Source organism: Piliocolobus tephrosceles, chromosome 21 (genome assembly GCF_002776525.5).
Source record: "Piliocolobus tephrosceles isolate RC106 chromosome 21, ASM277652v3, whole genome shotgun sequence".
Lineage (NCBI taxonomy): Eukaryota > Metazoa > Chordata > Mammalia > Primates > Cercopithecidae > Piliocolobus > Piliocolobus tephrosceles.
The window spans coordinates 33269018-33341106 of NC_045454.1; the positions used below are offsets into that span (position 1 = coordinate 33269018).

Consider the following 72089-nt stretch of genomic DNA (forward strand, 5'->3'; position numbering starts at 1 on the left):
AAAATGGAACATCTCCATGTATCTGTATGTCTTACTGCTGATTTACTCCCTTATCTTTTTGGCAATAAATACTGAGGGAACTCAGAGACCGGTGCCAGTGTGGGTCCTCTGTAAGCACAGCACTGGTCCCCTGGGCCCCGCTTTTCTCTCTCTATACTTTGTCTCTGTGTCTATATTTCTTTTCTCAAGTCTCTCGTTCCACCTAACGAGAAGCACCCACAGGTGTGGAGGGGCAGGCCACCCCTTCAGAGATATATATATATACACTCACCAGACTATGGAGGATTCGCCACCAGAGTGGGAAGCAACAGCCTGGGCTCCAGAGTTGGACACTCACCCGTGCACAGACGAGGAGAGGTCTCTCATGGAGCTTCGGTGCAGTCTAGGACCCTAGCTCTTTTGAAATGAATTGTTTGGCATAAGGCCCATTCATGAGGGCCATTCGCGACTGGGTCCAAGGAACACAAAAAGGTCAAGTGGTTTTTGCGATTGCCTATTGTTTTTCAACAACTAATGTATAGGAATAGATGGAAATACAGATTTCTCCAATACAGCGCTGGATGAACACCTCAAGCAGCTCACACAACCTGTTCCGGGACTTGGTGACCATTGTTTGTGTCCGCGTTCAATTGACTTCAAATTAATATTTAACTTTTCCTCCACACCAGACTATGGAGGATTCACCACCAGACCGGGAAGCAACAGGCTGGGCTCCAGAGTCAGACACCCGTTTGTGCACAGACGAGGTCTCATGAAGCTTCCACGCGATCTGGGACCCTAGCTCTTTTTGTAACGAGTTCTTTGGCATGAGGCCCAGTCATGAGGGTCAGTCATGAGGACCCTTCGCGATTGGGCTCAAGGAACACAAAAAGGTCAACTTTTTTTTTTTTTTTTTTTTTTGTGATTGTCTATTGTTTTTCAATAACCAATGTATTGGAATAGATTGAAATAGAGATTTATCCAAAACAGCACAGGATAAACGCCTCAAGGGGCACACATAACCTGTTCCAGGACTTGGTGACCATTGTTTGTGTCCAGGTTCAATTAAGTTCAAATTTAATATTTAAGTTTTCCTCCACAAATTCCCCTGTCTTGATGAATTGGCTCTGTCTAGGCAAAGGGCACAGTGAACCCCTTGGGCCGTTACACAACCTCCACCTCCTGTGTTCAAAAGATTCTCCTGCCTCAGCCTCCAGAGTAGCGGGGATTACAGGTGTGCACCACCACACCTTGCTAATTTTTTGTATTTTTAATAGAGATGGGGTTTCACCATGTTGGCCAGGCTAGTCTTGAACTCCTGACCTCAAGTGATCTGCCCACTTTGGCCTCCCAAAGTGTTGGGATTACAGGCTTGAGCCACTGCACCTGGCCCTAAATGATTTATTTCTACTGAAAGGGCATAAAAGTGTGTGCCCACCCTATTGCTAAACCTTTGTTCTGCTCTCACAATCATTTTGTCCCTATCTCTGCACATTCTAAAGATTTTGTAAGTTCCTGTTTTTCTTTCTGTGGCATGGCAAGGTCACAAGACGCGTTACACCCATGTTGCAAAACAAGCCCTGTGAAACCTGTCGCAATATGATTAACTGCCTTTGTGTAAGACTGCTTTCCCACCTTGGGTTTGCGAAAACAAGTCCTACCCCTGCCCTGCAAGCCCCTGATAAACGTCATCAGAATTTCAAAATTAACTGAAATACCAGAAATGGCGGGAACCAATCATAATCAGCCAAATCGCCTTGTTCAAATGTCGGCCAATCATACATCTGATTTGTATAATGACTCTGTGCCTATTTACCTTAGACTATATAACACTGTCCGAGCCCAGTTGGGGAGCTCTCCCGCCCGGCTCGTTTCACGGGTGTGTGAGTTCCAGGTTGGAACCTGTAATAAAGATCCTTGCTGCTTGGCTTTGAGTCCGGACTCTGGTGGTCTTCTCAAGGGAATAAACGGTCTGGGCATAACATCACCTCCTATAGCAGTTTGAAAGTAAAGGTTGTTTCAGATGGAAAAATAAAAAGAATGTGGATAAAAATAAAATAAAAAAGTTAAGAAAAATTACAAGAAATTACAAAATATATATGTAAATCTAGAGTGTTCAAAAATGACAAATTTGATTTATTTGTAAGGTTTTATTGAAATTAGCTTTAATTGATAATACACTGTTACCAAAGTAAAGGTTGATTTTCTCTTGAACAAAAATTTTATGTATTATTAATATGGCAGCAGAATACTTATGTTCACCTTTTGAATACATTCAAAGAGAGAGAGAGTAAAAAAGAGAGAATTTTCCCATGCTCTGGGGTAGGTCTGGCTCAGCTCAGGGAGGAAGTCCTGTTTGAAAAGGCTGCAGCTGGCCGGGCGCGGCAGCTCACGCTTGTAATCCGAGCACTTTGGGAGGCCGAGGCAGGCGGATAACTTGAGGACAGGAGTTTGAGACCAGCCTGGCTAATATGGTGAAACCCCCTCTCTATTAAAACTAGAAAAAAAAATTAGCCGGGCACGGTAGGGGGCGCCTGTAATCTCAGATATGCGGGAGGCTAAGGGAGGAGAATTCGCTCGATCCAGGAGGTGGAGGTTGCATTGAGTCAAGATCACGCCATTGCAATCCAGCCTGGGCAACAAGCGTGAAACTCCGTCTCAAAAAAATAAATAAATAAAAGAAAAAAAAGAAAAGGCTGCAGGCTTACACTGTCACTCTTCACTCAGTCCAGCATCTGATCGCGTCTTCTGTCACTTAGGACCTGAGGGGGCGGGGCCTTAAGCATTATCCAATCAGGGACGCTGGGCTGCAACCCTTCCAGTCAGGTACGCAGCTGGAGCGAACAGGACGACTTCCGGCTTCTGGCCTTTGCGTGCCCATTGTCTCTGGCTGCCGTCAGAGCTCCAGGTGTGGTCTCTTCACTGCTCTGTGTCGTCTGCTCCTAGAGGCCCAGCCTCTGTGGCCCTGTGACCTGCAGGTATTGAGAGAGCCACAGCTAAGACGCTGGGACCCCCTGGAAGCCTAGAAATGGTGAGTGCGGGTTCGACATCCCGAGAGACGGAGAGGGGCTGGTTGGAACTGGGGAGGAAGTGGCTGTGGCAGAATTTAGGCCTCCCGGCAGTTAGCTCCGCAGTCTGCGCTCCAAGTTCTCGTTGCCCAGTTCCGCCTGAGCCATAAGATGGCGGCTGCGTTGACAGCGGGGCCCCGGGGCGTCCTGTCTTTCCTTGCTTAGTGACTGTGCCCTGGCCTGGAGCCCTCTTCGGGCAGCTCCGCACCCACGGTCTTTCCCAGATTGTTTAGGGACCACGGGAGGGTCGTCAGGGGAGAATCCTGACTCCGGGTACGGGTTCATGAATGGGAAGAGCTTTGGTTCGTGGGGTTCACAGTTTCTCTTTTCTCCTATTAAAAATTTATGGAGCCGGACGCGGTGGCTCAAGCCTGTAATCCCAGCACTTTAGGAGGCTGAGATGGGCGGATCACGAGGTCAGCAGATCGAGACCATCCTGGCTAACACAGTGAAACCCCGTCTCTACTAAAAATACAAAAACCTAGCCGGGCGAGGTGGCGGGCGCCTGTAGTCCCAGCTACTCCGGAGTCTGAGGCAGGAGAATGGCGTAAACCCGGGAGGCGGAGCTTGCAGTGAACTGAGATCTGGCCACTGCACTCCAGCCCGGGCGACAGAGCAAGACTCCGTCTCAAAAAAAAAAAAAAAAAAATTATGGGACCGGGAGTGGTGGGTCACGCCTGTGATCCCAGCACGTTGGGAGGCCGAGGCAGGCGGATCAGTTGAGGTAAGGAGTTCAAGACAAGCATGGCCAAAATGGGGAAACCCCAGGTCTAGTAAAAATACAAAAATTAGCTGGGTGTGATGGCAAACGCCTGTAGTCCCAGCTACTTTGGAGGCAGAGGTGAGAAAATCGATTGAACCCAGGAGGCGGAGGTTGCCATGAGCTGAGATCGCGCCACTGCACTCCAGCCTGGGCGACAGAGCTAGATTCTGCCTAAAAAAAAAAAAAAAAAAAGCCGGGAGTCATCGCAAAAATATCAAATAATTTAATCAAAAAGTGATTCAAGAATTGTAGAGCACCTAGCTGTAGTTTGTGGTTTGTGGTCCATGGGAGGGGCTTGAAGGAAAGACGTTTATAAGGTGCATGATGGAGAAAACCAAATTCAGTAACTGGTTAGGTATACTTACGGGTTTTTTTTGTTTGTTTTTTGTTTTTTGTTTTTTTTTGAGTCTCGCTCTGACTGCAGAGTGCAGTCTGCAGTCGCTTGATCTCAGCTTACTGCAAGCTCCGCCTCCTGAGTTCACGCCATTCTCCTGCCTCAGCCTCCCAAGTAGCTGGGACTACAGGTGCCTGCCACCGCCAGGCTAATTTTTTGTATTTTTAGTTGAGACGTGTTTCACCGTGTTAGCCAGGATGGTCTCGATCTCCTGACCTCGTGATCCACCCGCCTCGGCCTCCCAAAGCGCAGCGATTACAGGTGTGAGCCACCGCGCCCAGCCTAGTTAGGTAGTTTTTAAATTTGTACAATCGAGGTGGAAATTTCTTGGTTATGTAATCAGAGTTTAATTGACAGTTTATAGTTGCTTAAGCCTGAATTTTTTTCCCCTAATGTAGTAATTTACCAAAAAATGCACTTGAGTTTTTATTTTTTTTCTTAGAAGTAGGAATCTGGGTACTAGAGCTTCCTCATTCTAATTGCCTGCCACTTAATTATTTTCACACCCCACGGGGACTGATTTTCCCTGGCATTTTTCACGTGTCCCAAGCAGGGCCTCAAGTGTACCTCATGTTCCTCAATTAATCTTTTTTTTTTTTTTTTTGAGACGGAGTCTTGCTCTGTCGCCATGCTGGAGTGCAGTGGGGCAATGTCACTGCAACGTCTGCCTTTTGGGTTCAAGCGATTCTCCTGCCCCAGCCTCCTGAGTAGCTGGGAGTATAGGCGCCTGCCACCACGCCCAGATAATTTTTGTATTTTTAGAGGAGATAGGGTTTCACCTTGTCAGGATGGTCTCTATCTCTTGACCTCGTGATCTGCCCATCTGAGCCTCCCAAAGTGCTGGGATTACAGGTGTGAGCCACCGAGCCTGGCCAATAGTCATTTTTTAAAAAGCATTGCATAACGCTATTGAAAATATGTTTTTTGGGCTGGGCGCGGTGGCTCAAGCCTGTAATCCCAGCACTTTGGGAGGCCGAGACGGGCGGATCACGAGGTCAGGAGATCGAGACCATCCTGGCTAACACACTGAAACCCCGTCTCTACTAAAAATACAAAAAATTAGCCGGGAGAGGTGGCGGGCGCCTGTGGTCCCAGCTACTCAGGAGGCTGAGGCGGGAGAATGGTGTGAACCCAGGAGGCGGAGGTTGCAGTGAGCTGAGATCCGGCCACTGCACTCCAGCCTGGGCAACAGAGCAAGACTCCGTCTCAAAAAAAAAAATATGTTTTTTGTTTGTAAATATTTCCCATGAGAAGAAAGCAAAGAATAATCCCCTGATGGTGTATTATAAAAACTCTCTGTGCCTCTTTGTCTTTTATTTTTCCAGAGAACTTACGAATGTTTTTGGGTCAAGATTACCCTCTGGAAACTTAATAGGATGATGTGTCCTCAGCCAACCTTAAGTGGTCCTGGGTTTTTTGGGGATAAACCAAGATACCTACCATGGCTATGTCTGTTAGAGTGTCTAGTGAATATTAGCTCTTGGGTCATTTTATGCCATAGGACCACCTGAAGTATGGAGTGTAGCCTCTGAAGGGAGCAGGTGGCAGCCTTGGGGTTGAAAGACAGATCCTGGTGCACTTTTTTTTTTTTTTTGAAAAGCTAACCCCTTGCCACATGAAGGTTATCTTCACTCAACCTAGCTTCCATTTCTTGGAGACAACATTGCTGGTCAGCCAATCAGATGCTGGTATTGAGGGGAAAACAAATTCTGCCCCCTGGATTCTCTTGCATGGGCAGCAGAAAAGTAGTGAAAAATTTGTGAAAAAACACTTCAAAAGACAGAAAAACTGACCCCAGTGAGATGGCTTAAAAACTTAAAGTAAAATGCACGTGGGGCACTCACTGGGGCATAGCGCAGTGTCTCCTGGGAGGGTAGTTATTGAGCATGTAACTGAACAGGATGGGGTGGGCGATAGGATCTGTAACTTGAAAAGATTTGTTCACTTATTTTAACCTCAGGTGTTTTTGTTGTTGGTTTTGTTTTGAAACAGTCTCTGTTGCACAGGCTGGAATGCAGTGGCTCCATCTCAGCTCACTGCAACCTCTGGCTCCTGGGTTCAAGTGATCCTCATGCCTCGGCCTCCTGAGTAGCTAGGACTACAGGTGCCCACCACTGCACCCGTCTAGTTTTTGTGTTTTTAGTAGAGATGGACCGGCCGATTTCAAACTTCTGATCTTAAGCGATCCACCTACTTTGGCTTCCCAAAGTGCTGGGATTACTGGCGTGAGCCCCTGCACCCAGCTGCATCAATTTTTTAACTGCAATTTGCATTTTATTAGTAGGGCTTGAAAGGTAAGAAAATATTTACAAAGGACATAAAAGAGATGAGTTTCAAAAAATTAGTATTTAATCATATATTTGTTAATAATTCTCATTTATCTTTTTCTTTCCCAGAGTGAGTTTAGGAATTTTCTCAGGTGTGTTTTTTATAGCTGAGTGATTTCAAACAGAATTCTAAGCCGTAGCTTTAAGAATGTTAGCTACCAAGGGAAAAAAGTAGGGAAAATCTCTCTTCCATTTTGGCTGTACACAATGAAAATGTTTCCACAGGAAAATCTGGTGGATAATTGATGAGTTATATAGATTCGTCAAAACATCAGTACCTCCTTTTGCTGGGTAAATTTGTGACAGTGAATATCTCAGTTCTATATCCTGTTGTCTTGATTTCTGAGTTTAATGCTAAATTATATGTGATGAAACGTGGTACCTTCTAGAAGTGTTCCCATATGACGAATTTTTTACTACATTATTTTTAATATAATAAAATATAAATAGGCCGGGCGCGGTGGCTCACGCCTGTAATCGCAGCACTTTGGGAGGCCGAGACGGGCGGATCACGAGGTCAGGAGATCGAGACCATCCTGGCTAACATGGTGAAACCCCGTCTCTACTAAAAAATACAAAAAACTAGCCAGGCGAGGTGGTGGACGCCTGTAGTCCCAGCTACTTGGGAGGCTGAGCAGGAGAATGGCAGGAACCCGGGAGGTGGAGCTTGCAGTGAGCTGAGATCCAGCCACTGCACTCCAGCCTGGGCAACAGAGCGAGACTCTGTCTCAAAAAAAAAAAAAAAATATATATATATATATACACACACACATATATATAAAATATATTGTTGAAAGAAGTAGATATATTTGCTTTTCTTATGGAGGTATAAAATGCAAGCACCTTAGCCAGGTGTAGTGGCTCATGCCTGTAATCCCAGCACTTTAGGAGGCCCAGGGGGGTTGATCACTTGAGGTCAGGAGCTCAAGACCAGCCTGCTCAACATGGTGAAACCCCATCTCTACTAAAAATGCAAAAATTAGCCAGGTATGGTGGCATATGCCTGTAATCCCAGCTACTCGGGAGGCTGAGGCAGGAGAATTGCTTTAACCCGGGAAGTGGAGATTGTGGTGAGCCAACATCACGCCATTGTACTACAGCCTGGGCAACAGGAACGAAACTCCATCTCAAAAAAACCACCAAGAAAAACAAAAATTTAGCCGGGTGTGGTGGTAGGCACCTGTAATCCCAGCGACTCAGGAAGCTGAGGGAGGAGAATTGCTTGAACCTGGGAGGCAGCGGTTGCAGTGAGCCGGGATAGCGCCACTGTACTCCAGCCTAGGCGACAGAGTGAGAATCTGGCTCGGAAAAAAAAAAAAAAAAAAAGCAAAGAAAAGAAATATTTCATTATGACCACTGAAAACAAATTCAGCTGATTTTTTTAATGAGAAAAAAATGTACAGAGTGTGTGTCTGGCTGTGAGGTAAGAAAAGAGAGCACCATCTAACTCATAACGGGAAGGGTGTTTCTCCCCATAAACTGTTCCTGGAGCACACAAAGGATGGAGAATTTTATTAATCACAAATGTTTTCCAGGATTATCTATGTGTTTCATCTTTCCCCATCTCTTTTCTTTGTTCTATGCATTTCTTCCATTTGGCTTTTCCATGGCTGCATCTTATATATTAAACCAGTAAAGATAACTACAGTGTTTTGCTGAGTTCTGTGAGTAGCTCTACCGAATTATTGAACTTCAGGGAGGTTATGGGAGTCCCCACGTTTTACACAGTAGCTCAGAAGCATAGATGGGCCCTTGGGGTTTGTGACTGGCATCTGCCATGAGGACAATGTTGTGGGACGGAGCCCTGAATCAGGGTCTGTGCTGACTGTGGGTGGTGTCAGAATTCAAATGTGAGACAATAAGTTAGTGTTGGAGAATTGTTTGATGTTCAGCAAACTACAGATGTGGTGCCAGAAAAAAGATATAACGGAGGCCTGACCTGGAATAAAACGTTGGGAGATTGGGAATGGGAGGCTATGCTCTGTTGTATGCAGGCTCTCACACTGCCCATTGTCCTATGATTCCAGGTCTTCTCTCAGGGTGACAGATGATTGAAAATGTAGAGGAAAGTAGCTCTGATGACAAACTCCCTTTTCCCACAGCTGCCACCACAGGATCCCCACCCACTCACAAACACACACACTAGACATTGACGTGTCCGCACCCCCGCCAAGACTCGGCACTACCCTCAGGAACCTTACAATGGCATTTTTGATCCTAGTGTTTCTTGCCAAGAATCCGCAAGTCTCTACAAGTCTCCTAGCATATTCCCACTCACAGACACTGAATCTGCAGCAGCAACCTGTTTTCTCCACTATCCAGCATTTTGGACCAGCTGTTCATAATCTCACCTGCCTGCATGCACACAGAAATCAGAGTACAGCCCTGCTGGGACCACTGTCTGTACCAGAAATCAGTCCTTTCACCTACATTACACTCCCACCCACCCAGGGATTTTTTTTTTTTTTTTTTGCTTTTAGCTTTTATTTTTGGTTTGGGGTACTCATGTGCGTTTGTTATACCACTAAGATTATGTCATGGGGGTTTGGCATGCAGATTATTTTGTCACTGAGATACTACCCATAGTACCAAACAGGTCTGTTTTCTGATCCTCTTAGTCCACCCTCAACTAGGCCTCAATGTCTGTTGTTCTCTTTGTGTTCATGTGTTGTTGTTATTTAGCTCTTACTTATAAATAATAACATGAATTTGGTTTTCTTTTTTTTTTTTTTTTTTTGAGACAGAGTCTCGCTCTGTGGCCCGGGCTGGAGTGCAGTGGCCAGATCTCAGCTCACTGCAAGCTCCGCCTCCTGGGTTGACGCCATTCTCCTGCCTCAGCCTCCCGAGTAGCTGGGACTACAGGCGCCCGCCACCTCGCCCGGCTAGTTTTTTGTATTTTTTTTAGTAGAGACGGGGTTTCACCGTGTTAGCCAGGATAGTCTCGATCTCCTGACCTCGTGATCCGCCCGTCTCGGCCTCCCAAAGTGCTGGGATTACAGGCTTGAGCCACCACGCCCGGCCAATAACATGCATTTGTTTTTCTGTTTCTGCATTATTATTATTATTTTGAGATGGAGTTTTGCTCTTGTTGCCCAGGCTGGAGTGCAATGGTGCGATATTAGCTCACCACAACCTCCACCTCCCAGGTTCAAGCAATTCTCCTGCCTCAGCCTCCCGAATAGCTGGGATTACAGGCGTGTGCCACCACCCCTGGCTAATTTTGTATTTTTAGTAGAGACGGGGTTTCTCCATGTTGGTCAGGCTGATCTCAAACTCCGCACCTCAGGTGATCCATCCCCCTTGGCCTCCAAAGTGCTGGGATGACAGGCGTGAGCCATCACACCCAGCCTCTGCATTTGTTTTCTAAGAATAATGGTCTCCAGCTTCATCAATGTTATTGCAAAGGACATGATCTTTTTTTTTAATGGTCACAGAGTACTCCATGATGTACCATATTTTGTTTTTACTACATCTTTTATTTTATTTTATTTTTGGAGACAGGGTCTCACTTATTGCCCAGGCTAGAGTGCTGTGGTGTGATATTGGCTTACTTTAGCCTCAATTTCCCAGGCTCAAAGCAATTATCTCCTACCTCATCCTCCCAAGTAACTGGGACTACAAGCGGGTGTTACCACACCTGGCCAATTTTTCTGTTTGTATTTTCTGTGGAGACAAGATTTTGCCATGTTGTCCAGGCTGGTCTCAAACTTCTAAGCTCAGGCAGTATACTTGCCTCATCCTTCCAAAGTGCTGGGATTACAGGCAGGAGCCACCGCATCTGACCATACCATATTTTCTTTATCCAGTCTACCATTGATAGGCATTTATGGCCTGTGCATGTCTTTGTTATTGTGAATAGTGCTGCAATGAACATGCATGTGGATGTGTCTTTATAATATAACTTATATTTCTTTGGGTATATACCCAATTAGGAGGTTCCTGGGTCAAATGATAATTGTTTCTAGTTCTGTGAAGAATTGCCACACTGGTTTTTACAGTTGTTAAACTAATTTACACTCCCACCAGCAGAGTATAAGCATTCCCTTTTCTCTGCAACCTTGCCAGCATCTGTTATTTTTTGACTTTTTAAAAATAGCCATTCTGACTGGTGTAATGTGAGATCTCATTGTGGTTTCTCTTTTAATTTCTCTAATGATTAGCAATGAGCAGGTTTTTTTCATATGCTTGTTAGCCACATGTATCTCTTCTTTTGAAAAGTATCTATTCATGTTTTTTGCCTACTTTTTAATGAGGTTTTTTTTCTTGTAAACTTTTTAAAGTTTCTAATAAATTCTGAATATTAGACCTCTGTCAGAGGCAAAGTTTGCAAATATTTTCTTTTCTTCTGTAGGTTGCCTGTTTACCCTGTTGATAGTTTCCTTTGCTGTGAAGAAGCTCTTTAGTTTAAATAGGTCCATTTGTCAATTTTTGCTTTTGTTGCAATTGCTTTTGGTAGCTTCATCATGAAGTCTTTGCCAGTTTCTGTGTCTAGAATGGTATCTTTTAGGTTATCTTGCAGGACTTCTTGTAATTTTAAGTTTTACATTTAAGTCTTTATCTTGATTTTTGTATATGGTGTAATAAAGGGGTCCAGTTTCTGTCTTCTACATAGTGCTAGATAGTTATTCCAGCACCATTTATTTATTTATTTATTTTTTTGAGACGGAGTCTCACTCTGTCGCCCAGGCTGGAGTGCAGTGGCCGGATCTCAGCTCACTGCAAGCTCCGCCTCCCGGGAGCGGAGCGGAGGGTCCCAGCCTCAGCCTCCCGAGTAGCTGGGACCACAGGCGCCCGCCACCTCACCCGGCTAGTTTTTTGTATTTTTTAGTAGAGACGGGGTTTCACCGGGTTAGCCAGGATGGTCTCGATCTCCTGACCTTGTGATCCGCCCGTCTCGGCCTCCCAAAGTGCTGGGATTACAGGCTTGAGCCACTGCGCCCGGCCAGCCAGCACCATTTATTAAATAGAGAATTCTTCCCACATTCTTATTGTCAGATCTGTCAAAAATCTGACGGTTGTAGAGGGTCTCTATTTTGGGCTCTCTATTCTGTTGCATTGGTCTTGTGCACTCATTCATTTTTTAATAACATCTTTCTTTCTTCTGCTTTTTCCCCCATAAACATTCTTTCAAGTGCATACAGTGTGCAAAATTCAGATGTCCAAGGGTTCAAAAACTCTTTAAAAAGTCCCAAAAAATTTTTTGCTATTCTCTCTTAAGGGATTTAGATTATATGTAAATATTTTCTCTGCTTTTTTGGGAAATATATGTAAATCATATTAACAGCTAAATAAACCTTTTGTCATTTTTTCTGACTCCAGATTATCTTTAGCTAGTACATCAGATTTTTTGCTTTGTTTTTGGTTCCAAAAAGTTTATTTTTTGCATTTTTAGTCCTTAAAAGTAGACACAGATTTGTTTAGATAAAAGCTTATTTTAAGAGCACACAGAAGCTTAGCACAAAGATAAAATTAAATTTAGCAATACATAATGATAAAGACTAAAAGATACTAAGTTTCTTTGACAGAAACCTGATTATCCAAGGAAATTATCCAATATTTGCAGGCTGAAGTACTTATGCTGCAAAAGCAAGAACAGTTCAGTGTATAAACTGAACAGTGGAGTCTGTAGTTGTACCTTGCATTCTATTTACTACTTCAGAACAATTAGCATAGTTATGTGTAGTGTTTGTAGACAACCTGCATTCATATAAATTAAACAGTATTTTGTTTTTTTTGAGACAGAGTCTCTCTCTGTTGCCCAGGCTGGAGTGCAGCGATATGATCTCGGCTCACTGCAACTGCTGCCTCCCGAATTCAAGCAATTCTCCTGCCTCAGAAGCCCGAGTGACTGGGATTACAAGCGTGCACCACCATGCCTGGGAAAGTTTTTGTATTTTTTAGTAGGGATGGGGTCTCACCATGTTGGCCACCTTGATCTTGAACTCCTGACCTTAGGTGATCTACCCACCTCAGCCTCCCAAAGTGCTGGGATTATAGGCGTGAGCCATAAACAGTATTTTCTACAATAGTATGAATATAAAGCCGCAATAATTACTTTGAATGAATCACTTAAATGGTTATTTTAATATTGTTATTTAAAGTGTTTTAACTGAAGTATAGTTGCAGTTTTTAAAAATGCTACATACATTATGACTAGTTCATGAAAATTATTGATAGTTATTTATATCTAATATCCAAAGGAAATTTACCAAATTGTTATAGTAGGTATTAGTCTGACATGCTTATTACTTTATTCAATAGGGATAATTATGAGTAAACACAATGTTAGTATCTTTTATCTCACTAAATTGGAATTCTGCTATTACAGGACAAATAAAGACAGGTGATGTGGCCACCCAAACACCACCAACATAGCTCTTCAGTTAGTTATGTTGCAAGCTCTAATGTATTCCATTATATGAACACAGTCAGATTCTATTTCTTCATCAAAAACTGTTGTTGGAAGTTGTCAGATGTATTTAAATATAGAACCCCCATTCAATGGCTAGGAGATGAGAGAGCAGCAGAGATGGAAAAGAAACTTTATAAAAATTCTTCTGAAAATCTGCCCCGTTTCTTCATAATGCTCATGTTTTTCATGCTGAGAGTAGCTGTGTACTTTGGGTGTTTAGAGAGAAATTGCTTTTAGGGGACTGTTTTCTGGCTGACTTGATCAATCTCATATCTAATCTGAGCTTTTTCTTAACACCTCTCCTTTAATTGTAATCCACTTGTTATAACACCAAAGGATACAGAGCCAAGTTGCTCCTACCTAGAATCTGTAGATAAGGTCTGACCTCTGCCCGGGATTTACAAAAAAAGGGCCAGACTTTGGATAGAAAATGTACAGACAACTAACAAAACGCATTTTCTGCATTGTGAGATGTCAACATAGACATCTTATAGCCCCCATTTGGGAGTGTGGCTATTTGAGATTTTTCACATCTTCTTCATTGACCTGCTACAGTTATGTGAGAGGCTCCAGGAGGAAATAGAATCTGATGGCAGAATCTGTAGTGAGAGATCAAGGCCACAAAGTATCCAGAGCCATGACCACAACCGCAACTAAATTTACCTGTAAAATGTGATACTGGAGGCCGGGTGTGGTGGCTCAAGCCTGTAATCCCAGCACTTTGGGAGGCCGAGACGGGTGGATCACGAGGTCAGGAGATCGAGACCATCCTGGTGAACACGGTGAAACCCTGTCTCCACTAAAAAAATACAAAAAAAAAAACTAGCAGGCCGAGGTGGCGGGCACCTGTAGTCCCAGCTACTTGGGAGGCTGAGGCAGGAGAATGGCATAAACCCGGGAGGTGGAGCTTGCATTGAGCTGAGATCCGGCCACTGCACTCCAGCCTGGGTGACAGAGCGAGACTCCGTCTCAAAAAAAAAAAAAAAAAAAGTGATACTGGAGTAGAATATTTTTGTTATTTCTCTTACCCAAGAGCTAGTAAATCAGAATGGGTGATCCAGGTTCTGGAGTTCCACCAGGGCTGTTCCATTTTCTATTTAGAATCAGTCTGAGTCTCTCCATCCTGGCTTATCATTGGGCCATTGGCCCAGGGTCACTGGGAATTCCCTCAAAATCACCTAGGTGTCTTTGAGGCATTTGTGAGGCATTTGAGATGTCCCGTACAGAATTATGTCAGGCTGACAAGAGTGGTTAATTCTGCTTCTGTCTCAGTGTAGGAGAAATGAGTCATCTGTGTTTGTTCATCCCCTCATGCAAGAGGTGTCTTCGGTTGATACCTAGATGAGAGTTTCTCCAATATCCTGGTACTTGGATGATAAACAAGGACGAGATTTGGAGAACCAAATAGATAAAACTAGTAGCTTCCATTTCATATGGCCATTAAAAAAAAACATAAAGCAGTCATGGTTCCTACAATCCAGAAACTTTTAGTCTAGACTAGCAACTGGATAAATAATTGAATTGTGCATCATATGGTTGGTACAACAAATACATGTGTCCAAAATCTTGGGCTTTATTTAGGCCACGTTCTTTATATCGTTGTGACTTCTGAGGTCTACATCTGAGGGCATATTTATGAACAGAAGAACTGTTACTATAATTTCTTTTTATTATTTTTGAGAGGGAGTACAGTAGTGTGATCTCAGTTCACTGCAACCTCTGCCACCCTGGTTCAAGTGATCCTACTGCCTCTGCCTCCTGAGTAGCTGGGATTACAGGTGCCTGCCATCACGTCTGGCTAATTTTTGTATTTTTAGTAAAGATGGGGTTTCACCATCTTGGTCAGGCTGATCTTGAACTCCTGATCTTGCGATCCACCCACCTTGGCCTCCCAAAGTGCTGGGATTACGTGCGTTAGCCACCACACCCAGCAGTAGAATTTCTATTTATTTTTCCTTGTTAAGTATACGTATTTATTTTCTAATAAAATTGCTCTAGAAGGGCTGAGCACGGTGGCTCATGCCTATAATCCCAGCACATGAGAGGCCGAGGCAGGCGAATCATGAGGTCAGGAGTTTGAGACCAGCCTGGCCAATATGGTGAAACGCCATCTCTACTAATAATACAAAAATTAGCCAGGCATGGTGGCACGCATCTGTAGTTCTAGCTAATTGGGAGGCTGAGGCAGAAGAATCACTGGAACCTGGGAGGCAGAGGTTGCAGTGAGCCGAGATCGCACCAGTGCACTCCAGCCTGGACGACAGAGTGAGACTGCATCTCAAAACAAAACAAAACACAAAATTACCCTAGAAGACCTGAAGGGATTTGTTTAAATTGCATATTAGTATATAGTATAAAGTTGACAGGGCAGTGGCTAGAAAAGATTAAAATGGCAGAAGCTCTGGATTTAAGTTTCTTTTAGGTAAGCTTAGAAAAAACAAAACTGGAAGTACCCCAGTGGCATAGAGAACAGAATTCTACATAGCGTCCTCACCCTGCCCCACACCTGTTCAGATTCACATCTTTTTTTTTTTTTTTTTTTTTTTTTTTGAGACGGGGTCTCGCTCTGTCGCCCAGGCTGGAGTGCAGTGGAGCGATCTCGGCTCACTGCAAGCTCAGCCTCCTGGATTCACGCCATTCTCCTGCCTCAGCCTCCCGAGTAGCTGGGACTACAGACATCCACCACCACGCCCAGCTAATTTTTTTGTATTTTTAGTAGAGACGGGGTTTCATACTGTTAGCCAGGATGGTCTCGATCTCCTGACCTCGTGATCTGCCTGCCTTGGCCTCCCAAAGTGCTGGGATTACAGGCGTGAGCCACCGCGACCAGCCGCAGAGACACCCTTTTTGGAGACTTTATTTAGTTCTGACCCTACCTTGGAGTCTTGCCTCACAGAACTGATTAAAAGAGATCAGAGTTTTGGCTGATGAATCCTAGTAAGTTTCTAGAGCTAGTGCTCACAATTTCCTGAAACCCAAAAGCAAATAAATGGGAAAAATAAAGTATGTATTTTAGAGTCTTAGTTTTTAACTGTTGTATTAAAACCAGTGGTTGCAGAGACATTCTAATTAGCAACTTGTTTTCTATTCCTGAAGATCCAGTAGTTGTTCCATAAGTCACAAAAAAGTAAATATGAATAGAATAAAATTTTCTGTATACTACGTTAATTCTTTTTTTTTTTTTTTTTTTTTTTTGAGACGGAGTCTCGCTCTGTCGCCCGGGCTGGAGTGCAGTGGCCAGATCTCAGCTCACTGCAAGCTCCGCCTCCCGGGTTTACGCCATTCTCCTGCCTCAGCCTCCAGAGTAGCTGGGACTACAGGCGCCCGCCACCTCGCCCGGCTAGTTTTTTGTATTTTTTTAAATAGAGACGGGGTTTCACTGTGTTAGCCAGGATGGTCTCGATCTCCTGACCTCGTGATCCACCTGTCTCAGCCTCCCAAAGTGCTGGGATTACAGGCTTGAGCCACCGCACCCGGCCAACTCTTCCTTCTATATCTCTTTCATCTGTCTGTATTTGGCTTTTATTCTACACAATTTAAAAAAAAAATTGATGACCGAGAAATAGAAGAAGAAATAAAAATGCTGGGACCTTTATCTAAATCCTGGAAAGTATGAAACCCTTAGTACCAGCTCCCAGGGTGTTAGGAGAATTAAATCACATAATGTGTTATGCCCAGCACAGTGCTCTGTATCACACCCTTGAACACATAGTGCCTGCTTAATAAACATTGCATTAGTACATGTGTACACATGTTGCTTTTTAAATACAGACTTATTCAGACATTGCTGCCTTCTGTTTTGTCTGTAAACTTTAAAGAGCCAGCAAAGAATATAAAACTTCAGGATGGAGATGGGTTGTCCTTATTTGTACCAGAAGTATTTGGTTGTGACAAGGGGGCTAAAGTGAGGCCAAAATTACCAAGTGATTTATAAACTCATTAAAGCCTGAGAAGCAATGCTTAGCCTAGTGGTTATCAACCCAGGCTTCTCCTTAGGATCACATGGTCAATTTGCAGAAACCTCTTGTGCCCTCCCCACAGCTTCTGTTTATTGTTGTGGGTGGAAGCATCCATGTTGTTTTAATGAAGGGCCTCGTATGACTCTAAGGTGAGGCCAGAATCAGGTATGAGGGCTTCAGAATACATTCATGAGAGTTAAGTTCTACCTTTGTACTATAGGGTGGTCACAGGGCCTGTTCTATTTGGGTTTGATAGGGACAGGTCAGTGTGGCACATATTTGCATTACTGTAACAGAAATTACTGGTGTCTGTGGCAGGGGAGGGCACCTGAGGACAGAAAAGGAGAAACATATTTTTATCTTCATGGAGCAGCTCATTGTGCCTGAATCTCTTCTGTTTTAAAGGACAGAAATGGGTTGACTTTTTCTTTTACTGCCAGTTGATGTCATCCTAGCAGGTAAACATGTAATACTGACACCTTTAAAGGCATATTGTCAAGATGCAGGTGTAATTTATCCAGAGAGTCTCATCTGAGAATGAATTCCAGAGAAGGTGGAAGAAGAAAAAAAAGGCTTTTCTTTTTTTTTTTTTTTTTTTTTTTTTTGAGACGGAGTCTCGCTCTGCCCAGGCTGGAGTGCTGTGGCCGGATCTCAGCTCACTGCAAGCTCCGCCTCCCGGGTTCACGCCATTCTCCTGCCTCAGCCTCCCGGGTAGCTGGGACTACAGGCGCCCGCCACCTTGCCCGGCTAGTTTTTTTGTAGTTTTTTAGTAGAGACGGGGTTTCACCGTGTTAGCCAGGGTGGTCTCGATCTCCTGACCTCGTGATCCGCCCGTCTCGGCCTCCCAAAGTGCTGGGATTACAGGCTTGAGCCACCGCGCCCGGCCAAGAGACGGGGTTTCACCGTGTTAGCCAGGATGGTCTTGATCTCCTGACCTCGTGATCCGCCCGTCTCGGCCTCCCACAGTGCTGGGATTACAGGCTTGAGCCACCGCGCCCGGCCAAAAAGGCTTTTCTTTAGGTAAACGTGTGTCAGATGAAGAGCTGTGTCCACTCTTCCTCCTAGACTGCCATGCATTTAGTACTCACACACCTTTACTTCTCTACTTGTGTTTTTCCTCCCTAATGAGTTTGGTTTAACTACTTGTTAAAATTCTTATGATAGTCAAGGGTCTCTGAAAAATATTTCTTTCCTATATCTCAGAGCCTTCTCTTTATTTGCTGCATCATAGCTTCTTATATGCCATGCAGGATTCTCAGCAATAATTTATGATCTGCAATATTAAAAATGTGTCCTTTGTGGCTGTTGAACATGGAAAGATGTGGATACTCAAGATTTCTATTGGGGAAAAACTCTGGTCCTTAGTAAAGATGTAGAACATGTAATGTTGAGGCTCCATCTGTGTGTTCCATTAGCTCTATGAGGAACGGGATTAAGAAAATGCATATTAAAATGGGATGGCATTTATTACCCAGAAAGTTCTGAAAACAATTATTAGGAGATACCCGCTCTCTAGGGTGCTGCATAAAACTGATGTTTCTTTCTTTTTTTTTTTTTTTTTTCTTTTGAGACGGAGTCTCACTCTATCACCTAGGCTGCAGTGTAGTGGCGCAATCTCCAGCTCACTGCAAGCCCCGCCTCCCAGGTTCATGCCATTCTCTTGCCTCAGCCTCCCAAGTAGCTGGGACTACAGGCGCTCGCCACCACGCCTGCCTAATTTTTGTATTTTTAGTAGAGACAGGGTTTCACCCTGTTAGGCTGGTCCCGAACTCATGACCTCGTGATCTGCCCACCTCGTGCCTCCCAAAGTGTTGGGATTACAAGTGTGAGCCATCGCACCAGGCCTAAAACTGATGTTTCCTTATGGTTAAATTCAGACTATAATTTTCTTTTTTGGGGGGAATATTTCAACAGTGATGCTGTGTTCTTCTGTGAGCATTAGCACAACATAAAAATCTGTCCTAGGGCAGTTAATGGTTAATGATTCACTTGGTTAAGCAGCTGTCTGACAGACTTTTTTCACTATAGAGTTATTTTTCTCTTTATTATTAAGTAGCTTTATGCAGCTGATGTGCATAAACCATCATATTTAATCTGGCAGCTGTCCTTTCTTATTTTTTTCCTACATATTTTTCTTTGATGAATGAGGGCTCTTTGTTTATAGGCTAGAAAATATGGGAAAAACACAGGCTCTTCCACTTAGTAAATGTTTGAAAAAATATCCCTCTTGGGCCAAAAACATTCACATTACTGGTGTGTTAGAAATTCAAAAAATTGGCCGACCGCAGTGGCTCATGCCTGTAATCCCAGCACTTTGGGAGGCTGAAGCAGCGGATCACCTGAGGTCGGGAGTTCAAGAGCAGCCTGACTAACATCGAGAAACCCCATCTCTACTAAAAATACGAAACAAAAAATTAGCCGGGCGTGGTGGTGCATGACTGTAATCCCAGCTACTCAGGAGGTTCAGGCAGGAGAATTGCTTGAACCCGGGAGGCAGAGTCTGGTGAGCTAAGATGGCACCATTGCACTCCAGCCTGGGCAACAAGAGTGAAACTCCATCTATAAATAAATAAGTAAATAAGAACGACTTTATTTCAGATCTTCTGGGGAAAAAAAAAAACCCTGCATAACAAGGTCTTCAGCTTATTGTACATATTAAAATTTGAGAGGTGCCTTCTAACTCAGCATTTCTATCTGAAAAATATTCACAACTCATTCCGTATGATGTAAATATAGCACTCAAAAATGTACATTGTTCATGGCCTTAATTTTATACTTTATTATCTAGAAAAATATATGAACTGATGTGGATCTTGTGCTGCTGTTTTTTCTCAGAGTTAGAGAATACATTAGAGAATATTTCTGTGTTGAAAACATTTTATTGGATAATTCTAGTCCTGTAAGTCAGAACCACTTCTCTTTACTCTCATTTCACCTTAAGTCAAAAATTCCGCCCATGGCCACTTGGTAAAAATATGTGTGTGTGTGTTTTTCAGGGACCATTACAATTTAGAGATGTGGCCATAGAATTCTCTCTGGAGGAGTGGCATTGCCTGGACACTGCACAGCGGAATTTATATAGGGACGTGATGTTAGAGAACTACAGAAACCTGGTCTTCCTTGGTGAGAATAACTTGAGTACATAATTCATAATATACCCTAAAGGTTTTATTTATCTTTTTTGTAGAATTTTTTTAGTAATTTATTTGCATATGAGTTTCAGATACCCTTTTTCCAGAAAAATCTTCAGAGTTTGTTCATTTAGAAAAGAAATTCTTCAAGATGTTTAATCTTAATCCAAACTTGCCACATTCCTGAGTTAAGCTTTATTCTTCACTCCAAATTAGTGGTAATTCCAAAAATTTAGTGGCATAAAATATTGTTGCCCCCACCTGAAAATCTAATTGCTACCACCAATTTTTGATTTTAGTAGTACCAGGTAGTAAAATTAAGAAACCTACAAATTGAAAGTATTTTCTAAATATTTAGAAATTTCTGTTATAGGCCAGGCGTGGTGGCTCACGCCTATAATCCCAGCACTTTGGGAGGCCGGGCAGGTGGATCACCTGAGGTCAGGAGTTCAAGACCAGCCTGACCAACATGGCGAAACCCTGTCTGTACTAAAAATACAAAAAATTAGCCGGGCGTGGTGACAGGCTTCTGTAATCCCAGCTACTCAGGAGGCTAAGGCAGGAGAACCGCTTGAATCCGGGAGGTGGAGGTTGTGGTGAGCCAAGATCGAGCCATTGCACTCCAGCCTGGGCAACAAGAGTGAAACTCCATCTTTAAAAAAAAAAAGAAAGAAATTTCTGTTATAACTTAGTATTTTAGTATTAATTTACTAGAATATTTTATCACATCCTCTCTGCTGAGCACATTACTAGCTTGTAATTGGAGAATATGAGCAAGATTCACGTTATTTATTCTTAATAAAACAGGTATTGTTGTCTCTAAACCAGACCTGATCACCTGTCTGGAGCAAGGAAAAAAACCTTTAACTATGAAGAGACATGAGATGATTGCCAAACCCCCAGGTAGGTGTGAGTGAAAATGAATACAACACATGACACAGAGAAGAGGTCCCAAGGTCAAAGAGAAAGCGAGTCCTTAAAATGTTATATGGGAAGCTATGTTCCCAAGGAAATAGTTCCTGGGCAGCCTTTTTTTTTTTTTTTTAATTTTGCTCTTACAAAGAGACATCTGTCTTATGTTTTTAAATTCTCTAGAGATTCTACTTTTCTTTCAGTGAGCTTCCTTCGAGTTCACAGTGAGAGCCAAAGTCCTCTTCATGACAGATAAGAGACTGCACAACCTGGCTGCTTTTCCATTGTTTTGGGGACACACAAGTATCTGCATGATTTTGAGAAACTAAGACCTTTTTAAGTTCTCTTTTTGTATCAGGTCTTAAATGTGTGTGAAAGTATTAGGTTCTGTTCCACTTTTTTGTCCATTTTTGTTTTTATTACTATATAGTCTTGAAATACATAGCTTGAAATTTTTTTTTTTTTTTTGAGGCGGAGTCTCGCTCTGTTGCCCGGACTGGAGTGCAGTGGCCGGATCTCAGCTCACTGCAAGCTCTGCCTCCCGGGTTTATGCCATTCTCCTGCCTCAGCCTCCGGAGTAGCTGGGACTACAGGCGCCCGCCACCTCGCCCGGCTAGTTTTTGTATTTTTAGTAGAGACGGGGTTTCACCGTGTTAGCCAGGATGGTCTCGATCTCCTGACCTCGTGATCCGCCCGTCTCGGCCTCCCAAAGTGCTGGGATTACAGGCTTGAGCCACCGCGCCCGGCCATAGCTTGAAATTTTAAGTATGATATCCTGCTTTGTTCTTTTTCCTCATGATTGCTTTGGCTATTCAAAGTTTATTTTAGTTTCATGTAAATTTTAGAATTGTATTTTCCATTACTGTGAAAAAAAATACCACTGCAATTTTAATAGGAAGTTTATTGAATCTATAGATTACTTTGGATAATATGGCACTTCAATAATATTTAATCTTTCAATCCATAGACATAAACTATTTTAAAATTTACTTGGATCTTCTCTGATTTTTTTTTTTTTTTTGTATTACCTCCTTGGTTAATTTTTTCTTCAGAAATTTATTATTTAATGCTATAGTAAATAAGATGTTTTTCTTTATTTTATCAGATAGTTAAACTCTATGAAACTATAGATATACTTTTATGTTAATATTTTGCTAATTTAATTAGTGTATTTATTAGTTTAGACAGGTTTTAATGTACTATGTATGTCTTTGTTTTTGTATTATACTTTAAGTTCTAGGGTGCATGTGCACAACATGCAGGTTTGTTACATAGGTATACATGTGCCATATTGGTTTGCTGCACCCATTAACTCATGATTTATGTTAGGTATTTCCCCTAATGCTATCCCTCCCACAACCCGCCACCCCACAACAGGCTGTGCCCATTGTGTGATGTTCCCCGCCCATGTCCAAGTGTTCTCATTGTTCAATTCCTACCTATGAGTGAGAACATGCAGTGTTTGGTTTTCTGTCCTTGTGATAGTTTGCTCCGAATGACGGTTTCCAGCTTCATCCATGTCACTGCAAAGGACATGAACGCATCCTTTTTTATGGCTGCATAGTATTCCATGGTGTATATATGCCACATTTTCTTAATCCAGTCTGTCATTGATGGACATTTGGGTTGGTTCCAAGTCTTTGCTATTGTGAATAGTGCCACCATAAACATACGTGTACATGTGTCTTTATAGTAGCATGACTTATAATCCTTTGGGTATATACCCAGTAATGGGATGGCTGGGTCAAACAGTATTTCTAGTTCTAGATCCTTGAGGAATTGCCACACTGTCTTCCACAATGGTTGAACTAGTTTACACTGCCACCAACAGTGTAAAAGTGTTCCTATTTCTCCACATCCTCTCCAGCATCTGTTGTTTCCTGACTTTTTAATGATTGCCATTCTAACTGGTGTGAGATGGTATCTCATTGTGGTTTTGATTTGCATTTCTCTGATGACCAGTGATGATGAACATTTTTTCATGTGTCTGTTGGCTGCATAAATGTCTTCTTTTGAGAAGTGTCTGTTCATATTCTTTGCCCACTTTTTGATGTTTTTTTTTTTTCCTTGTAAATTTAAGTTCTTTGTAGATTCTGGATATTAGCCCTATGTCAGATGGGTAGATGGCAAAAATTTTCTCCCATTCTGTAGGTTGCCTGTTCACTCTGATGGTGGTTTCTTTTGCTGTGCAGAAGCTCTTTAGTTTATTTAGATCTCATTTGTCTATTTTGGCTTTTGTTGCCATTGCTTTTGGTGTTGTAGTCATGAAGTCCTTGCCTATGCCTATGTCCTGAATAGACAAAATTGACCGTATAGTTGGTAAACCATTCCTCAGCCAATGTAAAAGTACTGTGTATGGTTTTTTAAATATAAGATTGTATGATCTACAAACAGCATTTTACGTATTTTTCTGTTTCAGTGGATTTTTTTTAAATTTGACTAATTCTTCTGCCACATCCAGTGCTAGATTAAAATAGAAGCTGCTAGATTAAAATAGAAGCATTGACAATGGGCACAATATAGTTTCGTATTGGTGTCTGAATTTGATGGAGAAAAACACCTCTTCAAGTTTTTGTAAACTGATTTTTTAGAAGGTAAAAAAATCTTCTTTTATTGGGCCCTTAGCGTGATGAGATGCCCTCTGAATTTGTAGTGAAGAGGGATTGTAGCTTGGTCACAAGGCTGCTCGGTCTGCACTATGGTCCACCTTTAGTTGGCTTGTTACAGGGACTTGGGTAGTTGTAATTCCCATTTTATTTTTGGACAGACTGAATACCCTTCAGGACTTTGCTCTGTAGGGCAGACACTAGGGCATGTTTTTGCAGTCGGGTCTGCATATGGTGGGCCTTGTATCAGGATGTGGATGAGTATGGTTTTCAGTGAGTACCAGAGAATATTTCCTCAGGTAACTGTGTGAGTTTCTGTATAGGCAGAACTGGCCTTAAACTGTGGCTCAGGTAACTGAAACTGAGTCACTGAACTGTTTCAGGGACCACAGTAAAGGCCAAGGTCTGCAGGCCTGCCTACATGGCTGTAAATGGGTGCCTTCCTCCAGGTCTCTGGAATGGCAGGACCTCTGCCAGACTGTGGCTGGGAGGAGTTTCACATAGTTTCAGAGTAAGTTCAGAATTCTCAGTCAGACCAAGCTGAGTGAACCCTATCCTGGTCTGTAGCCAAGAACAGGGGTCCTGTAGTTTCCCACCTGAATGAGGGCCTGCCTTCTGAATAGAACACTTCTCAATCTTAAGCTTTAACAGCGTTTCAGAACTCCCTCTCTGGATCTCAAATCTTACAGGCACTTATTTTGGAGATAGGGTCTTGCTACATAATGCAGACTGGTCTCAAAATCCTGGCCTGAAGCATTTCTCCAACCTTAATGTATCATGGAGCTGTCATTACAGGTGTAAGCTGGTAATGCCTGTAACCAGGCATTAGCCTGGTTCTCTCATAAAGGCATTCTTGTCAGGGATGGCTGACCTTTTTTTTGCTGTAAAGGGATATGAAAATAGGGGACTTTTAATCTTTTCATCTTGTTGAGGTCACTCTCCCTATACATTTTTACTTTCTGTTTTCTGTTTCAAATTTGTCTGTAATTTTAGATTCAGATGTTTAGGACAATACGCTAGAATTTGCATGGCCAGAAGTAAATTAGATAATTAGTAGACACTCCATATTTACTAAAATAGTTACTTATAAATTTAAGTTTGCTGCAGGCAAAAAGGAATTACAGAATTTTCATCTACTTTCTTCAGCTTATATCTAAATAATAACATAGTTTATTTCCTAATATTTGTTTTACATATCAGAGGGTCTAACCCTACTCTGCAAAATATATATTTTTTTCTTTATTTAACAATATAAGTCTATTCTTTTCTTCTAAAGTTGATTACAGCAGTTTCATTTTGTGTAAGAATATTTAAAACATAAAAAGTAATATTAGTTTCTTTGAAATCATTATTTATTAAAAATTTCTCATTAGAATCTTCTGTGTATAATTATACTGCAGTCTCTGAAATTGTACTGCCACACAGTGCATGCCAGTGATTCAGAATACCCGCATTTAATGAGTACACCTGTAGACCTTTTTTTTTTTTTTGAGATAGAGTCATGCTCTGTCACCCAGGCTGGAGTGCAGTGGTGCATGTGATTTTGGCTCACTTCAACCTCCACCTCCTGGCTTCAAGCATTTCTCATGCCTCAGCCTCCCAAGTAGCTGCAATTACAGGCATGTGTCACCATGCCCGGCTAATTTTTGTATTTTTTGTAGAGATGGGATTTCACCATGTTGGTCAGGCTGGTCTTGAACTCCTGACCTCAGGTGATCTGCCCGCCTCAGCCTCCCATAGTGCTGAGATTACAGATGTGAGCCACTGCACCTGGCCTAACAATGTTTTTTTAAATGATACATCAGTGTTGCATACCAGATTTTATGAGTAAACATTTCTCTTATTATTGTTTTGAAGTTCCATGTTACTGTGTTTTTTCAGAGTAGGTTTCCTTTTTTTTTTTTTTTTTGGAGACAGAGTCTCACTCTGTCACCCAGGCTGGAGTGCAATGGCGCAATCTCAGCTCACTGCAACCTCCACCTTCCAGGTTCAAGCGATTCTTCTGCCACAGCCTCCCGAGTAGCTGGGACTGCAGGCATATGCCACCATACCCAACTAATTTTTGTATTTTTAGTCGAGTTGGGGCTTCACCATGTTGGCCATGCTGATCTCAAGTTCTTGGCCTCAGGTGATCTATCCGCCTCAGCCTCCCAAAGTGCTAAGATTACAGGCTCGAGCCTCCGTCCCCATCCTTTTTTTTTTTTTTTTTTTTTTTTTTTTGAGATGGATTCTCGTTCTGTCACCCAGGCTGGAGTTCTATGGCATGATTTTGGCTCACTGCAACCTCCACCTCCTGGATTCAAGCGATTCTCCTGCCTCAGACTTCTGAGTACTGCGGGAACTACAGGTGTGCCATGCCCTGCTAATTTTTGCATTTTTAGTAGAGATGAGGTTTCACCATGTTTGTTTGTCAGGCTGATCTCGAACTCCTGACCTGAGGCAGTCCACCCGCCTTGGCCTCCCAAAGTGCTGGGATTACGGGTGTGAGCCACCACACCCAGCCATTTTTTGTTTTTTTTTTTGGTGTTTCTTTGAAGGGAGTTTTGCTCTTGTTGCCCAGGCTGGAGTACAGTGGCATAATCTTAGCTTACGGCAACCTCCACCTTCCGGTTTCAAGCAATTCTCCTGCCTCAGTCCCCTGAGTAACTGGGAGTACAGGCACGTGCCACCATACCCAGCTCATTTTGTATTTTTAGTAGAGAAGTTACCATGTTGGTCAGGCTGGTCTCAAACTCCTGATGTCAGGTGATCCGCCTGCCTCCACCTCCCAAAGTGTTGGGATTACAGGTGTGAGCCACCACTCCTGGCCTGAAACAGTTTTTTAATCCTATCTAGGTGAGTAGTCATAAAAATTCTCCTAATTTCAACATCTATTTATTTATGAATCTATATTATTTTGTGTGGAAGACACACATAACAAAATTTATAATAAAATATTTATAGGCCGGGTGCAGTGGCTCATACCTGTAATCCCAGCACTTTGGGAGGCCAAGGCAGGTGGATCATGAGGTCAGGAGATCGAGACTTTCCTGGCCAACATGGGGAAACCCTGTCTCTACTGAAATACAAAAAACCGGGCATGGTGGTGCATGCCTGTAGTCTCAGTTACTCAGGAGGGTGAGGCAGGGGAATTGCTTGAACCCAGGAGGCAGAGGTTGCAGTGAGCCGAGATCTTGCCACTGTACTTCAGCCTCAGAGACAGAGTGAGACTCCATCTCAAAAAATAATAATAAGAAGAAGTATATATATGTATACTGTTTAGTCATATTATGTTGACATTGTTATGCATCATATCACTAGAATATTTTTATGTTGCAGAGCTAAATCTCAATATACATTAAATAACTACCAATTCTTCCCATTTGATAGCACTTTTAAAGCACCACTTTTTCCGGTTTCTAAGAGTGTAACTGCTTTATACATCTCATACAATCTGTCTTTTTATGGCTGGCTCATTTTATTTTGCATAATGTCATCAATATTTCTCATAATAGTTGTTAGAGTATTTTCTGCTTTTTAAAAATTGAGTGATATGCCATTATTTTTATATCTACTGATTTGGTGACAGAAATTTGCATTGCTTTTATCTGTTGGCTTTCAGTAGCAGTGCTGCTATAATTACGTGAAAGATGATATATGTGCTGCATTCTGTTTTGTTAGTCTACTTTTTCACCTTTATACTCATACCAAATTGTTTTAATTCTGTAGCTTTTTGATGTGTTTTGAAATCAGAAATTGTAATGCCTCCAACTTTTTTTTTTAAGATTGTTGGGTACTCTATTGCCTCTTTAGATTCCATATTCTTTTGGATTTGCTGTTTTTATTTCTTCAAAAATGCAATGAGAAATTTGAAAAAATTGCATTAAATCTGTAGATTAAATTGAGCGGTATAGACATCCTCACAATATTATTTCCTTTTTGATTGTTTTTGAAATGGAGTTAAATTAACCCGCCTCAGCCTCCTAAAGGAGTGAGCCACAGCATCCAGCCCAGTTATGTGAACAAGTGCATGCTCAAGAGTGTGTTGAATCATTTCTATACATTAGTAAATTTATCAATTATTTACATTATTGTCTTATACTCTAATTCCATTTTTGTCATAGAAAGTAACTATGAAATTTCAGTTTTGTTTTTTTTTGTTTGTTTGTTTGTTTTGAGACGAAGTCTCGCTCTGTTGCCCAGGCTGGAGTGCAGTGGCCAGATCTCAGCTCACTGCAAGCTCCGCCTCCCGGGTTCACGCCATTCTCCTGCCTCAGCCTCCCGAGTAGCTGGGACTACAGGCGCCCATCACCTCACCCGGCTAGTTTTTTTGTATTTTTTAGTAGAGACGGGGTTTCACCGTGTTAGCCAGGATGGTCTCGATCTCCCTACCTCGTGATCCTCCCGTCTCGGCCTCCCAAAGTGCTGGGATTACAGGCTTGAGCCACCGCGCCCGGCCTCTGAAATTTCAGTTTTAAAAATGTGTTAAGACTTTGTTTTTGACCTAACAGGTGGTCTGTAAAGAGGAATGTTGTATCAGCTATTGAGAAGGTTGTGTATCCTGATATTGTTTGAGGAGTATTCTCTATACCTTCAATAGAAATAGTTGTTTTTTACTGCCTTCTAGTCTTCTGTTCCCTTACTAATATACTGTCTTGTTTTATTATTATTACAGAAAGTGGGGTGTTGAAATATCCTACTATAATTATATTGCTCTCTCTCTGTTTATTCAGCTTTGTTAGTATTTGCTTCATATATTTGAAACCCCAATTTGAAACACACACACACAAAAATACACACATGGATAAACAAATTTGTCACAGCCCGGCGCAGTGGCTCACACCTGTAATCCCAGCACTTTGGGAGGCCAAGGCAGGCAGATCACAAGGTCAGGAGATCAAGACCATCCTGACTAACACGGTGAAACTCCATCTCTACTAAAAAATACAAAAAATTAGCCGGGCGTGGTGGCAGGTGCCTGTAGTCCCAGCTACTTGGGAGACTGAGGCAGGAGAACAGCATGAACCCAGGAGGCGGAGTTTGCAGTGAGCCAAGATCGCGCCACTGCACTCCAGCCTGGCTGACAGGGCAAGACTCCATCTCAAAAAAAAAAAAAAAAAAAATTTGTCATAGGTTCCCAGTAAATTAATCTATATATTGTTTAATGTCCTTCTTTATCTTTTGAAGTTTTGACTTAAAGTACATTTTATAAAATATGACAGTTTTTGACTTAACATGTAGCTGTGTAATATTATTTTGACCTTTTTCTGCTCTCATTTTGTTAATATTTACATGAAATTTCTACTTCTGTCTTGCCACTTTCAGTCTTTTCTTGTCATTAGATCTCAAGTGACTCTTGTAAAAAGGCAAGTTGAATCTTGATTTTTAAAGTTTTTTAATGAACCTCTTTATTAAAAGTATGTCTCCCGATTGGAAAGATAATTATATATATTTAAATAGTTTTCTGAAAGAGAAAAACTTACTGTTAATAAAATAATTGTTTTGATTCTTGTATCTTTGTGTCTCATTTTTTTAAAATTTTTTTTGATTTTTGTATTGACATGCTTTGAGTTTTTTTTCTTACTTTTTTTTGTGTATTTATACAGATATTTTCTTAGTACCTTGGGGGATTACCTAAAACCTCTAAAAGATCCAACAATATATTTTAATGTGATAAAAAATTAACTTCGGTTGCATACAAAAATTCCTCATTATTACATCTGCCTTCAACTTTGTTATTGATTTTACTAATTATATCTTTATGTTGTCTATTCATTAACAGATGTTAATTTCTATACTTTTATCTTTTAAATTTTAGAGAATTAAAAATGTTTTCTGTACCATTATGATGTTAAGAAATTCCATTTTTATGTATGTGCATATCTTTTCCAGAAACTTACATATTTTCATATGATTATGTGTTGTTTTCTTGCATTATGTTATTTTCTCTGGAAAAAAACTCCTTTCAGCATCCTTGATATGTAGGGCATATGCAGTGCCAATATACTTTCTAAGGATTTGGTTATTTTGGAAGGACTTCTTTTTATTTGGTGGTACAATTTTGCTGATGGTACTATTTCCACTTAACAGCTCTTTTTTATTATTATAACTTTAATAACAATATCACCATTTCCTTTTGACCTGCAAACATTTTTTTGATAAATGTATTGGTTATCTCATAAGACTGTGCTTATAAATGGCCATCATTTTTATCTTGTAGCTCCCAAAATTCTTTTCTGATCTGTGATTTTTGAAATTTTGTTTATATATGTGTTTGTTATAAATATATGTTTGGGTGTAACCTAGTTCAACTTTTCAGCTTTTTCATATTTACACCATTTTTTCTTTCTTTTAAGAAATTTTTCGGGCCGGGCGCGGTGGCTCAAGCCTGTAATCCCAGCACTTAGGGAGGCCGAGACGGGCGGATCACGAGGTCAGGAGATCGAGACCATCCTGGCTAACACGGTGAAACCCCGTCTCTACTAAAAAATACAAAAACTAGCTGGGCGAGGTGGCGGGCGCCTGTAGTCCCAGCTACTGGGGAGGCTGAGGCAGGAGAATGGCGTAAACCTGGGAGGCGGAGCTTGCAGTGAGCTGAGATCCGGCCACTGCACTCCAGTCTGGGCGACAGAGCAAGACTCTGCCTCAAAAAAAAAAAAAAAAAAAAGAAATTTTTCACTTAGTTTTTGTATTTTTTACTTCCACAATTTTTGTATTCTATTTTAATATTTTTTGGTGTTATCGTCATTTTTCTGATCTTCAGTAATTGTGTTCCTATTTCACTTCGTGAATATTGTTCAATTTATTTTATTTCATTTATTTTATTTTTCCTGAGACAGAGTCTCGCCCAGGAGTGCAGAGCTGTGATCTCAGCTCACTGCAACCTCTGCCTCCCAGGCTCAAGCGATTCTCCTGCCTCAGCCCCCCGAGTAGCTGGGATTACACACGCCTGCCAGCACGCCTAGCTAATTTTTTTTTTATTTTTATTAGAGACAGGGTTTCACCATGTTGGCCAGGCTGATCTTGAACTCCTGACCTCAAATGATCTGCCTACCTCTGCCTCTCAAAGTGCTGGGATTACAGGTGTGAGCCACTGCGCCTGGCCTTTTTTATTTTATTTTTGAGACACAGTCTTGCTATGTTGCCCAGGCTGGCAGTGGCACAATCTCTGCTCACTGCTTCCCTTCCTGGGTTCAAGCAATTCTCTTTTGTCAGCCTCCCAAGTAACTGGGATTATAGGCAAATGCCAAGACCACCAAACCTGGCCTGTTCAATTTATTTGGAATTTTAAAAATTATACACTTTTTATTGTTGTGTTTGAAAATTTTATAATTTTTTTGATGGGGCCATATCGCCCTAATATTTTGTATACATGGTAATCTTTGAGATTTGGACATTAACAAAAAGCTACCTGTTACGATCTTTATAATGTAACTCTGTCCTGGCATAGTCTGAAATCAATTGTTTTGGCTAGAGATTCTGGGAATTTCTCAAACATGTTTTTAAGATATGTCTTGTCTAAAATTTTGTGTTGTTAAATCGGCTTATTCATATTTCTTCTTAATAATCAGTAATCACTTGCTTCACCCATTCCGTGTTTGGGATACTGCAGTTTCCCTGCTTCTGTAACATTTACCTTTAGACTCAAAGTGTCATTCCAACGTATATTACCATTTAATGTTGTGGGAGAGATTAACCAGTATCTAAGAAAGCCCCTAGAAGCCAGAAATAAAGACGTATGTGCCAATATTTTTCTTGTTTTTTAAAAAAGGAACCAGGAGTTGGCAATTTACATTTTTGGGTGCATGTGTGAGACAGAGTCTTACTCTGTTACCTAGGCTAGAGTACAATGTCATGATCTTGGCTCACTACAATCTCTGCCTCCAGTTTAAGCAGTTCTCCTCCCTCAGCCTCCAAAGTAACTGGATTACAAGTACCTGTTACCATGCCTCGCTAATTTTTTTGTATTTTTGTAGAGATGGAGTTTCACCATCTTGGCCAGGCTAGTCTTGAACTGTTGACCTCATGATCCACCTGCCTCGGCCTCCCGAAGTGCTGGCATCACATATATGAGCTACTGTGCCCAGCCCACAATTTACTTTTAAAGGCACAATGTTATACTGGAGAGCAGGAAGAGCTGTGTTGGGTATAAGTAATAGACTTTTCCTTTTCTTCCATGTGGCTCTTTGCATTGTGGGGTCCTTCACACACTTAACTCATTTATAAATTTTTTACAAATGTATTTTGGTCAGTATGTTTTTGTTACAGTTATATGTCCAGGAAGAAATTACAGCTTGTGGTATTTTGCTATGTCATCTTCCTTATGTAGTTTGTATAATTTTATAGGTTAGATTTGTAAAGTATATTTATCTGAGTCTAGCAATTGAAGTAATGTGTTTTTATTTTTTCTTTCAGTTATGTGTTCTCATTTTGCCCAAGACGTTTGGTCAGAGCAGAGCATAAAAGATTCTTTCCAAAAAGTGATACTAAGAAGATATGAAAAATGTGGACATGACAATTTACAGTTAAAAAAAAGCTGTGAAAGTATAGATGAGTGTCCGGTACACAAAAGAGGTTATAATGGACTTAAACAATGTTTGACAACTACCCAGAGAAAAATATGTCATTGTGATGAGTATGTGAAATTCTTGCCTAAATTTTCAAATTCAAACAGACATAAGATAAGAGATATTGGAAAAAAACCTTTTAAATGTGTAGAATATGGGAAAGCTTTTAACCAGTCTTCAACCCGTACTACGTATAAGAAAACTGATAGTGGAGAGAAACGCTACAAATGTGAAGAATGTGGTAAAGCCTATAAGCAGTCCTCGCACCTTACTACACATAAGAAAATTCATACTGGAGAGAAGCCCTACAAATGTGAAGAATGTGGCAAAGCCTATAAGCAGTCCTGTAACCTTACTACACATAAGATAATTCATACTGGAGAGAAACCCTACAGATGTAGAGAATGTGGCAAAGCTTTTAACCACCCCGCAACCCTTTTTTCACATAAGAAAATTCATACTGGAGAGAAACCATACAAGTGTCATAAATGTGGCAAAGCCTTTATTTCATCCTCAACCCTTACTAAACATGAGATAATTCATACTGGGGAGAAACCCTACAAATGTGAGGAATGTGGCAAAGCTTTTAACCGTTCCTCAAACCTTACTAAACATAAGAGAATTCATACTGGAGATGTACCCTACAAATGTGATGAATGTGGCAAAACCTTTACTTGGTACTCAAGCCTCTATAAACATAAGAGAGCTCATACTGGAGAGAAACCTTACAAGTGTGAACAATGTGGCAAAGCCTTTACTGCATTCTCAACTCTAACTGAACATAAGATAATTCATACTGGAGAGAAACCTTACAAATGTGAAGAATGTGGCAAAGCTTTTAACTGGTCCTCAGCCCTTAATAAACATAAGAAAATTCATATTAGGGCCGGGCGCGGTGGCTCAAGCCTGTAATCCCAGCACTTTGGGAGGCCGAGACGGGCGGATCACGAGGTCAGGAGATCGAGACCATCCTGGCTAATACGGTGAAACCCCCTCTCTACTAAAAAGTACAAAAAACTAGCCGGGCGACGAGGCGGGCGCCTGTAGTCCCAGCTACTCGGGAGGCTGAGACAGGAGAATGGCGTGAACCCGGGAGGCGGAGGTTGCAGTGAGCTGAGATCTGGCCACTGCACTCCAGCCTGGGCAGCAGAGCAAGACTCCATCTCAAAAAAAAAAAAAAGAAAATTCATATTAGAAACCCTACATAGCAAAGAATGTGGAAAATCTTTTAAATGTTCCTCAACACTTAATAAGCATAAGATAATTCATACTGGAGAGAAACCCTATGAATGTGATGAATGTGGGAAAGCCTTTAACCAGCCCTCGACTCTGACTATGAGAATTTATATGGAACATAAACCTTACAAATATAAAGAATGTTACAAAGCTTTTTAAGGAAGTTCTCAACCCTTATTACACATAATTTATACTGGACAGAAACCCTGCAAGTTTGAGTTTCACTCTTGTCACCCAGGCTGGAGTGCAATGGCACGATCTCGGCTCATGGCAACTTCTGCCTCCTGGTTTCAAGCCATTCTCCTGCCTCAGCCTGCCGAGTAGCTGGGATTACAGGTGCCCAGCACCACGCCCAGCTCATGTTGGTATTTTTAGTAGAGATGGGGTTTTGCCGTGTTTGCCAGACTGGTCTCAAACTCCTGACCTCAGGTGGTCCACCCACCTCGGCCTCCTAAAGTGTTGGGATTACAGGCATGAGCCACCACGCCCAGCCAAAAGTTATTAATCCTTAAGAGACATGGCGATAATTCATGCTGAAGAGGAACTCTACAAACCTGAAAGATGCGACAGTGCTTACCACCTCCAACTTTTGTATACAGAAAAATAAATTATATTAGTGTGAAACCTTAGAAATATATGAAATGTGAGAATTAATGCTACCAAAACTCCTAGAAGTGTGAAGAATATGGCAAAACTTTTAATGAGTGTTTACACCTTATTTCAGAGGAAAGCTTTTATCCTTGAGAAAAATTGTACAGATATAAAGAATATTGAAAAGCCATTAATGCCTACTCACATCTTACTCAACAGAAGAAGATTCACAGTTAATAAAAGCATTAAAAGTGCAATTACTGTCAAAAAATCTTTCAGAAAATACAAGCCTTTAAAGAAAAATATTCTGAAATCATCCATTACAAATATAAAGGGGGTTTGTAGTACCTTTACTTGTATCACAGATCTTACTGCACACATTTGTACTAGAGGAAAACCCTGAAGCAGTTGCTCCAGCTTTGTTCAACATCATGGAATTTATATTGGAGAAGAGTCCTGCAAATATAATGAATTTGTAAAGACTTTTTTTTCAAAATCTATAGCTTAGAAAACACCACAGAGTTTATACTAAAATATTTTTGCAGATGCAGTAAATATGAAAAAATATTTAATTCAAAATTGATTTTACACTAGAATAACTAAGGCACTGACACTTCAGACATTACACTAAATCAGTATTGAGTATAAAAACGAATCCATAACTAAAACTGTTTTTGTATATAACTCTAAAAGGAGATTTTCTGAAGCATTGTAATTACATTGAAAGTTTTGTACTTGTTTCCTGGAAAAAAATTTTTGAAAAGTGAATAATGACATAATACAGCTTTCAGATTTCTTTATGATGTTATTTTATTCCTATTGTATTCACATGTGAAAGCATGTGATCAATTACTGCTGCATTAGAGATACTACAGATTCTTTTTTTATTGGGTATTATGACCTTTTCTATAAAAGAGTAAGGACATTAAAATATAAGGTGCCTGATGAAAATGTCAGTGGAGAGGCTCTTTGTAGTTAACTTATATTAAGTAATGTATAAGGTGGGGGTTCCCATTTGTATAATCCTAGCCTATGAGTTAATGTTGACACTTTGCTTTGTCTTTTGGATGGCCTAACCTACATTAACATGTTGGCAGACCATTTTAAAACTTTTTTTCAAAAATTATAATGAATTACTTTATTAATACAGATAATAAGGTGGGGGTTCAGAGTAATAGTTTTCTACATTATAGTGAGAAAAATTATAGTTTAAAAGTATTAAATGAGAATATTATTTTATTGTACTTTTATGTAATAGAATGTAGTACATATAAAAATTGTTAGATTATGTGTGAACTTTGTTTTTGCCATGTTAAGACTATTGTGTGTTTAATAAAGCAATATTATGCCACTAACTTTAACCTATCCCACCTTAATCAAGGGTGTACTTAAAAGGTGGTAACAATATACTATTTGGTGCATAGTGGAATAACATCTCTAGTCGTCACTTTGCCAGTGGCTTTCAACTGCAAATGAGTTGAAGAATATTGTTCCCATAGTTTAAGTTTTTATTTTTTCTTATTGAAATTTCTTATTAGTATTTGTGGGTATATAGTATGTGCATATATTTATGCCTTATATGGCATATTTTGATTCAGGCATACGATATGTAGTAATTACATTAGGGTAAGTAAGGTATCCATCACCTCTAGCATTTATCCTTTAATTACAGTGTAATTATACATTTTTAGTTATTTTAAAATGTATAAATTGTTATTGACTACAGGTTTATTTTTATGGTCATAATAAAAATTATACAGAAAAATAAAATATGGCCAGGTGCAGTGGCTCACACCTGTAATCCCAGCACTTTGGGAGGCCAAGGCAGGTGGATTGCCTGAGGTCAGGAGTTCAAGACCAGCCTGGCCAACATGGTGAAACCCCGTCCCGAGGCAGCGCTTTCATATTCCACTCTGCCAGTCCAGCTGAGGATCCAAGCCGCTTACAGGCTCCAAAGTGAGTTCTGTAAACAGTTGCAACTTGGCTCTGATCAGATAGGGAGGTTCGCATTTATTCAGTAAGACTAATTAACAAAAGTTGTACATAAACACCACTAGAGGGTAAAGATTAAAGGCCAGTTTCCCAGGCCTAAAGCAAACACCATTTGCAGGTATTAAGCTCCTCCGAACCCCAAGTAGGAGGCAGTAAAGTACCCGTGGCAGCACAAAATTTAGTCTTAAGCCCACATAACTAAGAGATTAGTAAAATAAACTTCCCATGTTCCTTTGTACTTGCACCCTAATCTTTCTGGCTCCTGCACCCTGGCTGCCTTCAGCCAAGCAATCTGAAGCTATACAAACTCAGGCCTTTAAGAGAGCTTTTGACTATTACTCTGTTTTTAGTATTTTTCCCACCAGCCTGATTGAACCCCAACACCCATCTCTGCTAAAAATACGAAAATTAGCCAGACATGGTGGTGCACACCTGGAGGCTGAGGCAGGAGAGAATCACTTGAACCCCAGAGGTGGAGGGTGCAGTGAGCTGACATCATGCCGCTGCACTCCAACCTGGGCAACAGAGCGAGACTATTTAAAAAAAAAAAAAAAAGAACTATAAGAACTATAAATAGAATTCATACATTTCTGAGTCCTGAAAATTTATTAGTAAATTTTTATTATATAGTTTTATTTGAACATCTGGTCTGCCTGCAAACATATAGACCTTTTTTTTTTTTTTTTTGAGATGGAGTCTTGCTCTGTCCTGAGGCTGGAGTGCAGTGGCATGATCTCAGCTCCCGGGATCAAGTGATTCTCCTACCTCAGCCTCCTTAGTAGCTGGGACTACAGGCATGTGCCACCATGCTCAGCTAATTTTTATATTTTTAGTAGAGACGGGCTTTCACCATGTTGGCAAGGATGGTCTCGATTTCTTGACCTTGTGATCCGCCCACCTCGGCCTCCCAAAGTGCCAGGATTACTTAAATAAAATTTTAAAAAATAGCATTTGATTACAACTATAGGTGAGACTATTAGTGTGAGGTCGTATTTTTACTTATATTGACAAAATAACTATTCTATATATTGGATATTGACTTGCATTGACAAAATAGCCATAACAATATTCTGATTTAGAATATTCCTTTTTTGCTGTATATTTGCAAGCTTTTGATCAAATATTACGGGAGCTCAATAGAAATCAACAAGATGAATCTTTACCAAAAGAATTACTGATGCATATACTTATTTTTCTTAAAATCCATTAGCTTTTTATGACAGATGGATACTTTATTTTCAGTTTGTTGTTTATTACTGAGAAGTGGCTGTCCTGCCAGAAAACTGCTATTCTCAGCTGTATCCACATTGACTAATACTGAGTCGAAGTGAAGGGGATAAAAGCAAATGTGTTTTCTCTGTATCTTTTTTCATCCATTGGCTGAAAAACAAGAGGATGCAGAATATGGAAGAAAATACAATCTTGAAGAAGCTCTCTTAATCAGACAAAAAAAACTCATAGGGGATTTTTTTTTTTTTTTCATTATTGCACTCTACTTCTATGGGTTTAAATTTTTTTTACATTTTACATAGAAAGAAACCTAGGCTTTTGGCCAGGCACGGTAGCTTAAGCCTGTAATTCAGCACTTTGAGAGGCCGAGGCAGGTGGATCACCTGAGGTCAGGAGTTGGAGATCAGCCTTACCAACATGGAGAAATCCCATGTCTACTAAAAATGCAAAATTACCTGGGCGTGGTGGTGCGTGCCTGTAATCCCAGCTACTCGGGAGGCTGAGGCAGGAGAATTGCTTGAACCTGGGAGGCTGAGACATGAGAATCCCTTGAACCTGGGAGGCAGAGGTTGCTGTGAGCCGAGACCGTGCCACTGTACTCCAGCTTGGGCGACAGAACGAGACTCCATCTCAAACAAAACAAAACAAATGAAAGGGAAGGAAGTGAATTACTGGCAATAGCTAAGGTACGGAATCAACCTGAGTGTCCGTCAGTAGGTGAATGGAGAAAGAAAATGTGGTATAGGTACACAATGAAATGCTATTCAGCCCTTAAAAATAATAAAGTCTTGTTATTTGCAACAATGTGAATCTGAAAGGTATTATGCTAAGTAAAATAACCCAGCACAGAAAAAAAAATAATAATCCTTTTTTTGTTTTTTGAGATGGAATTTCACTCCCGTCGCCCAGGCTGGAGTGCAGTGGCATCATCTCAGCTCACTGCAACCTCCGCCTCCCGGGGTTAAGCAATTCTTCTGCCTCAGCTCCCTAGTACCTGGGATTACAGGCACACGCCACCATGCCCAGCTAATTTTAATATTTTTAGTAGAGATGGTGTTTCACCATGCCAGGGTGGTCTCGAACTCCTGACCTCAAGTGATCCACCCACCTCAGCGCCTCAAAGTGCTGGGATTACAGGCGTGAACCACCACACCCAGCCAGAAGCCTAGGTTTCTTATTAGTAGACTGTGATACTGAAAGCAAATACAATGGTACATGTTACCTGGCTGCATTTCAAATACGTGATAGTGACACTGCACTGAAGCACCAAAGGTGATTCTTACTGACCAGGCCAGAGCTCCTTGTGAAAAAGGTTAGGCCCACTGGTATGTCTGAAGGGTCCTAGCTGGATGGACAGAACCCCATGAGCTGTTTTGATTAGACTGAATGTTAAACACCTTTGTGCCCAGTAATGAGAACATTTTCACATTTAGCATAACGTGATTTGGTGTGTGACTTGGATCTGATAAATCTTCACTGAGCTAATGGCTGATTGGATTTACTTGGCCTGAATAGAAAATAAAAATCACCTCTGACCTCTTCTTTGGTGGTCTTTTTTTATACATATAGATATGATAATTGGTGGCTAGATAAACATATACACAGAAAGGCTGGGTGCGGTGGCTCACACCTGTAAACCCAGCACTTGGGGAGACTGAGGCGGGTGGATCACCTGTGGTCAGGAGTTCCAGACCAGCCTGGCCAACATGGTGAAACCCCATCTCTAGTAAAAACACAAAAAATTAGCCAGGTGTGGTGGTGACCAGCTACTTGGGAGGCTGAGGTAGGAGAATTGCTTGTACCCGGGAGGCAGAGGTTGCAGTCAGCTGAGATTGCACCATTGCACTCTAGCCTGGGCAACAAGAGCGAAACTCCATCTCAAAAACAAAAAAACATACAGAAAATGGGTAACACAGGTATATCAATATAATTTCCATTATTGTGTATGTTCTGCAGAAAAGCCTCAGAGTAAGTAGGTCAGAGGTCGTTTTCCTTCTCAACTTCTGCAGCCCAGATGAGTTTAATGAGCTACTTAGATCAGCTTAGACGGATATAAGTCAATTAGCTAAATTGGGAAAGTGAAGGCATCCAGGCAGGACCCAAATGGCAAATGTGAATCACATAGACAGTGAGAAAGGAAGCAGGGCCCTGAAATGCTAATCTAGAACTAGAGTCTTACATGGCTTTACTGAAAACATACTTCCCAGGCAATGCACCTATATGTGAAGCTTGTTGATGTTTAAACATAACATCGTATGGCTGTGTTCCGTTCTGAGACGGTATGGATCTATACCGTCTCAGAATGAGAGTAAGTTTATATCTGCATCCTCAGTGTAGGCTGGGGAATTTAAAATGTTTATTTATTATCTATTGTATACATATATATCTACATAGGCAAAGTCATATTCTATATGTTGTGTTTATCTACCTATGTATATCTATATACAGATCTAGCTATCATTTTTTCCATATGCATACAGAATAAAGATATAGGAGGTCAAAGGATAAATGGGTATTTGTACTTATAGCATTGTAAAGAAAAACTTCAATAAATGCACAACCTTATTTGTCCTTTAAATTTTATCCACAAAAGTACACAAATGAAGGTATGCTCTGACCTGCATCTTGCTGTATTTAATGTTTTCTTTTTTCCTTTTTTCTTTTCTTTTTTTTTTTGAGACGGAGTTTCACTTTTCTTGCCCAGGCTGGAGAGCAACGGTGTGCGATCTTGGCTCACCGCAAGCTTCACTTCCCAGGTTCAAGCGATTATCCTGCCTCAGCCTCCCAAGTAGCTGGTATTACAGGCATGTGCCACCACACCCGGCTAATTTTGTATTTTTTAGTAGAGACAAGGTTTCTCCATGTTGGTCAGGCTGGTCTCGAACTCCTGACCTCAGGTGACCTGCCTGCCTCGGCCTCCCAAAGTGCTGGGATTCCAAGCATGAGCCACCACGCCCGGCCGATTCTGCAGGTTTGAAAGGGGTCCATGGATTGGCTTCATTCACAGCTAATGCTGACCCTACTTGTCCTAGATCACTTACAGCAGCACTCAACTAGACAAAGCGCCACAGCACACAGTTCCTTAAACCCATACTCTTCTCACAACACAAATGTTTTTGGTCCAAAATAAAAACCACCAATCACTATCCTAAACATGGTATTCCCTGCTGGTCCTTAAAAACTTTACAGAGGCTGAAGAAGGCAGCTCATGTCTGAGTAAGTCTGCATTTGGAAAACAACATGTGCACATGCATTAATGTGATGTTTATGGAGCATGCGCCATGTGGTCAGAAGCACGCTACAGAGCACTGTGCTGGAAAGATGACATAATGTGAATTTATCCTCATAACACCCTGGGAGGTGGGTACTAACTGTCCCATAACTCCCTGGATTTACAGGAAAAGCCCAGTATTTACATTTCTTCTTGTTCTCACTGATTTTTTTTTTTTTTTTTTTTAATGCACAGAACAGGCCAGGCATGGTGGCTCATGCCTGTAATTCCAGCACTTTGGGAGGCCAAGGCAGATGGATCACCTGAGGTCAGGAGTTCAGGCAAATCAGGGGACCTGTGAAAGGCAACTGAGCAGGGATCCATGGGAAAGACACCCTCAGAGGCACAAGATTCTCCCATTACCTTTCAGTTTTGCTGATGCTTCAATTAAAGTCTCCTGGGAAATGTCTGCAGCAGGTTCTTCCTCTGTAGTTCTTCTTACCTTGCCTGCAAAACAATCTTTAGTGTCTGCATGGGTTTCCACTTCCTGTCCCCACCTGAGGAATGGAAAGCAAGGGCACAGTCCTTGCTCATGTTTTGGAGTGAAAGGAACATTGAAGGTCGTGTGAGCTTTGCTGAGGCTTCTCCTGGCCTCATGTCAGATACAGTTTCTAACTCCAAGCAGCCCACCATAGCATCCTCCTTTTTTGTGTGTGATGGGGTTTCGCACTTGTTGCCCAGGCTGGAGTGCAATGCCACAATCTCAGCTCACTGCAACCTCCACCTCCCAGGTTCAAGTGATTGTTTTGCCTCAGCCTCTTGAGTAACTGGGATTACAGTCATGCGCCACTAAGGGAGGAGACCACCCCTCCTATTGTCTTATGCCCAATTTCTGCCTCCGAAGAAAGAAGTAAAAACTAAAAGGCAGAAATGAAATCCACAGGCAGACAGCCCGGCACCACACCCTGGGCCTGGTAGTTAAAGATCAACCCATGACCTAATTGGTTATGTTATCTATAGATTACAGACATTGTATAGAAAAGCACTGTGAAAATCCCTGTCCTTTTCTGTTCTGTACTAATTACTGGTGCATGCAGTCACATACCCCCTACTTGCTCAATCGATCATGACCCTCTCACGCAGACTCCCTTAGAGGTATAAGCCATTAAGAGGGACAGGAATTGCTCACTCGGGGAGCTCGGTTTTTGAGACGTGATTCTTACCAATGCTCCTTGTCGAATAAAGCCCTTCCTTCTTTAACTCGGTGTCTCAGGGGTTTTGTCTGTGGCTTGTCCTACTACATTTCTTGGTTCTCTGACCGGGAAGCGAGGTGATTAACAGTTGAGGAAGCCCCTTAGGCAGCTTCGGCCTGCCCTGTGGAGCATCCCTGCGGGGCACTCTGGCCAGCTTGAGTGACGCAGATCCTGACAGCGCTCCAAGGTAGGCAATTTCCCCATCCTTGCCAAAGCAGGATGGCAGGCCCCTGCAGAGGATCAACACAGTGGCTGAACACCAGGAGGGAACTGGCACTTGAAACCTGGACATCTGAAACTTGGGAAGACTAGTCTTTGGAACTCGCCCACTGCATTTGAGTGGAAGTGCGGCCTGATCACCCACGGCGTGCCTGTACCAGCACTGTGGTTTTTGTTTTTGACTTGACTTGGATTGCTTGATACTTTGGTTTTGGTTTTGACCTTGCTTGGATTTCTGGATACCCTGATTTTGGTATTGATTCTGGTTTGGTGTAAACTGTAAAAGTGTGTGTGTGCCCTTTTTACCCATTCTTTGTTTTGTGGTGTGCGGGTGGTGTGAGCGTGGTGTTATGTCTTGAAGAAGCATGGATCAGGCACAAAGTAAGCCCACCCCAGTATGAACTATGTTGAAAAATTTCAAGAAAGGATTTAAGGGAGATTATGGTGTTATTATGACACCAGGAAGACTTAGAACTTTTGTGTGAAATAGACTGGCCAGCATTAGAGGTGGGTTGGCCATCAGAAGGAAGCCTGGACAGGTCCCTTGTTTCAAAGGTATGGCACAAGGTAACCTATAAGCCAGGGCACCCAGATCAGTTCCTGTACATAGACACTTGGTTACAGCAGGTTTTAGACCCTCATCCCATAGTGGTGGAGAGAACAGCAGCATAAGCGGCTGGCACAGGCAAGGAAAGACCAGCAGAGAGAGAAAGAGGAAGAGACAGAGAGACAAAGAGGGAGTCAAAGAAAGAAAGAGAGAGAGGCAAAGGAAAGTCAAAGAGAAAAAGAGACAGAAAATCAAAGAGAGAAAGAAAGAGATATACAAGTAGTTAAGAAACAAAACAAAACAAAAAGGCCAGGCGTGGTGGCTCACGCCTGTAATCCCAGCACTTTGGGAGACTGAGGCCGGCAGATCACAAGGTCAGGAGTTCGAGACCAGCCTGATCAACATGGTGAACCCGTCTCTACTAAAAATACAAAAATTAGCTAGGTGTGGTGGCACACGCCTGTAATCCCAACTACTCAGGAGGTGGAGGCAGGAGAATCACATGAACCCGGGAGGTGGAGGTTGCAGTGAGCCAAGATCATACCACTGCATCCCAGCCTGGGAGACAGAGCAAGACTCCATCTCAAAAAAAAAAAAAAGGAAAGAAAAAAAACAGTGTACCCTATTCCTTTAAAAGCCAGGGTAAATTTAAAACTTATAATTGATAATTGAAGGTATTCTCCATAACCCTGTAACACTCCAATACCACTTTGTTGTCGGTGTAAACAAGGGCATATTCCAAAAGCACTGAGGCCACTGATAACCCGTAGCCTTCCTATCAAAAATCCTTAACCCAGTAACCCCCAGATGGCCCAGATGCATTCAATCTGTAGCAGCAACTGCTTTGCTAACAGAAGAAAGTAAAAAAATAACTTTTAGAGAAAACATCATTGTGAGCACACCTCACCAGTTCAGAAGTATCCTAAGGGGGGAAAAAAAAAAGCGTGATTTAACATTAACCACCGAAAATTTCCTTAACCCAGTTTTCCTAACAGGGCATCTAAATCTTAATTACCATACAAAGGTCCAACCAGCCCTAGGAGGAACTCCCTTCAGGACAGGAGGATGGATGGTTCCTCCCAGGTAATTGAAGGGAAAAAAAAAAAGCCATCTATACGGTTCTAAATTAATTTGGACAAAACAAGGTCTTATTAATAGCAAAGGACAATTAAAATCCCAAACTTACAAGGTTTTCAACAAAAGTAAAGTTTGCTAAAAGTTAACAGTGTAACATGTATTATAGTAACTTCTAATCTTGTGGCCTTAGACAGTCTAGCACACAGACATAAAGGAAGTTCGCTTTGGAAAAGAATGGTTATCTTCGAAAAAAAGGGAAAAAAGGGGGGGCACAATTTATGTAAAAAGAGTGTTATATGGTAAATTCTTGTCCTGAAATAAATTAACTGGTTGTTTAAAGAAAGAAATATTTGTAATAAGTCAGAAAGTTGAGGCATGCCAAAGAATTGTCTGCGAAAGTTGTGAAAGAGCAGAATGTTATAAAAAAAGAATTTATTCAAGAAATGTTGTATAATTTAAAAGTAATTGGCTGGGCGCGGTGGCTCACGCCTGTAATCCCAGCACTTTGGGAGGCTGAGGCAGGTGGATCATGAGGTCAGGAGATCGAGACCATCCTGGCTAACACAGTGAAACCTGCCTCTACTAAAAAAAAAAAATACAAAAAGTTAGCCGAGTGTGGTGTGGGCACCTGTAGTCCTAGCTACTCAGGAGGCTGAGGAAGGAGAATGGCGTGAACCTGGGAGGCGGAGCTTGCAGTGAGCCAAGATCGCGACACTGCACTTGAGCCTGGGTGACAGAGCGAGACTCCGTCTCAAAAAATAAATAAATAAATAAAAAAGTAACTAGGCCTCCTGAACGTAAAACTATTGAAAAAAACAGTTTATGTGCAAGGTGTATAAGGAAAGTAAAATATACCTTTGGTAAAAGGATTATAAGGAGGCATAAGAATGTAAATTTTTACCTACATTAAAAGGTTAAAAAATTATTGTTTTGAAGGTTTAAGCAGGTTTTAAAATGTTAATTGTAAAGAAAATTCTGTGTGTAAACATGTTGAAGTTGAAGGGGTATCATCCAGTTTTTCTGTGAACTGGACATTAAAAACGCAATGGGTTTTTCTTAAAGCACTAATCTACCCTTTAACAAAAATTATAAAAGATTAAAAAGAGTCTAAAACTCTTACCTTATGGTCCAACATTAAAAATTGGATAAATATGTCTACAAGGTTTTATTAAAATTAAATTTAACATTAATAACACACTAACATAAAGGTGAAATTTAGCTTATCTGGTATGAAAATCATACAAGAAGCATTATTAAATATAAAATGGTGTTTGGCTTTCTTTGGTCTAAAAACTAATAAAAATAGGTGCTAAAAGAAATTTCTCGGTAGAAAGGCACTAAGGACTATAAAGTCCACTGCTGATGTCCCCAACATTAAAACAAGAGGTCATTTTCTTAGAAATTGTATACTTGGTTTATCTTCCACTTTCCTTTCTCTCAAAACTAAAAGTCTTTTAGCACATGTACCACCCCTAGAATTTCCAGTAAATCAGCACCAGCCTAAAGATCACATTTTCATCAAAAGATGAAAAGAAAGGAAACTCGAGCCAGCCTAGGAAGGACCCCACTTTGTGTTGCTAACCACCAAGACTGCTGTTTGTACAGCGGAAAAAGGATGGACTCGTCACAACCGAGTCAAGAAAGCGCCACCCCCTCCAGAGTCGTGGCCCATAGTTCCAGGGGAAAACCCTACCAAACTAAAGCTAAGAAAACTTTTAACTCTTTCATCCATTCTATTACTCTTTCTTCTTTCCTCACTCTATTGCTGACCATCTAGTTATTAACATAACCAAGTCAACTTCGTCTCAAACTATTGCATTTAATGCTTGCCTTGTTATACCCTGTGGGGACTTGCCAAGTCAAAGACAGTTCTCTACTTCAGAAAAGTACCTCCATCCCTTCTGACTCTCCTCAGACTGGGCATTAGTAAATTAGGACCATTTAATCTGGGAAATTTTGATAAAGACTCCAGTGTCAACCAGGAGTCTTGCTCCCCAATGTAGAGCTTTTATGCTGTAGTTGGTCCAACATTCTGTGGACCACTAAAGGACAAGGATGGACTGCCCCAACCAGTTGTTGTAATTTCCTAAAATCATATATTAATTTTACTAGAGGATCACAGAAGTTAAAGACTTAAAACAAACTTTGACAATTAAGACAGGATACCAAGACACAAATGCCTGGTTGGAATGGATCGAATATTCCATCCACATGTTAAACAAAAGCAATTGTTTTGCTTGTGCATATGGCAGGCCAGAGGCCCAGATTGTCCCCTTTCCACTAAGGTGGTCCTCCAGTCGACCAGGCATGGGCTGCATGGTAGCTCTTTTTCAGGATTCTACAGCCTGGAGTAATAAGTTGTGCCAAGCTCTCTGCTATATCCCAAAGGCCGGCACCCTGGGTCAGCCCCCGAGGGCCATCCAGCCTCCATCTCCCAACACTAAGTTCACTTCGTGTTTTTCACAACAGGGAGGATACTTAGCATTCCTTGGAGACCTGAAGGGATGCAGTGAGCTTCAGAATTTTCTTTTTTTTTTTTTTTTTTTTTTTTTTTTTTTTTTTGAGACGGAGTCTCGCTCTGTTGCCTGGGCTGGAGTGCAGTGGCCGGATCTCAGCTCACTGCAAGCTCCGCCTCCCAGGTCCACGCCATTCTCCTGCTTCAGCCTCCGAGTAGCTGGGACTACCTGCTCCCGCCACCTCGCCCGGCTAGTTTTTCGTATTTTTTAGTAGAGACGGGGTTTCACCGTGTTAGCCAGGATGGTCTTGATCTCCTGACCTCGTGATCCGCCCGTCTCGGCCTCCCAAAGTGCTGGGATTACAGGCTTGAGCCACCGCGCCCGGCCCAGAATTTTCAAGAGCTTATCAATCAGTCAGCCCTTGTTCATCCCCATGCAGATGTGTGGTGGTATTGCAGTAGACCTTTACTGGGCACTCTGCCGAATAACTGGAGTGGCACTTGTACTTTAGTCCAATTGGCTATCCCTTTCACCCTGGCATTTCATCAACCAGAGGGAGGAAAAATAAGATGTCATAAAGCAAGAGAAGCCCCTTATGGGTCTTTCGACTCTCACATCTATTTAGACGCAATTGGACCCCCACAGGGAATACCAGATCAATTTAAAGCTTGAAATCAAATAACTGCAGGATTTGAGTCAATATTTTGGTGGGTGACAGTTAATAAAAATGTAAATTGGATAAACTACATCTATTACAACCAACAGCCATGAGCTTTTCATGAGTTAAAAGAAAAACTCATGTCAGCCCCAGCCCTGGGGCCACCTGACCTGACAAAATCCTTCACACCCTATGTGCCAGAAACAGAAAAAAACGGCAGTTGCAGTTTTAACCAAGATTGTGAGGCCCTGGCCAAGGCCAGTGGCCTATCTCTCAAAACAACCAGATGGGGTTTCCAAAGGCTGGCCCCCATGTCTAAGGGCCCTGGCAGCAACGGCCCTGTTAGCACAAGAAACAGATAAACTAACCCCTGGGCAAAACCTGAATATAAAGGCCCCCCATGCTGTGGTGACTTGGATGAATACCACAGGATATCATTGGCTAACAAATGCTAGATTAACCAAGTGCCAAAGCTTGCTATGTGAAAATCCCCACATAACCATTGAAGTTTGCAACACCCTAAACCCTGCCACCTTGCTTCCGGTATCAGAGAGCCCAGTTAAATGTAACTGTGTAGAGGTATTGGACTCAGTTTATTCTAGTGGGCCCAACCTCTAAGACCATCCTTGAACATCAGTAGACTGTGAGCTGTAGTGGGCAGGAGTAGCTTCGCCAACCCCTGCAAAGTGACTCTGAAGAAGATGACAAGCCCTGACCCAGTCACACCCGGAAGCTGACTGGTCCATGCATGGCCAAAGCATGAGAAAACTCATTGTGGGACTCATTTTCCTTAAAATTTGGACTTGTACAGTAAGGACTTCAACTGACCTTCATCAGACTGAGGGCTGTTCCCAGTGTATACATCAAGTCACTGAGATAGGACAAAAAGTTGCTACAGTCCTATTATTTTATGGTTATTATAAGTGTACCAGGACTCTAAAAAGAACTTGTTTGTATAATGCTATACTATACAAGGTATATAGCCCAGGGAATGACCAACCTGATGTGTGTTATGACCCATCTGAGCCTCCCACGACCACAATTTTTAAAATAAGATTAAGGGCCGGGCGCGGTGGCTCAAGCCTGTAATCCCAGCACTTTGGGAGGCCAAGACGGGCAGATCATGAAGTCAGGAGATTGAGAGCATCCTGGCTAACACGGTGAAACCCTGTCTCTACTAAAAAATATTTAAAAAACTAGCCGGGCAAGGTGGCGGGCGCCTGTAGTCCCAGCTACTCGGGAGGCTGAAGCAGGAGAATGGCGTAAACCCGGGAGGCGGAGCTTGCAGTGAGCTGAGATCCGGCCACTGCACTCCAGCCTGGGCGACAGAGCGAGACTCCATCTCAAAAAATAAAAAAATAAAAAATAAAATAAGATTAAGGACTGAGGACTGGTGGGGGCTCATGAATGATATGAGTAAGGTCTTAGCCAAAACAAGAAAAAAGGGGGGGGGTCCCCAAACAAGTCACCTTGAAGTTTGATGCCTGTGCTGTCATTAATAGTAATAAGGTAGGAATAAAATGTGGTTCTCTTAATTAAGAAAGAGGTATATGGCAGAAAATAAGTACATTTGTCATGAATTAAGACCGTGTGAAAATGAATGTGGATATTGATCATGTATCATTTAGGCTACTTGGGTAAAAAATAAAAAGGATCCTGTCCACCTTTGGAAAGGGAAAAGTGGCCCTTTCTGTACCAGTGGTCAGTGTAACCCCTTAGAACTAGTAATAACCAACCCCCTTGATCCTCATTGGAAAAAAGGGGAGCGTGTAACCCTAGGAATTGATGGGGCTGGACTAGATCCTTGAGTAAGTATCATGGTTTGAAGAGAAGTTTATAAACACTCACCTGAGGCAGTATTTCAAACCTTCTATGATGAACTGAATGTGCCAGTACCAGAAATTCCAGGAAAAACAAGAAATTTGTTTTTCCAATTAGCTGAGCATGTAGCCCAGTTTCTCAATGTCACTTCATGTTATGTATGTGGAGGAACTGTAATGGGAGATCAATGGCCATGGGAAGCCTGAGAATTAGTACCTACAGACCCAGTTTCTGATGAATTCCTGGCTCAAAAGAATCACCCGGATAACTTCTAGGTCCCAAAAGCCTCAGTCATTAGACTATACTGTATAGCAAGAGTGGGGAAGGACTTCACCCTTCCTGGGAGAAGACTCCGCTGCCTTGGGCAAAAACTGTATAATAGTACTACAAAAACAGTCACCTAGTGGAGTTAAAACCACACTAAGAAAAATCCATTTAGTAAATTCCCAAAGTTGCAAACTGTGAGGACCCACCCAGAGTTCCACCAGGACTGGACAGCCCCCACTGGATTACACTGGATATGTGGGCATAGAGCTTACACCAAATTACCCGACCAGTGGGCAGGTAGTTGTGTTACTGGCACTATTAAACCATCTTTCTTCCTACTGCCATAAAGACAGGCAAACTCCTGGGCTTCCCTGTCCATGCTTCCCGCGAAAAGAGAAGCACAGCTATAAGAAATTAGAAAGATGATAAATGTCCCCCGAGAGAATCATACAATATCATGGGCCTGTACTTGGGCACAAGATGGCTCGCAGGGATACCGTATCCCCATTTACATGCTCAACTGAATCATATAGTTACAAGCTGTCTTAGAAATAATCACTAATAAGACCAGCAGAGCCTTGACTATTCTGGCCCAGCAAGAAACTCAGATGAGAAATGTTATCTATCAAAATAGATTGGCTCTCGACTACTTGCTAGCAGCTGAAGGAGGGGTCTGTAGGAAATATAACCTTACTAATTGCTATCTACACATAGTTGATCAAGGGCAAGTAGTTGAAGACATAGAGTTATGACAAAACTGGCACATGTGCCCATGCAAGTGTGGCATAGATTTGATCCTGGGGCCATGTTTAAAAAATGGTTCCCAGAGCTAAGAGGATTTAAAACTCTTACAATAAGAGTCATAATAGTAATAGGAACCTGCTTACTGCTCCCTTGTTTGCTACCTGTACTTCTTCGAATGATAAAAAGCTTCATTGCTACCTTAGTTCACCAAAATGCTTTAGCACAAGTGTACTATATAAATCACTATTGATCTGTTTTGCAAGACATGGGTAGTAAAAACGAAAGTGAGAACTCCCACTAATGAGTGAAGTTCTCAAAAGTGGGGAATAAGGGAGGAGACCACCCCTCATATTGTCTTATGCCCAATTTCTGCCTCCAAAGAAAGGGAAGTAAAAACTAAAAGGCAGAAATGAAATCCACAGGCAGACAGCCCGGCGCCACACCCTGGGCCTGGTAGTTAAAGATCAACCCTGACCTAATTGGTTTATGTTATCTATAGATTACAGACATTGTATAGAAAAGCACTGTGAAAATCCCTGTCCTGTTCTGTTCCGTACTAATTACCAGTGCTTGCAGCCCTCAGTCACGTACCCCCGGCTTGCTCAATAAATCACGACCCTCTTACGCAGACCCCCTTAGAATTGTAAGCCCTTAAGGGGCACATGAATTGCTCACTCCAGGAACTCGGTTTCTGAGATGTGAGTCTTGCCAATGCTCCTGGCCCAATAAAGCCCTTCCGGCCGGGCGCGGTGGCTCAAGCCTGTAATCCCAGCACTTCGGGAGGCTGAGACGGGCGGATCACGAGGTCAGGAGATCGAGACCATCCTGGCTAAAACGGTGAAACCCTGTCTCTACTAAAAAATACAAAAAACTAGCCGGGCGAGGTGGTGGGCGCCTGTAGTCCCAGCTACTTGGGAGGCTGAGGCAGGAGAATGGCATGAATCCGGGAGGCGGAGCTTGCAGTGAGCTGAGATCTGGCCACTGCACTCTAGCCTGAGCGACAGAGCGAGACTCCGTCTCAAAATAAATAAATAAATAAAGCCCTTCCTTCTTTAAATTGGTGTCTGAGGGGTTTTGTCTGTGGCTTGTCCTGCTACACCACCACATCCAGCTAATTTTTGTTTTTTGGTAGAGGCGGGGTTTATCCACGTTAGTCAGGCTGGTCTCTAACTCCCGACCTCAGGTGATCCACCCACCTCAGCCTCCCAAAGTGCTGGGATTACAGGCGTAAGCCACCATGCCCAGCCATAGTTTCTTAATGTACAATCAAGATCCACTTTAATATGGCTCTATTGCTATTGGGCCTGCCATATGCAATTTCAAGATACTCTCCTACACCTGCCCACAATGATCCTCCAGGATTAAAATGAGCTCCTGAGTGAGAAACTCTGGAGTATACTGAGCTTTTTGTGTATTTTTGTTGAGTTTCTCTATCCATGCTTGGAGAGGGCTGTGGACATGGGGAGTTCCAATGTCCAAGGATTCCGATGTTCAAGGGTGGTTTTCACCCTCCAGATGTCTCAACTTTGCCTTTGGTCTTCCTGTCAGTCCTGTTAAAGGGTTATGAAATCTGGAGTTGCTGGGGCATCCTCAGTTCCAGGTTCTACTTTTCCTTCTTATGGGTTTGAAGGTCTGTGAAATAGGCCCCACCCCAGCATGTCACCATGTCTGGTTCTGGCCGTCTGTCCTACGACTTGATAGTTCTTGCACGTTCTCCATGAGTTGAGGAGGAGGGAGGTGTGTGAGTCAGCATGAATCACAGGCAGTTTCAAAAGTTAATGTTGGAACAGTATTTTGGATTTGGGTATTGGTTTTTGTTTTTGTTTTTGTTTTTTTTGAGTTGGAGTTTTGTTCTTGTTGCCCAGGCTGGAGTGCAATGGCGCGGTCTCGGCTCACTACAACCTCTACCTCAGGGGTTCACGTGATTCTCCTGCCTCAGCCTCCTGAGTAGTTGGGATTACATGCTCAGCTAACTTTTTTGTATTTTTAGTAGAGATAGGGGTTTCACCATGTTGGCCAGGCTAGTCTCGAACTCCTGACCTCAGGTGACCTACCCACCTCGGCCTCCCAAGGTGCCAGGATTACAGGCATGAGCCCCCATGCCCGGCTAAACTTAACTTGAATTATTTCTCGTAGCTGCCTATTTTAAAGAAAAACAGAAAGGAAGCTAAACCAATCAGAAGTAGCCAACAACCTTATATAACTAGGGACTTTTCAACAAGATAAACAAAAAACCAAGAAGAAACAAGTTTGTAACTACCATTAATCAAATAATTTGTTTCTACATTTTTCCAATAAATAGTTGCCTCTTACACTGTCAATGAAACCTAAACCTCTTTTAGACTGGTGTCCTATAATTAATCAATTGTTCTCACTCAAACTCTTTACAATTTCATTGTGTCTCAGATTACTTTTTAGCAGAATAAAATAAACCATCTAGGAATCCATATTACAAAAAGGTTTACAGAATATGAGAAAAGACACACGCCATTCATGAAATATATGAATGTAGACATAAGCAAATAGAAAAATTACATGTTCTTAGAAAATATACTATCAATATAAATTGTCCTTAAGATAGTTCATGCATTAAATTTTGTTCTAATATAGATACCATTAAATATTGGAGGTAGGCATTTTACTATAAAGTAGTATATAAGCCAGGTGTGGTGGCTCACACCTAATCCCAGCACTTTGGGAGGCCGAGGTGGGTGAATCACCTGAGGTCAGGAGTTTGAGACCCAGCTGGCCAACATGGTGAAACCCGTCTCTATGAAAATACAAAAATGAGCCAGACATGACAGCAGGTGCCTGTAATCCCAGCTACTCGGGAGGCTGAGGCAGGAGAACTGCTTGAACCATGGCAACTTTGGGCAGGATGGGAAACGATCCCGGACCCTTGAAGTTCTGTAAGAAATCAAACTCACCGCAACTTTGGAAGTCAGGAAGCCAGCACGTTGGGGAATACGGGATCACAATTACTTGGTGCGACAAGCTGCCCTGGTAGCTTGTCCTCTCCCATCAGGTAGGAGAGGTTAAAGAACAGGCAGACTCCCCCTCCGCATGGCAGAACTGCTGTGAAGACATGGAGGAGCAAGGCTGAGATTGGGGGCCTTCGCCTACCATGCCCTGAGCTGAAATTTCTTGTTACCGGCCAGTGATCACAGGGCTGCAGGACTACAATCCCAGCGTGCACAGGGATCAGGGACTGTGCGCATCACTGGAGGAAGGGGCGGAGCTGCGCGCGCTTCGCTGAGCTTGCTGGGAGATGTAATCTCATGGCCACTCCCAGCCCTTCGGCCACAAGGCTGCAGGACTACAATCCCAGCTGTACCAGGCTGGACCCTGTTACTGTACTTAGTAAATAATTTACCCCTTAGGGTTAATTACACCTGAGTTCATCAGCACCTGTGTAAAGAAAGAAAAAAAATTGTGGCATCTGCCAGGCATGGTGGCTCACGCCTGTAATCCCAACACTTTGGGAGGCTGAGGTGGGTGGATCACCTGAAGTCAGGAGTTTGAGACCAGCCTGGCCAACATGGCGAAATGCCATCTCTACTAAAATACAAAAATTAGCCAGGTGTGGTGGCAGGCACTATAATCCCAGCTATTCTGGAGGCTGAGGCAGGAGAATCGCTTGAACCCAGGGGGCGGAGGTTGCAGTGAGTCTAGATCAAGCCACTTCATTCCAGCCTGGGCGAAAGAGCAAAACTCCATCTCAAAAAACAAAACAAAACAAAACCATGTGGCACCTATGCACTTGGCAAGATGAGGAAGTACAAGGGAGACCACAGCACATTTCTAGGGCTCTTTTGTTTTAAATAGTGCCTGTGGGGAAAGTCTGTGTGATCCAGTGCACACACCCCTTCCCTATCCCTCTGTTTTCATCCTACTCCTTTCTGTGCCCTCTTTAGGTGAGGATGTCTGATTACCCTCGCCCACAAGTGTTGCTTGGGGATGTTGTAACGTAACCATATCCATCCTCTCAAAACAAGGATTAATAGAGAAGAGAGTCTTGGGACTTGTGTTCAGATGCACTGCTGTTTGGTGTGTGACTGCTCTCATCAATCCACAGCAGCTGTCTGAAAAGATTGGTCCTGATGTAGACACAGCTGGTGTTCGCAGGGCTGGGTGCTTCTTGTGGTTTGGTGTCTTTTGCCTAGATTTTGTGGCTCTGACCCTCTTCTGCTTATCTACTCCTAGTAGTATCTGCAGGGTTGCCTGGTTTGTTCCAGTTGTTTCCTGAAAGCTTGTTGTGTAACTATTTCCCAAGGTCTTTGGGATTCTACGCTCACTAGACCAGTCACTGTCCACTGACCCCGTCCTTATCTTGCTGGAGCCCCCATGTTCATCCTCTCCAGCGGAGCAAAGAATTCTAGTTACTTGGCCGGGCGCGGTGGCTCAAGCCTGTAATACCAGCCCTTTGGGAGGCCGAGACGGGCGGATCACGAGGTCAGGGGATCGAGACCATCCTGGCTAACACAGTGAAACCCCGTCTCTACTAAAAAAAATACAAAAAAAAACTAGCCGGGCGAGGTGGTGGGCGCCTGCAGTCCCAGCTACTTGGGAGGCTGAGGCAGGAGAATGGCGTAAACCCGGGAGGCGGAGCTTGCAGTGAGCTGAGATCCGGCCACTGCACTCCAGCCTGGGCGACAGAGCCAGACTCTGCCTCAACAAAAAAAAAAAAGAATTCTAGTTACTTAGAAATCTTCTAATTCTGATGCTGCTGGGCCATTTATGAAGCTGGGAATCTTATCTTTGGGTTCATGGATGTTATTCTTTTTGCATATTTCAATGTCTGATGCTATTTTACTAATAATGTGAACATGCAGCAACAGGCACATTTAAATAATAGTGAATTTTTTTTTTTTTTTTGAGACAGAATTGTGCCCTGTCACCCAGGCTGGAGTACAGTGGTGCAACCTTGGCTCACTGCAACCTCTGCTTCCTGGGTTCAAGCGATTCTCCTCCCTCAGCCTCCCAAGTAGCTAGGATTACAAGCACCCACCACCACACCCAGCAAATTTTTGTATTTTTAATAAAGACAGGGTTTTGCCATGTTGACCAGACTGGTCTAGAACTCCTGACCTCAAATGATTCATCTGCCTTGGCCTCTCAAAGTGCTGGGATTCTAGGCATTGAGCCACCGCACCTGAACTTGTATTGCCTTTTTCTGATTCTGTTTGAGGGTAATACTAGGTTCCTAAAATATATTGGGAAATGTTCCTTCCTCTTCTACTTTCTGAACAATATTGAGTAGAAATGGTGTTAACTCTTTTTTAAACACTGAACTCGGAAAACCATTCAGGCTTGAATTTATTTATTTATTTTTAGTTTTAAAATTATGATTTCAGGCTGGGTGCAGTGGCTCATGCCTGTAATCCCAGCACTTTGGGAGGCTGAGGTGGGTGGATCACCTGAGGTCAGGAGTTCGAGACCAGCCTGGCCAACATGGTAAAACCCCGTCTCTACTAAAAATACAAAAATTAGTTGGGCGTGCTGACAGGTGCCTGTAATCCCAGCTACTTGGGAGGCTGAGGCCGGAGAACCACTTGAACCCGGGAGGCAGAGGTTGCAGAGAGCCAAGATCACGCCATTGCACTCCAGCCTGGGGTACAAGAGCGAGACTTCATCTCAAAAATAAATAAATAAATAAATAATAAAAGTATGATTTCAGTTTCTAGTGTAGGGCAATTCAAAAATATCAGTTTTTTAATTGGGTAATTGTGGTAATTTGTGTTTTGAGCGGTTAAATCATTTCATCTAAGCTGTTAAAGTTTGTGTGTGTAGAGTTATTCATATTGAAGTCTCAACTCTCATTGAGACTGGGTGTGGAGAGGGAGTTTTTTGTTTTGTTTTGTTTTTTGGTTTTTTTTGCAACCACACCCGGCCAATTTTTTGTATTTTTAGTAGAGATGGAGTTTCACCGTGTTAATACTACCCTGATACATTGTTTTCTGTTTGTTCTCTCTGTTTTGTTCCTCTGTGTGATTTTTAGTTTCTTCATGTAGACAATTTGAACATGTTTTAAAATTCCATTTAAGTTATGGATGGTCTCGATCTCCTGACCTCGTGATCTGCCCGCCTTGGACCCCCAAAGTGCTGGGATTACAGGCGAAAGGGAGATTTTTAAGAGGTAATTAAGGTTAAATGAGGTCATGAGAGTGAGGCCATAATCCAGTATGATTATCATCATGATAAGAAGAGATAGAGCCTAGGTACTGTGGCTCACGCCTGCAACTGTAGCACTTTGGGAGGGCAAGGCAGCCGAATCACTTGAGGCCAGGAATTCGAGACCAGGCTGGCCAACATGGTGAAACTCTGGCTCTACTAAAAATAAAACATTAGTTGGGCGTAGTGGCACACACCTGTAATCCCACACCTGTACTCAGGTCACTGAGGCAAGAGACTCGCTTGAACCCGGGAGGCGGAGGTTGCAGTGAGCTGAGATCGTGCCACTGCACTCCAGCCTGGGCCATAGAGTGAGACCCTGTCTCAAAAAACAAACAAATAAATAAATAAAATAAAGGAGAAGGGACAGAGAAACACTAGAATGGGCCGCATAGAAGAAAAAGGCCATGTGAGGACACAGAGGAGGGTGGCCATATGCAGAGGGCTCAGGAGAAACAAACTGTCCTAGGACTTTGATCTCAGACTTCCAGCTTCCAGAACTGTGAGATAATTTCTTTTAACTCACCCAGACTCATATTTTCTTATGGCAGCCCTAGAAGACTAATAACTTTATTATACTTTTTATGTCTGCAGGGTCTGTAATGATATCCCTTGTTTCTTTTTTTTTTTTTTTTTTTTTTTGAGATGGAGTCTTGCTCTGTCACCAGGCTGGAGTGCAGTGGCCTGACCTTGGCTCACTTTAATCTCCGCCTCCTGGGTTCAATCAATTCTCCTGCCTCAGCCTCCCGAGTAGCTGGGACTACAGGTGCCCACCACCACACCCAGCTAATTTTCTTTTTTTTTTTTTTGTATTTTTAGTAGAGACGGAGTTTCACCATATTAGCCAGGATAGCCTTAATCTCCTGGCCTCATGATCCGCCCACCTCGGCCTCCCAAAGTGCTGGGATTACAGATGTGAGCCACCATGCCCGACCAGTTTTTTGTAATATATGTGTTTAGTGCCATCAGTTTCTTCAGTACACTGCTTTTGTTGTGTCTTATAAATTTTGATCCATTGTCTTTTTATCATCTTTGTGGTCAATGTATTTTTTGTTTTCCCAGAGACTTCCCCTTCAAGCGGGCAGATCACGAGGTCAGGAGATCGAGACCAGCCTGGCTAACACGGTGAAACCCCATCTCTACTAAAAATGCGAAAAAATTAGCCAGGCATGGTTGCGGGCGCCTGTAGTGCCAGCTACTCGGGAGGCTGAGGCAGGAGAATGGCGTGAACCCAGGAGGCAGAGTTTGTAGTGAGCCCAGATTGTGCCACTGCACTCCAGCCTGGGCGACAGAGTGAGACTCCGTCTCAGAAAAAAAAAAAAAAAAAAATCAATGTTGTCAATCTTTGTCTCTGATTATTTTATTTTATTTATTTATTTTTGACCGGTGGCAGTAGAATTTATTCGAATGTGCCTTAATACAGGTGCTGGGGCTTGCCAGTGGTGCTCTTGATATGTAAGGCCCAGACATTCTGCCAGTTTTTCTTGAGCAGTGACACCACGAAGTTTACAGCCAGGTGAATGTTGCACACATCGTTTGTGTGTAACATCGTCTGTCATCTTCATGTGGCCAACAGCCACAGCCAGTCATAGCACCTTCTTCATTTGGGTCTTGATTGTGAACTTCACCTTATCCACTTTGCCCAGCATGTTTTTGTTATGTGTCAGGGGAGACCTACTTGGTTAATTTAGAACATTTAACACTTAAGATAATTTTGTTAATACTACCCTGATACATTGTTTTCTGTTTGTTCTCTCTGTTTTGTTCCTCTGTGTGATTTTTAGTTTCTTCATGTAGACAATTTGAACATGTTTTAAAATTCCATTTAAGTTATTTATATTGTTTCGAGTATAGCTTTTTAAGTATTAGATTCAGAAATTATCCTAGTTAACAATGCTTCACTTGTTCCTTTATATTCACATACAGTTTATAAAACACAAAAGTGAAAGAAAGCCTATTGTATCTACCCTTATTTTATCCTAGCATAGAAGGCACATTGGATAAAACTTTTGTTTGATAAGGTGTCTTTCCTGATCTTTTTGGCTGAAGACAGGAGTCTGTTATTGGGGTTTTTTGTTTTTTGTTTTTTGGGTTTTCTTGAGACAATGTCTCTCTGTCATCAACAGTAGAGTGCAGTGGCATAATCACAGCTCACTGCAGCCTCAACCTCCCCAGGCTCAAGCCATCCTCCCATCTCAGCCTCCCAAGTTGCTGGGACTATAGGTGTGCACAACCACACCCAGCTAATTTTTTGTAGAGGTGGGATTTCACCTCTACAAAAATGATGCCCAGGCTGGTCTTGACCTCCTGAACTCAAGTGATCCACCTGCCTCAGCCTCCCAGAGTGTTGGGATGATAGATGTGAGCCACTGCACTTGGCTGAGAAATATCTAGTTAGATCTTTTGCCCATTTTAAAATTAGATTCTTTTTGTTTGTTTGTTTTTTGCAATTAAGTCATTTGAGTTCTTTGTATATTCTGGTTATTAATCTCTTGTTGGGTGGATATTTTGAAAATACATTCTGCCATTCTGTAGGTTTTCTCTTTACCTTGTTAATTTTTTTTTCTACGCAAAAGCATTTTAGGTTGATATAACCCCATTTGTTTTTGTTTTCATTGCCTGAGCTTTTAAGATTTTACTAAAAAAACAGCGCTGTCCAGACCAGACCAATTTGTTCATTTTGTGTAACTGAAACTTTGTATCCCCCCAACTCCTGTTTTTCTTTCAGCTCAGCATCTGGAAAACACCATTCTGCTCTCTGCCTCTACATGTTTGATTACTTCGTATTTCACACGTATGTGAGATCATGATATATTTGTCTTTCTGTGTCTGGCTTCTTTCAATCATGTCTTAATGTGTACCTTAGTATCCTTCAGGTACATTCGTATTGTCACAAATGAAAAGATTTACTGGTGAGGCGCAGTGGCTCATGCCTGTAATCCCAGCACTTTGGGAGGCCAAGGCGGGCCGATCACCTAAGGTTGGGAGATCAAGACCATCCTGGCTAACACAGTGAAACCCCATCTCTACTAAAAATACAAAAGATTAGCCAGGCATGGTGGCAAGCACCTGTAGTCCCAGCTACTTGGGAGGCTGAGGCAGGAGAATCACTTGAACCTGGGAGGTGGAGGTTGCAGCAAGCCTAGATCATGCCACTGCACTCCAGCCTGGGCAACAGAGAGAGACTCCATCTCAAAAAAAGAAAAGAAAAGATGTATTCCCTTTTTAAGGCTAAATAATACTCAATTGCATCATGTATATACTACATTTACTTGACACATTCATATATCCATTATGGACATTTAGGTGGCTTCCATATCTTGGCTATTGTGAATAATGCTATAATAAACACAGAACTAGATATCTCTTCAAGATCCAAGTTATATTCCCTTTGGATATATCCCCAGAATTGAGTTTAATGAATCAAATTGTAATTTTTTTTTTTTTTTTGGGACGGAGTCTCGCTCTGTCACCCAGGTTGGAGTGCAGTGGCTCAATCTCGGCTCACTGCAAGCTCCGCCTCTTGGTTCACGCCATTCTCCTTCCTCAGCCTCCCAAGTAGCTGGGACTACAGGCACCCACCACCATGCCCAACTAATTTTTTGTATTTGTTTTTAGTAGAGACAGGGGTTTCACCGTGTTAGCCAGGATGGTCTCGATCTCCTGACCTCATGATCTGCCCGCCTCAGCCTCCCAAAGTGCTGGGATTACAGGCATGAGCCACTGCACCTGGCCTTGTTGCTGCCAATTTTAATTCCTGACAGCTGTGTACAAAAGTTCCAGTGTCTTCATAACTTTAGCACGCTTGTTTGTTTTTAATATACCTGTCCTCACAAGAGTGAGGTGATGTCTTATTGTGACTTAAATTTGCATTTGACTGACATTTAGTGACATGGAGCATTTTTTAAATATACCTGTGGCCATTCTTATGTCTTCTTTGGATAAATGTTTATTTAGGTCATTACTCATTTTTAAATCATGTTATTTGGGGTTTGCTATTAAGTTGTGGGAATTCCTTGTATTTTTGGATATACCTTTATGAGATATATTATTGGCAACTATTTTTTTCTCATTCCTTAAGTCATCTTTTCTTTTTTTTTTTTTTTTTTTGAGGCAGAGTCTTGCTCTGTCCCCCGGACTGGAGTGCAGTGGCCGGATCTCAGCTCACTGCAAGCTCCGCCTCCCGGGTTTATGCCATTCTCCTGCCTCAGCCTCCCGAGTAGCTGAGACTACAGGCGCCCGCCACCTCGCCCAGCTAGTTTTTGTATTTTTAGTAGAGATGGGGTTTCACCGTGTTAGCCAGGATGGTCTCGATCTCCTGACCTCGTGATCCTCCCGTCTCGGCCTCCCAAAGTGCTGGGATTACAGGCTTGAGCCACCGTGCCCGGCCAAGTCATCTTTTCATTTGTGGATTATGTCCTTTGTTCAGAAGTTTTTCTATTCGAGGTAGTCCCACTTGTCTGTCCTGATTTTGTTGCCTGTTTTTTTGTCTTAATGTTTTGTTTTTTTGAGACAGGGTCTCACTCTGTTGCCCAGGCTAGAATACAGTGATGCAATTTCAGCTGACTGCAACCTCCACCTCCCAGGTTCAAGCAGTTCTCCTGCCTCAGCCTCCTGAGTAGCTGGAACAACAGGAGTGCACCACCACACCCAGCTAATTTTTAAAATATATTTAGTAGAAATGGGGTTTTGCCATGTTGGCCAGGCTGGTCTCCAACTCCTGATCTCAGGTGATCCGCCTGCCTCAGCCCCCCAAAATGCTGGGATTAAAGGTGTGACCCAGCCTGTTGCCTGTTCTTTTGAAGTCTAATTTAAAAACAAAAGCCTCGCAATGTCTGAAGTTCTGAAAATTTTTCCATTTTTTTTCTAGCCATTTTATGTTTTCAGGTCCTATGTTTAAATATTTAATCCATTTAAGTTGATTTTTGAATGTGGTGTGAAGTAAGAGTCCACATTTATTCTTTTGCATATGGAGATCCAATTTTTCCAGCACTATTTACTTAAAAGACTCATTTCTCTGTTGTGTATTTTTGGCACCCTCGTTGAAGATCAGTTGATTGTATGTATATATTAGATTTAGTTTGGGACTCTCCATTCTGTTCCATTGTTCTTTATGTCTGTTTTTATGCCAGTACTATCTTGTTTTGATTGCATTGCTTTTTAATATGTTTTGAAATCAGGGAGTCTATTATCTTCAGCTTTGTTCATCTTACTCAATATTGCTTTTGACTATTTAGGGTCTTTTTTGGTTCCAAGTAAATCTGTAATTATGTTTTTCTAATTTAATAATAAATGCCATTGGGGTTTGGATAGGACTTGCATTTAATTTCTATATCACTTTGAGAAGCATGGACTTTTATTTTATGTTATTATTTTATTTTATTTTGAGACAGAGACTTGCTGTATCACCCAGGCTGAAGTACAGCAGCACAATCATGGCTCGCTGCAGCCTCAACCTCCTGAACTAAAGCATTCCTCTGACCTCAGCCTCCAAGTAGCTGGTGATCACAGGTATGCACCACTATGCCTAGCTAATTTTGGTATTTTCTGTAGAGACAAGGTTTCACCAAGTTGCCCGGGCTGGTCTTGAACTCCTGAGCTCAAACGATCCACCTGCCTTGGCCTCCCAAACTGCTGGGATTATAAGCATGAGCCACCATGCCTGGCCAGCATGGACATTTTTTTTTTTTTTTTTTTTTTTTTGAGACAGAGTCTCGCTGTGTCGCCCAGGATGGAGTGCAGTGGCGATCTCGGCTCACTGCAAGCTCCGCCTCCCGGGTTTACGCCATTCTCCCGCCTCAGCCTCCCAGTAGCTGGGACTACGGGCGCCCGCCACTACGCCCGGCTAGTTTTTTGTATTTTTAGTAGAGACAGGGTTTCACCATGTTAGCCAGGATGGTCTCGATCTCCTGACCTCGTGATCCGCCCGCCTCGGCCTCCCAAAGTGCTGGGATTACAGGCTTGAGCCACCGCGCCCGGCCATGGACATTTTAACGATATAAAATTTTCCAGTGTATTTTCTCGTGGCCCAGTAACAGGCCAAAAGCTGTTTCAAAAAAAAAAAACAAAGAAAAGAAAAGAAAGGAAAAGAAGAAAAGAAAGAAGGAAGGGAGGGAGGGAGGGAGGGGAGGGGAGGGGGAAAAGAAAAAGAGCAATTATCTACATAGGATGGTATGATTTTCCTCCAAAATCTTTCCTGTGATTAACACAGAGGCTTTCCAGAAGCTCCAAAGATCATCTCTATCTGCCATCAACAATTTCAGCACCGGCTGGGCGCGGTGGCTCAAGCCTGTAATCCCAGCACTTTGGGAGGCCGAGACGGGCGGAACACGAGGTCAGGAAATCGAGACCATCCTGGCTAACCCGGTGAAACCCTGTCTCTACTAAAAATACAAAAAAACTAGCCGGGCGAGGTGGTGGGCGCCTGTAGTCCCAGCTACTCCGGAGGCTGAGGCAGGAGAATGGCGTAAATCCGGGAGGCGGAGCTTGCAGTGAGCTGAGATCTGGCCACTGCACTCCAGCCTGGGCTACAGAGCGAGACTCCCTCTCAAAAAAAAAAAAAAAAAAAAAAAACAATTTCAGCACCTTTGACCCTATTGGAACACACGACCCAAGTGACACGACAGCCTGGATCTGATGTAGAATATTCTTCTGGATCTGATGTAGAATATTCTTTTCTTCTGAGTAAAGGAAAGCTAGCAGCTTTTTGGGTCACAGGGTAAATGGGCCAGAGTAACTTACCAAATGAGAAATATGTTACCTTCAAAACCAAAAGGCCCACGAGGGTTGTGCCTCTTGTTTGGTTGTAATAGAAGCAAAATATAAGAACTTACTCTTCTCCTTACAAGGGATATGTTGGCATATCCCAAACCACTGGGACCCTATAAATCTCACAGAGATAGAAGGCTTCTGAAATTTTGTTGGATTAATGTCCTTACATCCTGACATAAATTTCATACCAATAAGTCTAGAGTGAGCTTCTCATACCAATAAGTCTAGTGAGTTTCTTGCTCACTATATTCAATAAGCATAATACGATCAATGTAAAGAACCAGTGTGATTGTTTGTGGAAGGAAAAGATGACCAAGATCGCAGCAAACTAAGCTACAACATAAGGCTGAAGAGTTGATATATCACTATTATTGACTGAACTGTGTTCCTCTAAAATTTATATGTTGAAGCTCTAACCTCAATGTGGCTAATTGGAGGGAATTAAGATTAAATGAGAGCCAGGCGCAGTGGCTCACGCCTGTAATCCCGGCACTTTGGGATGCTGAGGCAGGTGGATTGCCTGAGGTCAGGAGTTCAAGACCAGCCTGGCCAATATAGCGAAACCCCGTCGCTACAAAAAATATGAAAAATTAGCCAGGCATGGTGGCGGGCGCCTGTAATCCCAGCCACTAGGGAGGCTGCAGCAGGAGAATCGCTTGAACCCAGGAGGCGGAACTTGCAGTGAGCCAAGATTGCACCATTGCACTCCAACCTGGGCAACAAGAGTGAAACTCCATCTCAAAAAAAAGGAAACAAAAGTGTCATTATAAGAAGAGAAAGAGACATTAGAGATCTCCCTTACCACAAAAGCACAGAGGAAAGTCCATGGAAGGACATAGAGAAGGTGGCCACTTACAACCCAAGGAGAGAGATCTCACCAGATACCAGTTCTGATGATCTTGATTATAACTTCTACCTTCTGCAACAGTGAGAATAAAATACATTGATTAAGTCACTCAGTTGGTATGCTGTTACAGAAGCCTGAGCCAATTACTAGTGTGTGAGGTAGGACAGTGAAGGTGTGTTTCTGTCTTTGCCACCTGAAAGCAAACTGCTTCTGGTGGTATTTATTAACAATGATAGAGAAAAAAAAGTATTAGGCAGATGAATAGCTGTACACTAGGTACCAGGGATGTGTATATTTGCTCAAGTATAAAACAACGTCTGGTACAACAGCTGCAATGGGAGTCTCCATATGATTTAAGCTTGCGTTTATCCAGTATAATTCTCCAAGATCTCTTATGTTTGTTCAGTGACTTATATAGGATGAAATGAGAGCCATGACCCTTGAATCTTTTTGTTTTTTTTTTTTTGAGATGGAGTCTCGCTCTTCACCCAGGCTGGAGTGCAGTGGCATGATCTCAGCTCGGTGCAACCTCTGCCTCCAAGGTTCAAGTGATTCAACTGCCTCAGCCTCCCAAGTAGCTGGGATTACAGGTGCGTGCCACCACACCTGACTAATTTTTTTGGTATTTTTAGTAGAGATGGGGTTTCACCATGTGGGTCTCAAACTCCTGACCTCGTGATCCGCCCGCCTCGGCTTCCCAAAGTCCTGGGATTACAGGCATGAGCCACCTCTCCCAGCCTAACCTTGGATCTTTCAAAACCTTCCTGGTGGCATCAGTCTCTGAAATCCCTGTACAGATGTGCTGTTGCTTTTGGTTTACTTTTTCCTAGGAATAGGCAGTTCTGATAACTTCATCTTGACCTTTTTTTTTTTTTTAACCATAATAGCTCTCGCTCCATTGGTCAGGGAACCAGTTTGAGATTCTACCAGCTGCTGAGTATGGCTAATCTAATTATGTATTCCAGAATGGGGGAGATAACTAAAGGGTGGTTTGAGAAACCCACCAGGCCAACTGGGAATTAGAATTGATTCAAAACTCCATAAGTTCCTACTCTGGTTAATGCACTGCAATGTCATTTCAGTTCTCCTGGAATTATTATCAATTCAGAAACTTTATTCAGTAATTCCTCAAAGGTCTGATTATTTCTTTTTTTCCCAGTGCAAAGGTTCTCTGGTTAAAGGGCATCGTTTTCTTTGGGGAAAAGAGGGGGAGAGCCGGGCGCGGTGGCTCAAGCCTGTAATCCCAGCACTTTGGGAGGCCGAGACGGGCGGATCACGAGGTCAGGAGATCGAGACCATCCTGGCTAACACGGTGAAACCCCGTCTCTACTAAAAATACAAAAAAAACTAGCCGGGCGAGGTGGCGGGCGCCTGTAGTCCCAGCTACTCCGGAGGCTGAGGCAGGAGAATGGCGTAAACCCGGGAGGCGGAGCTTGCAGTGAGCTGAGATCCGGCCACTGCACTCCAGTCCAGGCGACAGAGCGAGACTCCGCCTCAAAAAAAAAAAAAAAAAAAAAAAAAAAAAAAAAAAAAAAGAAAAGAGGGGGAGAAATTAACGATATACATTTGTAGTGGTATACTGGAGTTCTTCCTCATAGGGACCCAGCATCTCATTGATTCAAGGAGCTCTGGGTCTGTAAACTAATTCAAGACTGGAAATTAATTGAGAAGCCAAGCCGGGCGCAGTGGCTCACACCTGTAATCCCAGCACTTTGGGAGGCCGAGGCGGGCTGATCACGAGGTCAGGAGTTCGAGACTAGCCTGACCAACATGATGAAACCCAGTCTCTACTAAAAAAATACAAAAATTAGCCGGTGTGGTGTCACATGGCTGTAATTCCAGCTACTCGGAAGGCTTGAACCCAGGAGGTGGAGGTTGCGGTGAGCCGAAGTCGCACCACTGTACTCCAGCCTGGGTGACAGAGTGAGACTCCATTTCAAAAAAAAAAAAATTGGCCGGGCGCGGTGGCTCAAGCCTGTAATCCCAGCACTTTGGGAGGCCGAGACGGGCGGATCACGAGGTCAGGAGATCGAGACCATCCTGGCTAACACTGTGAAACCCCGTCTCTACTAAAAAATACAAAAAACTAGCCGGGCGAGGTGGTGGGCGCCTGTAGTCCCAGCTACTCGGGAGGCTGAGGCAGGAGAATGGCGTAAACCTGGGAGGCGGAGCTTGCAGTGAGCTGAGATCCGGCCACTGCACTCCAACCTGGGGAACAGAGCGAGACTCCGTCTCAAAAAAAAAAAAAAAAAAAAAAAAAAATTGAGAAGCCATAAATCTTTGGTTTTTTGTTTCATAGTTCAGGTTTGACTTTGTTTGACTTGAACTTCTACAGATCAAGTAAGAACTTAGTAGTCTTCCTATCTATTCTAATTCTTTTTTTTTTTTGGGGGGGTGGGGCACAGTTTCGCTCTTGTTGCCCAGGCTGGAGTGCAATGGTGTGATCTTGGCTCAGCGCAATCTCAGCTCACTGCAACCTCCGCCTCCCAGGTTCAAGCAATTCTCCTGCCTCAGCCTCCCTAATAGCTAGGATTACAGGCATGCGCCACCACGCCCAGCTAATTTTATATTTTTAGTAGAGATGGGGTTTCTCCATGTTGGTCATGCTGGTCTCAAACTCCCGACCTCAGGTGATCCACCCACCTCGGCCTCCCAAAGTGCTGGGATTATAGGCATGAGTCACTGCGCCATCTATTCTAATTCTAGGAAACCCATGAGTCAAACTGTTCTTATTGCTTGCTTTGACTTTGCAGTCTATTAAATAACTATTCCCACCATTCTTTTCACAGCTGCATTTGAGTGCTGCCACTTAAATCCTGCAGTCCCAAGATCTAGTTATAACCAATGCATTTAGATTTTTCATTTTGGTGGCAACAATCTTCATTGTAAGTTCTGTCTTACAGAGAAGTGTGTTGATCAAGCTCTTCAGTGATACTGGGACTCCTCTCACAAATGTATGTCTCACAGTTATAATGAATGGTGTCTCCTGGATCCTCCTCAGTTGAGTATGTTTTAAATGAAAAAGATACTTTATCATTCAAATCTTTCAAAGCTTTTGAATCACTTTACAGCAAACCAATGAAGATCCAGCATTTCTTTCTTTCTTTTCTTTTCTTTTCTTTTTTTTTTTGAGACAGAGTTTCGCTCTTGTTGCCCATGCTGGAGTGCAATGGTGCGATCTCAGCTCACTGAAACCTCTGCCTCCCAGGTTCAAGAGATCTCCTGCCTCAGCCTCCTGAGTAGCTGGGAATTACAGGCATGCGCCACTATGTCCAGCTAATTTTCTATTTTTAGTAGAGAAAGGGTTTCTCCATGTTGGCCAGGCTGGTCTCGAACTCCTAACCTCAGGTGATCCTCCTACCTTGGCCTCCCAAAGTGCTGGGATTACAGGTGTGAGCCACCACACCTGGCCCTCATTTTAACTTTTTTTTTTTTTTTGAGGCGGAGTCTTGCTCTGTCTCCCGGGCTGGAGTGCGGTGGCCGGATCTCAGCTCACTGCAAGCTCCGCCTCCTGGGTTTACGCCATTCTCCTGCCTCAGACTCCCGAGTAGCTGGGACTACAGGCGCCCGCCACCTCGCCCAACTAGTTTTTGTATTTTTAGTAGAGACGGGGTTTCACCGTGTTAGCCAGGATGGTCTCGATCTCCTGACCTCGTGATCCGCCCATCTCGGCCTCCCAAAGTGCTGGGATTACAGGCTTGAGCCACTGTGCCTGGCCTCATTTTAACTTTTTAATATCCAATGTTTTCCGAATGAATACACCCACTTTAAAAGTAGGCATCCTGCAAGCCTGGGAATTTAATTTTTGTTGTAATTCATCCCGTTACAGGATGAGATGCTGTGATTATTTTCAGCATTTGAGCCCTGAAACTGTAGGAGATAAGGATCTTTTTCTCCATATAAATTTTTAGGATATTAATGCAGTACTTGTATTAAAAACTTTGAATCCTTGACTTAATCCTTTTCTAGCTAATTTTGTATTTTTAATAGAGACGGAGTTTCTCCATGTTGGTCAGGCTGGTCTCAAACTCCCAACCTCAGGTCATCCACTTGCTTCGGCCTCCCAAAGTGCTGGGATTACAGGCGTGAGCCACCCGGCCTAAGATCCAGCATTTCTAACTCAGTTACTATTGATCACATTTTGGCTTATGTTTTGGTCAATGAAGCAAAGTAGGAGAACTTTTTTTGATTCCTCAAGCTGCAACATTAAACGTAGAATCTCTGCTTAGAGAGCCCACATTGATAAATCTCAGCTGATTCAACTTTGTGTTCCAGCATTGGCCTATACTTTTTTTTTTGGATGGAATTTCTCTCTTGTTGCCCAGGCTGGAGTGCAGTAGTGAGATCTCAACTCACCACAACCTCCACCTCCCGGATTCAAGCCATTCTCCTGCCTCATCCTCCCGAGTAGCTGAGATTACAGGCATGCACCACCACGTCCAGCTAATTTTGTATTTTTAATAAAGAAGGGATTTCTCCATGTTGGTCAGGCTGGTCTCAAACTCCTGACCTCAGGTGATCCTCCCACCTCAGCCTCCCAAAATGCTGGGATTACAGGCGTGAGCCACCGCGCCCAGTCCTCATTCTAATTTTTTAATATCCAGTGTTTTCCGAATGAATACACCCACGTTAAAAGTAGGCATCCTGCAAGCCTGGGAATTTAATTTTTGTTGTAATTCAGCCAGTTACGGGATGAGATGCTGTGATTTATTTTTGGCATTTTGAGCCCTGAAGCTGCAGGAGATAAGGATCTTCTTCAGGGCTCCATATAAATTTTTAGGATGTTAATACAGTACTTGTATTAAAAACTTTGAATCCCTGACTTAATCCTTTTCTTTACCCAGTTTGTCCAGCAACATCAGAAGCAAATATCAAATCTCATTATACTCATTAGTCTGACAAAAAGGTGTGGAAGTATTATATACAAAATCACCCAGATACTTGCACCTTTTAAGTATTTGATTAGCAGTATCTAATGGTGATATCTTGTGTATTTCTACTACCAGATTACGTGAAAAACTATTCATGTACATTTTACTATTAAAAATAAAATCGAGGCTGGGCATGGTGGCTCACACCTGTAATCCCAGCACTTTGGGAGGCTGAGGCGGGCAGATCAACTGAGGTCGGGAGTTCGAGACCAACCTGACCAACATGGTGAAACCCCGTCTCTACTAAAAAGACAAAAATTAGCCAGGTGTGGCAGCACACACCTGTAGTCCCAACTACTCAGGAGGCTAAAGCAGGATAATTGCTTGAACCCAGGAGGCAGAGGTTACAGTGAGCTGTGATGGCACCACTGCACTGCAGCCTGGGTGACAGAGCAAGACTGTGTCTCAAAAAAAATAGTTTATTTGATTAAAAGATTAACATAGGCTGGGCGCGGTGGCTCAAGCCTGTAATCCCAGCACTTTGGGAGGCCGAGATGGGTGGATCACGAGGTCAGGAGATCGAGACCATCCTGGCTAACATGGTGAAACCCCGTCTCTACTCAAAATACAAAAACTAGCTGGGCGAGGTGGCGGGCGCCTGTAGTCTCAGCTACTCGGGAGGCTGAGGCAGGAGAATGGCATAAACCCAGGAGGCGGAGCTTGCAGTGAGCTGAGATCCGGCCACTGCACTCCAGCCCGGGAGACAGAGCAAGACTCCGCCTCAAAAAAAAAAAAAAAAGATTAACATAGAAAAAATATGTAATCACTTTAGTATATCCTTAAATAAAATATGTAATGATTAAGAACACCAAATAGGATAATAGAAACTTCTGGCTGGGCATGGTGGCACATGACTGCAGTTCCAGCTACTCAGGAGGCTGAGGTGAGAGAATCGCTTGAGCCCAGGAGTTTGAGGCTGCAGTGAGCTATGATTTCACCTGTGACTAGCCACTGCACTCCAGCCTGAGAAACATCAGACATCATGTTTCAAAAGGAAGGAAGGAAGGAAGGGAGGGAGGGAGGCTCCGCCTCCCGGGTTCACGCCATTCTCCTGCCTCGCCTCCTGAGTAGCTGGGACTACAGGTGCCCGCCACCGTGCCCGGCTAATTTTTTGTATTTTTAGCAGAGACGGGGTTTCACCGTGGTCTCGATCTCCTGACCTTGTGATCCGCCTGCCTCGGCCTCCCAAAGTGCTGGGATTACAGGCGTGAGCCATCGCGCCCGGCCCATTTCAAACTTTTTGAAATAGCTATTCTAGCAGATGTGAGGTGACATCTCATTCTGGTTTTAATTTGCATTTCCCTGATGATTATTGAACTTGGGCTTTTGTTCATGTACTTGTTGCTCATATGCATGCCTTCTTTGAGAAATGTCCTTTGCTAATAATCAAGTCCTTTGCTAATATTTAATAGTATTTGTTTTCTTGCTGTTGGATTGTTTGAGTTTTTATACATTTGTGATATTAATGCATTATCAGATGTATAGTATACAAATGTTTTCTGTCATGCAGATGCTTCTTCTTAGAGACAAGGCCTCACTCCGTTGCCCCTAGGCTGGGCCTGGTGAGTGACAGCAGCCCTGGTGCCCCAGCCTGCTAGGCCAACATGTCACCCAGAGGCTTCAAGGCCCTCCTCACCATGGTACCCACCTCCTCGAAGCTGCCTCCTGAAGCCCTCTAGCTGCTGCTGCAGCAGCAACAGGTGCCACCACCAGGGACCACCACCAGGGGCCTTCCAGCTGCCAGTTCAGGCTTTCCAGAGCCGGGGGTTGGGGAACCTGCAGTCATCACCTCAGCAACTCTGGTGGTAGCCAGGCCAGCTAGGGCAACGATGATGACTGTAATTAAGAGTGGGATGACAGCTCCACACTGGTGGATGAGTCAGGAACACCAGGCAGGGGCACATACCTGGTCTTTGATGGTTCAGTGGACCTGTACTACTATTGCAGTGCAGAGTGCAAGAGTTGAAGCTAGGAAACCTTCACCTAGATTTAGGAAGATTCATGGAAAAGTCTGGATGTCCATGTAGAAGCCTACTGCTCAAGTGGAGCCCTCATGGAGAATCTCTTCTAGGGCAGTGTGGAGGGGAAATGTGGGGTTGGAGCCCCTACACAGAGTCCCACTGGAGCACTGCCTAGTGGAGCTATGAGAAGAGAACCACTGTCCTCCTGACATCAAAATGGTAGATCCACTGGCAGCTTGCACCCTTAGCCTGAAAAAGCTACAAGTACTCAAGGGCAGTCCTTGAGAGCATCTACAGGTGCTGAATCCTGGAAAGCTTCAAGTGTGGTTCTGCCCAAGACTTTGGGAGCCCACCCCTTGTACCAGCATACCCTTGATGTGGGATATGAAGTCAAAGGAAGTTATTTTGGAGTTTTAAAATTTAATGACTATTCTGCTGGGTTTTGGACTTGTGTATGCTTGTAACCCCTTTCTTTTGGCCGATTTCTTCCTTTTAGAATGGGAATGTTGATCCAATGCCTATACCCCATTGTATCTTGGAAGTAACAAACTTGTTTCTTATTTTACAGGGTCATAGGCAGAAGGGACTGGCCTTGTCTCAGATAAGACTTTGGACTGTAGACTTTTGAGTTAATGTTGGAATGAGTTAAATCTTTGCAGGACTGTTGAGAAGGCATGGTAGTATTTTTTTTTTTTTTTTGGAGAAAGAGTCTCCCTCTGTCACCAGGCTGGAGTGCAGTGGCATGATCGCGGCTCACTGCAATCTCCACCTCATGGGTTCAGGTGATTCCCCTGTCTCAGCTTCCCCAGTAGCTGGGACTACAGGCCTCCATCACCTGTATTAGCCAGATGCCTGGCTAATTTTTTGTATTTTTAGTAGAGACGAGGTTTCACCCTGTTGGCCAGGATGGTCTCAATCTCCTGACCTTGTGATCCACCTGCCTCGGCCACCCAAAGTGGTGGGATTACAGGCATGAGCCACCGCATCCAGCCAGTAGTATTTTGAAATATGAGAAGGACGTGAGATTTGGGAGAGGCCAGAGGTGGAACAATATGGTTTGAATCTGTCCTTGCCCAAATCTTATGTTGAATTGGAATCACTAATGTTGGAGGTAGGGCCTGGTGGAAAGTGATTGGATCGTGGGGGTGGTTTCTCATTAATGGTTTAGCTAATCCCCTTAGTGCTGTTCTTGTGATGGAGTTTGCATGACATCTGGTTGTTTAAAAGTGTGTAGCACTTCCTCCCCACACTTCCTCCTGCTCCAGCCATGTAAGACGTGCCTGCTACCCTTTCGCCTTCCACCATGATTGAAAGTGTCCTAAGGCCTCTCCAGAAGCCGAATAGATGCCAGCATTGTGCTTCCTGTACAGCCTTTAGAACCATGAGTCAATTAAACCTCTTTTCTTTATAAATTTCCCAGTCTCAGGTTTTTTTTATGGCAATGCAAGAACACACTAATATAGGTGAGTTATTGGGGGCCACATCAGTGGAACCTATTCAGTGGAGTCATGTGGGACCTGGTCATGTGGGACCTGGTCAGCAGGGCCTGGTGAATACGTCCTTGTGAGTGGGGGTCTGGTCAGTGCTGACCTGGTCAGCAGCAGCCTGGTCAGTAGCACCTGGTCAGTGGGGGTGTGGTCACTGGGGACACAATCATTGGAGACCTAGTCAGAGGAAGCCTGGTGAGCAGGCACCTGGTCAGTGAGGACCTGGTCTGAGGGGACCTGATCAGAGGGTACTGGTCAGAGGGCCTGGTCACTTGGGACTACATCAGTGTGTCCTGGTCAGCATGAGCCTGGTCAGCTGAAATCTGGTCAGTGGGGGCCTGGTGAGTGTGACCTGGTTATTGGGGTCCTGGTCAGTGGAAGCCTGGTCATTGAGCCCTAGTCAGTGGAAATCTGGCAGTGGGGGCCCAGTCAGTGGGGGTCTGTTCAGTAGGGACCTGAACAGTGGGGACCTCACTATTGGAGTCCTGGGTAGTGAGGCCTAGCCAGTTAAGGTCTGGTAAT

The 72089-nt window shown here is 42.8% G+C and overlaps 1 protein-coding gene across 1 annotated transcript; it reads left to right on the forward strand.

The window, feature by feature from the left end:
* The first annotated feature begins 2790 nt into the window (after positions 1-2790).
* On the forward strand, positions 2791-35275 carry LOC111554382 (zinc finger protein 506). The gene is made up of 5 exons (XM_023229899.2): positions 2791-3010; positions 19899-20025; positions 20841-20936; positions 31946-32982; positions 33293-35275. Exons 1-5 carry the CDS (start codon positions 3008-3010, stop codon positions 33359-33361), a joined length of 1332 nt encoding a protein of 443 aa, XP_023085667.1. The 5' UTR covers positions 2791-3007; the 3' UTR covers positions 33362-35275.
* The last annotated feature ends 36814 nt before the right edge of the window (positions 35276-72089 follow it).

What these genes read in the sequence shown, in the direction of transcription:
- LOC111554382 (XM_023229899.2), top strand. An exon ending in GATGATTGCCAAACCCCCAG is followed by an intron (nt 20,937 to 31,945) that starts GTAGGTGTGAGT and finishes TTTTTCTTTCAG; the next exon opens with TTATGTGTTCTCATTTTGCC. An exon ending in ATAAGAAAATTCATATTAGG is followed by an intron (nt 32,983 to 33,292) that starts GCCGGGCGCGGT and finishes AATTCATATTAG; the next exon opens with AAACCCTACATAGCAAAGAA.